This window comes from Urocitellus parryii, chromosome 8 (genome assembly GCF_045843805.1).
Source record: "Urocitellus parryii isolate mUroPar1 chromosome 8, mUroPar1.hap1, whole genome shotgun sequence".
NCBI classification, from domain to species: domain Eukaryota; kingdom Metazoa; phylum Chordata; class Mammalia; order Rodentia; family Sciuridae; genus Urocitellus; species Urocitellus parryii.
In genome coordinates this window covers 133,334,411-133,406,499 of record NC_135538.1, presented here as the reverse complement: position 1 = coordinate 133,406,499, position 72,089 = coordinate 133,334,411, and the positions used below count along the sequence as shown (strand labels likewise).

At 38.1% G+C, this 72,089-nt stretch overlaps 1 protein-coding gene and 2 pseudogenes across 1 annotated transcript in view; 1 reads left to right on the top strand and 2 right to left on the bottom strand.

Moving 5' to 3' along the window:
* Window positions 1-41,807: 41,807 nt before the first annotated feature.
* Window positions 41,808-60,430, top strand: LOC113177759 (septin-7 pseudogene; annotated as a pseudogene).
* A 4,750-nt stretch (window positions 60,431-65,180) lies between these two features.
* The window catches only part of LOC113177760 (serpin B9-like), a 9,122-nt gene continuing 2,213 nt past the window's right edge, over window positions 65,181-72,089 (bottom strand). The window contains exons 3-7 of the mRNA XM_026382285.2: window positions 69,818-69,955; window positions 69,083-69,200; window positions 67,554-67,696; window positions 66,342-66,497; window positions 65,181-65,636 (exon numbers count right to left, since the gene is read on the bottom strand). Coding sequence (XP_026238070.1) covers window positions 65,232-65,636; window positions 66,342-66,497; window positions 67,554-67,696; window positions 69,083-69,200; window positions 69,818-69,955 — 960 coding nt within the window. The 3' untranslated portion in view covers window positions 65,181-65,231. The remainder of the gene's footprint in view (window positions 65,637-66,341; window positions 66,498-67,553; window positions 67,697-69,082; window positions 69,201-69,817; window positions 69,956-72,089) is intronic.
* The window catches only part of LOC113177758 (ubiquitin-like protein ATG12 pseudogene), a 714-nt pseudogene continuing 211 nt past the window's right edge, over window positions 71,587-72,089 (bottom strand).

Genomic DNA, 72,089 nt, shown 5'->3' with positions numbered 1-72,089 from the left:
TTATGACAGCTAATACAACATAGATGCTCTATAAAGAGTTGTTAAACCATAATGTTTAGGGAATAACAAGAGAACAAGGCTGCATATGTTCAGTAGAGAGTCAGTCCCCGCCCCTGAGTATTTTCTATCCACTGTTGGTTAAGTCTGTGGATAGGTAACCTGCAGATATACAGCACCAGCTATATTTTGTTTATGGAACCAAGTACTCCCTTTCTCTGTCAAGGCACCAAATCATAACAGATGCAATTACTCAAGAGTAGTTATGAACCACTGGTAGACCCCCAGTATCTACTGATAAGTGCAGTCATTTAGAGTAATCACAGTGTATGTTATTGAGCCTCAGCACTGAAATACAACCCCCCACCCTGACCCTGAATTCAAAGTTATTTAATTCATCTGAATTTTTCCCAGCAATCCTAACCCACAGCAGGAAGGAAGCAGACAACCAGGATCATTTTCTTTACATCAGTGCAATGGCACCCCACCCAAGCAACAAGGTGCCAAGCAGACCCAGCTTCCCTCTGGCATCTGAGTATTCCTGACCCCATGTAAATGTCAATCTTCCATAAAGTCTGTCAAAATTGAGCTTAAAGGTGAGTAGAAACTAAGTGCCAATTTCATCCAACACACAAACCCCAAACATAAGTAAAACTTTCTGAAAGGACGCTTGCAGAGTCCATGCAAAATCCAAGACCAGGCCACACACCCAAACCTCACCCAAGATATCTGTTGTCAGTAGCACAAAGCAAACCAATAAGGCTGTCCCTCCAAGGCGAGCCCCAGCGTGTAGGCACTCACACAGCAGCTTTATAGCTCTCAAGAGATTTTTTCATAAGATGCTTAGGAGCTGTATCATAAACTGGGGTGGGGTTGATTTTAGCAGGCACATGTCCTTAAGGAAGTTCAGCAGCATGCCTCAGAATGGAATCTTTGGAGCCTCTAGATAAAATGTGTCCTGACCTAAAATGGTGAATCTGATGCCAAAGTTGATCTGATGCCAAAACTTTCCCCATATCATCTTATCCTTCAATAGGCCAAATCTTATAATATTTTGCCTAGAGTAAATTTAATTAAGAAAAAAAAAACAGCCTTTTCAAGTTGTGAAAGGATCCTCAAGATTATCTTTGCAAGCTTGAAACCCTCAAAACCACATGCCCTGTGTGTGTTAGAACAAACATCTAGGTGCAGACCAGGCTAGCAGGAGAGGGGAGACCCTTGCTCCTGCACAGAAAAGGCGGCACAGAGGGAGCCCGGTGCAGCCACCCTTGGCACCGACCCCTTGGCCTCTAGGCACCGACCTCTCTATCCTCCAGCCCTCTGGGTTCCCAACGCCCAGCTCCCTGCTTCAGGACCCAGCAGCCTCCAGATCTCCAGGAGGTAGCGATCTCCACTGGCGGCAGGACGGGCAGGGGCACCTACAATTCGGTTCTGGGAGCTGCTGCTGGGGCTTCGCGCCCACCCTCCCGCTGCAATAGCCTCGCCCTGCCCTGTGTCGCTGAGCCTGCCCGACCCGGATCCCGGTGGTCTACCATGTCAAGAGCCGGCCGCGGTGGCGACAAGGTCTGAAGCTGCCGCCGCTATCCAGAAGGTAACCTGAGCTGGGGCGCGGTGCCCAGCCCAGCCCCACTTTTCCAGGCTCCGGGTCTCTGTGTCCCAGCCCTGCGCATCCCCAGCCGCAATTTCAGGCCGCCGCTTCTCCGGAGTTGGAGCGGATAGGCCACCCCCAAGTGCCACAGCGATTCCAGTCAAACACGTACCCCAGATTCTCTGCGCCGCGACCCACAGCGAGCAGAACCAAAGGAGGAAGACCCAGGGACTTCCTGGCTTCAAATACTGGCAGGATGTGTATGAGGGTGGGGCACTGGAAAGAGCCTGCGCGCTACAGGGCCAGCAGCTGCCTCCACAGAGGGAGGCCTGGAGAGGGAAAGAAGGGAGAGGTCCAAAATGTGCACAGGTAGCCACTGCACTTTTGTTTTTTTGATTTGTTCTAATTAGTTAGACATGGCAGCGAAATGCATTTGATTCATTGTATACAAATGGAGCTAAATAACTGTTTATCTTCTTTTTTTTTTCCATTCCATGTGCTATGAAAATCCTTCTGATCTGATAGCAGATCTTTCCTCTTCTGTTTCCTGAGGGCACAGTATTCCTTTGCCTTTTGGAGTGTTTCCAATCTTATGTCTGTTTAAAATAATGCCACCATAAGTAACTGAGTGAAACTCTCCTCAGACTTTAGGGGACATGCAGCTCAGCTGCAGATGTTGTCAAAATGCAGATGCCAATACAGTAGATCCTAAGATTGGGCATTTCCAACAAGTTCATCTGTGGCTAGCATCCTGCTGGTCCACAGACCAAACTTTAATGACAAGCTCTTAATGTCATTATGATTTTGTAACAGTGGAGAATTATCCACTAATCCAGATTTCCAGATCCCTAAAAGGAAATTTTCAGGTCAAAAGATAAATACTCATGTTTTCGGTGTCAAATTCCCTTTCATAACCAGGCCTGGTGGTACACACCTGTAATCCCAGCAGCTCAGGGGGCTGAGGAAGGAGGATTGCAAGTTCAAAGCCAGCCTCAGCAACTTAGCAAGACCCTATCTCAAAATAAAAAGGGCTAGGGATGTGGCCCATTGTAAAGCACCCCTGGATTCAATCCCTGGTTCCAAAACCAAAATTCCCCTTCACAGAGACTGTGTCATTTTGTTCTTGACAAAAATTATCTGCTTGACCAAATCTTACTCAGCCTTCTGAACTTTCTCCTACCTTGTCAAATTCAGTTTTAACCAAAATCCTGCCAAATCAGTTTATCCAGAAACCACCAACTTCAATGTGTGACCAGCCTTGATCTGAACAGTTTCCTTATTACCAGTCTTCAACAAGAATCCTGTTAGGTCAGTTCAGCCAAAATACCCCTTACCCTGATTTTTCCTCCTAGGAATTTTCCATCCCCAGCCTCCACACTACTCTTGACTATAAAAGCCCACTTGAACATGCCATATTCAGAATTGAACCCAGTCCCTCTTACTCTACTGTACAACTCCATGGCACTGATATCTAATACTTAATGGGTAAAGTTTTTCTTTCCATGCTTTACAAATATCATTGAATACTTTTTTTCTCCAACATTTATCACCAGCTGTATCCCCAGCCTTACTAATAGAGTTACTGTCAAACTTCTTGATTTTTGCCAACTTGATAGGAGAGAAATATTAAATCAGTGTAAGTCTAGTGAACATTTTCTTTTTCTTTATTTTATGTCTTAAAATGATATTTTGTTGGTGCTGCATATGAAACTTGGAGTCTTTCACGGGCTGAACAGGGACTCTAGCACTAAGTTCCCACCCCAGCCCTAACATTTTGTTGTTAGGAGAGAGAATGGGCCAGATGTGGTAGCAAATGCTTGTAATCCCAGTGACTGGTGGGGCTGATACAGCAGGATCACAAGTATAAGGCCACCATCAGCAATTTAAAGAGATCCCGCCTCACAATTAAAAGATAAATGGCAATGTTGCTCAGTGCTAAAGCACCTTGGGTTCAATCCTCAGTCCTGGGGGTGGGGGATTGAACACCTTTCATCTTTTCATGTATCTAAAATAAATCACCTCATTTCTGTTTGTCTTTCTTTTGGGTTATTCCTGACCTATGTTCACTTTTAAAAATTATTTCTTTTCTTTTTTGGTACCTGAGATTGAAGCTGAGGTGCTTAACCACTAAGCCACATACCCAGGCCATCAGCCCATTTTTTTGCTTTTGTTTTTGTTTTGTAATTCTAGGAGAAAGAGTCTCATTAAGTTGCTTAGGGCCTTGCTAAATTGCTAAGGCTGGGTTTGAACTTGTGATTCTCTTACTTCAGCCTCCTGAGCTTCTGAGATTACGAGCATATTCAAGAATCTTCTTTGATTCTTGGTATATCCTTGTGTATAAGCATAATTAGTGCTTTGTATGAATCACATTCTCCTCAACCCCCATCCCACATGTCACCTGTTTTCTGATGTTGCTTCTGGTGACTTTGGCATACAATTTTTCATGAAATCAAATTTAGTGACTTTCCTTTATTGTTTCTGGATTTGAGTCATAGTTAGAAATTCTCTGTCTAGATTGCCAAGTTCATCATTTATTTCCCCCAGTATACGGCTTCACTTTTTATGTTTAGATTGCTGGTTCATTTAGAGTTTATTCTGACTTATCAGAAATAGAAATCCAACTTTAACTCCTTTCTAAATGGCTTTCCAGTTTTCCCAGTTCTATTTATTAAAAATATCATATTTTTACTATTGGTTTGACATGCCACTTTCTTACATACCAAATTGCTATATATACTTGAGTCTGTTTCTGGAGTTTGTATTTCATCACACTCTCAATTTCAGAAGTTTAATGATATGGCTTAATATCTCAGAGCTAGTCCCCTCAATTGCTCTTCCATTTCAGGTTTTCCTGGCTGTACTTTCTGCTTTTTTTCCCCCACACAAACTTGAGAGTCAACTTTCTTAGCTCTAGTTCAATAAAAAAGGGGCAGAGGCTGGGCATGGTGGTACATGACTGTAATCCCAGTAATTTGGAAGGCTAAAACAGGAGGATGTCAAGTTCAAAGCCAGCCTCAGCAATTTGGCGAGGCTCTAAGCAACTCAGCAAGACCCTGTATCTAAATAAAACATTAAAATAGGGACTTCATACATTACTTTTTACCTATACATGTACATGTGTATATACATGACTTTATACATTTCTTTTTGTGAATTAACATTTGTACCTTAATATAGCTGTTCTAAACAAAGCTTTCTGAGTATATTGGCGAAATAATTTTGGGGGAGGAAACTGTGTCTACTGAGCATGTATAGTATAACAATTATCTACCCAATATTTACATTGTATTGGGTATTAAAATAACCTTAAGTGATTTAAATACATGGGAGAAGTATAGACTCTGCAAATACTATTCCATTTTATATAAGTGACTCAAACTCATACAAATTTTGATGTCTGCAAGAGGTCTATCTAAAATCCATGAAGGACTGGTTCTAGGACTAGTTCTAATTTGAAAGATTGATTCTAATTATTTAAATTAATATTTCCAAGTCACATAGGTGAATAAATGTAGTTCAGAAACCTTCTAAAAATCTTTTTTTAGCATAAAGTTTTTTAGCACATTTTTCCCACTTTTTATAACACAATCCTAAAAGGCTTAGAGCATAAAACAGAATAAAAATCGAAAGTAACCAGATTTTTAATCATACATGATAGGAGTACACAGTTGGAGAACTATTCCAATGAATAAGGGATTCAGGTATTCATGTGATGACAAAGGTCTAGGTCTATGGTTGTGTATAACACAACATGAAAATCAGTTTGATGTGGCACCACCAGAAATGCTTATGAGGCCTTTCTTCCTCTCTTTTTAGCCACTTACTACAGGAGGTGGGGTGATGGCAGTGCTGGATTCTCCCTGTTTTTTTCTGTTTTGTTTACTTCCTTTGTTTTCATGCTGGGGATTGAACTCAGGGCCTCCTATGTGTTAGTGCATGCTCTACCAGTGAGCTTCACTCCCACAGTTGCTGTGCTGGCAATCTGTAATATGACTGTTAGAAAATCAGTTTCCACATAGACAATAAAAGTAACCACTCAAAGTAAAGAGTAAATGCTATTGCTTACAATCTCAGAACTTTTCTGTTATTTTTTCCTCTTTCTCTCTTCCTCAATTAATGAGGAACTTTACAATTGGTAAATATATTCCTTTCCTTCACTGGGATCTAGAAAGATGAAGTAAAGACCTGCAGGAACAAATCCATGAGTCAGGCCCAGCCAGGTGGTCATAGGAGGAGGGCATCCCTGGCCCCATGTGTGGAGGAAGAGAGTGACCATGCTGAAGCCCTCCCACCTACAATGTGTGGCTCTCCCAGTCCTCTTCCATCTAGAGAGAACAGCTAAGACCTGGAAGACCATCACCGAGGTCTCTGTAGGCCTTGTTACCCCAGAGGTGTCCCTGCTAACCTACTTCCCTTTCTTCCTCTTTTAATCTTTCTATGATCTAGTACCTCTATATTCTCACCTCTGACCTCATAAACCCCACTTTCTATGCTCCTTCCCCTCCTCTTTTTCCACATTAGAAACAGTGCACCCTTATGCAAAACTATTATTTATATTGTTGATACTAATCAAACACATAATTTCTGTGTTTTGTGACAAAACTGTAATTGTCTAAATAGGAATTATTTGGTTTAAGGCTGTATATTGTTTACAATGGGTGCTGTAATATTGATCTCCCCTGAAAGGCAAAGTACTGGTAACCTGCAGGGACACTACAAGATTATATGGTAGAAACTGTAATATCTCAATCTGCGCTTCTAGAGAGAAAGTAACCAGGTTTTTAATCATACCTGATAGGAGTACACAGTTGGAGAACTATTCCAGTGAATAAGTGGTTCTGGTGTTCATGTGATGACAAAAAAAAAAAAATGGAAAAACAAGGGAAGAAAGAACCCCAAACAAACCACAATTCTGCAATAATAGAATCCATTTACAGCATAGTATGTGAAATTCCAGAGAAGAAGTTCAGAAAATACATAATTAAAATGATCTGCAAGTCAAATAATCACATAAGAGAGCAAATACATGCAAAAATTGATCATTCCAACAAAGTATAAGAAAGCAAATATAGGTAGCAAAAGATTACTTCATGAAAGACACAGAGAGGGCCTGGTGTTATGCTCAGTGGTAGCACACTGGCTAATATGTTTACCATATTTGGAACATAATTTTCTTTATGTATCAGTATGTGGAGGACAATGATATATGAATGCTGTTTTACATTTTTGTTCTACTCTTATGTCTTTAATTTTTTCTTTTTGTTCATATACTTCCTCTCTCTTATCTATTTTCTTGGACATTCTTTAAAATGTTTCTCCAACAAACACCAATCTCTTTGGGCTCCCCTTCCACTCTTCCTGTGAATTTTACTCCTAGCTTCTCCCTTCCTCCCTCACGAACATCTTGTACTATACTTATATTACCTCTGTTATCTCATCCACCATTTGAAATTGTGAACAGTTTTAACAAATTTTTTGTTTATGCTATTGTTAGTTATTGAACCCATCATTTTGGTCTAATGTGTGAAAGCTGTAGATGCCTTAGTGGGAACTATTAAGTTTAAGACTATATATTGTTCACACTGGGTGCTATTGATATTGGTCTCACCATTAAATGTGAGATGCTAGAAAACTTCAGGGACATATGGGTCTATAGGGTAGAATTTATGCTTCCTTAGATTCATACTTCTAGGTGGGATGGGAAAACACATGAAAAGACAAAGAATAAGGCACCCCAAATAGATCGAGATGCTTCAACAACAGAAGTCACTGAGAAAACAGTAGAAGAAATGTCCATGAAGAAGTTCAGAATATACATAGTTTGATTTACCTGTGAAGTAATGGACTGTATAAGAAGTGAAAACAAAGAAAAAATATAGGAGGTGAAAGACCACTTCAATAAAGAATTAGAGATCATTTAAAAAAACAAGCAGAAATCCTTAAAATGAAGGAATCAGTAAACCAAATAATAAATTCAATAGGTAGCATCACCAGCAGATTATACCACTTGGAAGACAGAACCTCAGACAATGGAGACAAAATATATAACCTTGAAAGTAGAGTTTAACATGTGGATAAGATGGTAAGAAACCATGAACAGAACATCCAAGAATTATGGGATAACAGGAAAAGACCAAATTTGAGTTATCAGAATAGATGAAGGAGCAGAAATGCAAACCAAAGGAATGCACAATCTTTTCAATGATATAATAGGAGAAAATTTCCCAAACCTAAAGAATGGAATGGAAAATCAAATACAAGAGACTTACAAGACCTCAATGTAAAAAATTACAGCAGACCCACACCAGGAAACATTATAATGAGGATTCCACCTCTTGGGTCCCCTTCTTCCTCCGGGAGAAGTCTTTTCTGCTGTCCTTTAATAAACTTCTAATTTCTACTCTGAAAAAAAAAGAAACATTATAATGAGAATGACCATCAAAGAGAATAAAGATAAAATCTAAAAGGATTTGAGAGACAAAAATCAAATTATGTATAGTGGGAAATCAGTTTGGATCTCAACTGATTTTTCAACCAGACACTTAAAGCTAGGGAGTTCTGGAATAATATATTTCAAGCTCTGATAGAAAACATATGCCAACCAAGAGTTTTCTATCCAGCAAAATTAAGTTTCAGATTTGAAGACGAAATTAAACACTTCCATGATAACCAAAATTGAAAGAATTCACAACTACAAAGCCTACACTACGGAACATTTTCAACAAAATATTGCATGAGGATGAAGTGAAAAAAAGTGAAAACCAATAAAGGGAGGATCTACACTAAAGTGACATTCAACCAAGTGAGAAACTAAGAAAAATCAAAAACCAGAAATAAATCAAAACGATAGGGAATACAAATTATATCTCAATAATAACCTTGAATATCAATGGCCTAAATTCATCAATCAAAATACGTAGATGTGCACCTGTAATCCCAGTGGCTCGAGAGGCTGAGAGAGGAGGATCAAAATTTCACAGCCAACCTCAGCAATGTCAAGGTGCTAAGAATCTCAGTAAGACCCTGTCTCTAAATTAAATACTATATAGGGCTGGGGATGTGGCTCAGTGGTTGAGTGTCCCAAAGTTCAAGCCCCAGTACAAAAAGAAAAGACAAAGATTGGCACATTGGATTAAAAAGCAAGACCCAACAATATGCTGTCTTCAAGAGACTCACCTCATGGCAAAGACATACACAAGCTGAAGGTGAAAGGATGGGAAAAAACTTATCACTTACATGGACTGTGTAAGCAAGCTGAGGTTTCCATTCTCATCTCAGATAAAGTAAACTTCAAACCAAAGTTAATCAGAAGAGACAAAGAAGGACATTTCATACTTCTTAAGAGAAGTATATATAAACAGGACAAATCAATTATAAATATTTATGCCCAAACAATGGAGCATCTATGTTCATCAAACAAACCCTTCTCAATTTCAATAGTCAAATAGACCACAATACAATAGTACTAGGTGACTTTAACGCACCTCTCTCACTACTGAAAAGATCTTACAAACAAAAAATAATAAGAAAACTATTGAACTAAATAATACAATCAATAATTTAGTCTTAACAGACATATATAAATTATTTCATCCATCAATGAGAAAATATCCTTTCTTCTCAGCACCACATGGCCAATTCTCTAAAATAAACCATATATTATTCCACAAAGCAACACTTAGTAAATTCAAAAAAGAGAGATAATACCCTGCATTTTATCAGACTACAATTGAATAAAATTAAAAGTCAATGATAATATAAAAAAACACAAGCTACTGTAACAAATAGAGACTAAATAATACACTATTTAATGATGAATGGATAGTAAAATAAATCAAGAATGAAATTAAAAAATTCATAGAGGTAAATAACAACACTAATAAAACATATCAAAATCTCTGGGACACTATAAAGGCAGTATTAAAAGGAAAGTTTATTGCACTGAGCACACACATCTAAAGAATAAAAAGTCAACAAATAAGTGACCTAAAACTACATTTCAAAGCCCTAGAAAAAGTAGAACAAATCAACACCAAAAGCAGAGGATAGAAATAATTAGAATCAGAGCTGAAATCAATGAAATCAAAACAAAAGAAACAATTGAAAAAAATGACAAAAGAAAAAGTTGGTCCTTTGAAAATATAAATAAAATAGACAAGGCCCTGTCCATGCTAATGAAGAGAAAGGAGAGAAAACTCAAATTACTAAAATACAAAATGAAGAAGGAATATCACAATGGACATGTCTGAAATACAGAAAATAATTAGAAACTGTTTTGAAAATTTATATTCCAATAAAATAGAAAATATCAACAATGTCAACAAATTTCAAGAGACATGTGATCTACCCAAACTGAATGAGGAGGTCAGATATGATTTAAACAGATGAATTTCATGTAATGAAATAGAAAATGTCATCAAAAGCCTACCAATAAAGAAAAGCTCAGGACCAGATGTATTCTCAACAGACTTTTACAAGACTTTCAAAGAATAATGAATACCAATACTCCTCAAAGCACTCCATGAAATAGAAAAAGAGGAAACCCTTCCAAATCCATTTTATGAAGCTAGTATTACCCTGGTACCAAAACCAGATAAAGACCCATCAATGAAAGAAAACTTCAGAACAATGTCCCCGATGAGATGAATATACCTGCAAAAATTCTCAATAAAATTTTGGCAAATCACATACAAAAACATATTTAAAAGATAGTACACCACAATCAAGTGGGGTTCATCCCAGGGATTCAGGATTGGTTCAATATACAGAAATCAATAAATGTAATTCATCATATTAATAGACTTAAAGATAAGAATCATGATCATCTCAATAGATGCAGAAAAAGATTTTGACAAAATACAGTGCAATTTCATGTTCAAAACACTAGAAACACTAGGAATAGAAGGAACATATCTCAATATCATAAAATCTTTATATGCTAAACCCAAGGCCAGCAAGACAAGTATATCCTCTTTAACCCCTTTTATTTAACATCATCCATGAAACTCTAGCCAGAATATTTAGATAAAAGAAAGAAATTAAAGGGATGCAAATTGGTAAAGAAGAACTCAAACTATCACTATTTGCTGATGACATGATTCTATATCTATAGGATCCAAAAAATTCCACCAGAAAACTTCTACAACTAAGAAATGAATTCTGAAAAGTAGCATATATATATAAAAGCAACATCCATAAATCAAAGGCATTTCTGTATATCAGTGGCAAATCCTCTGAAAAAGAAATGAGGAAAACTACCCCATTTACAATCAAATAATAAATAAAACACTTGAGAATCAATGAAAAGGATCAAATAATAAATAAAACACTTGAGAATCAATGAAAGAGGTGAAAGACCTCTACAGTGAAAACTACAGAACACTAAAGAAAGAAGTTGAAGAAAACCTCAGAAGATGGATAGATCTCCCATGCTCCTGGATAGGCAGAATTAATATTGCCAAAATGGACATACTACCAAAAGCATTATACAGATTTAATGCCATTTCTTTTAAAATCCCAATGACATTCTTCATACAAAGAGAAAAAGCAATCCTAAAATTTATTTGGAAAAATAAGAAGCCCAGAATAGCTAAAGTAATCCTTAGCAAGAAAATGAAGCAGGAGGCATCACAATAACGGATCTTAAACTATACATACTATAGATCATTATCGTATTGGCACCAAAATAGACTTGTATACCAATGGTACATAATAGATGACACAGAGACAAATCCACATAAATACAATTATTTCATACTAGACAAAGTTACCAAAAACATTTACTGGAGAAAAGATAGCATATTCAACAAATGGTGCTGGCAAAACTGTAAATTCATGTGCACCAACATAAAATTAAACCTATGTCTCTCACCCTCATCAAAAATCAACTCAAAGTAGATCCAAGAGGCACTAGAACAGAGATCCTGCACATAATAGAAGAAAAAGTGGGCCCAAATCCTCACCATTTTGGCCTAGAATCTGACTTTCATAACAAGACTCCTGAAGCACAAGAAGTAAAATCAAAAATCAATAAATGGGATGGATTCAAATTAAAAAGCTTCTTCTCAGAAAAGGAAACAATCAATAATGTGAAGAGAAGGCCTACAGATTGGGAGAAAATATTTACCACATGCACCTCTGATAAAGCATTAACCTCTAGGACATATAAAGAACTCAAAAAACTTAACACCCCCCCCAAAAAAAAAAAAACCCAAATATCCCAGTCAATAAATGGGCCAAGGAACTGAACAGACATTTTTCAGAAAATGATATACAACCCATCAACAAATATATGGAAAAATGTTCAACATCTCTAGTAATTTAGAGAAATGCAAATCAAAACTATTCTAATTTCATCTCACTCCAGTTAGAATGGTAATTATCAAGAATATGAACAACAAGGGGCCCAGTGGCCTGACTGCGTGATAGACAGACCACCCCAGCTTGAGGAGGAGCCCAGCCTCCCGCCTGCACGGTAGGCAGACCACGCGGAGAAGGGGCCCAGCGGCCCGCCTGTGCAGTAGACAGCCCACCCCAGCTGGAAGAGGAGCCCAGCCTCCTCCTGCCTGCCCTGTAGGCAGACCATGTGACCCAGAGAAGGGGCCCAGTGCCCGCCAGCGTGGTTGACAGACCACCCCAGCTGGAGAAGGAGCCCAGCCTCCCGCCTCTCGCCTGCATGGTAGGCAGACCACGTGACCTGGAAAAGGGGCTCAGCGGCCCACCTGCGCAGTAGGCAGACCTCCCCAGTTGGAGGAGCCCAGCCTCCCATCTGTGTGGTAGACAGACCACCCCAACTGGAGGAGGGGCCCTGTTGCCTGCCTGTGCAGTCACCTGACCGAGCTCTTGACAAACATAAGGATTCCCCAGCACTCCTACCTCATCAAACACCTTATGAGAAAAACTGATGGAACTCATCTTTGAAAATCCCACCAACACTTAAAACCATCCAACCGGATGGCGTGGCTACCAGCGTGGTTCTGCAGCGGATCAGGAACCTGGTTTACATCTCAGAGAATAAGAGTAGAGAGGCCACAGGTGGAAGCTCAAGTCCTCTCACACTGACTACCACCACCACCCTGAACCCAGAGACTCAAGCTAGGAATAGACAATGCCACCAACTGGAAGAAATGAAAACAAAGTTCTGAGAGACATTTTTTTTTCTTTTTTTCTCTTCTCTCTTTTCATCCATTCATCCAGTCTCCTCTACCCTTCCCCCTCTGGTCCTCGAAACCTCAAAATATGTGAAACCAACCCTCATTGTTACACAAAATTACATATAAGAGTTTGTTAGGGGAAAGGGGAAAAAAAACAAGGGAGAGAATTGAATAACAGCAGATGGGGTAGAGAGGGAAGATGAGAGGGAAGGGGAGGGGGGATAGTAGGGGATAGGAAAGGTAGCAGAATACAACAGTCACTAATATGGTATTATGTAAAAATGTGGAAGTGTAACCAATGTGATTCTGCAACTTGTATTTGGGGTAAAAATTGGGAGTTTATAACCCACTTGAATCAAAGTTATGAAAGATGATATGTCATGAGCTTTGTAATGTTTTTAACAACCAATAAAAAAAATTGTGCATGAAAAAGGTCTTTAACAACTGAATCACCAGAATAATATACTATAGAGGAATTGCATATGCCCCACCTCCCTCCCCTTTTTTATTTCTTTTCTTTCTTATTTTCTTTTTCCCACTCTGTTTTTTCTCTTCCTTTCCTTGTTATTTGTTTTCCTTTCTCTTACTCCCTTTATCCCACTTGCAACCCCCTAAATTTTACTATTCATAACTATGGTAATCTTATAAATACAGATAGAAATTTGAATCTATACATTCTTCCATAAATTACCCATCTATTGGTTAGAGCTTTCCAAAGTTACTAAGTTAGATTAACCCCTTACCCTCACTCCTTTCTCCATAAACATAACATCCTATACCTGAAATTCAGTTTTCTTCAAGCTACCAGAAACGGTATGCCTTTCATGAAACTAATGACTATATTTGTAAATGATAATCGAAACCAACATTTGTAGACATAGAGTCTAGCTATAAATGTAGTAATAAGGAAAACATGTGCTTAGATGATGTACTATTGATATTGAGAACTGTTAACATTGTCTTTCTCCACAAAAGGGAGACTTTGCCACTACACAAGAGCAATATAAATATATAGGTGGAAAATTCAATAACACAACAGTTTCACAAAGCAGAAAGAAACATGAGCAGTATGAAAAGACAAGGAAAGAAAGGACCACAAGCAATGCAAGTCAACTCAACTTTAAAAGAGGTAATATCTTCAGCAGATGGATTGTCAGATAAAGAATTCAAGATATACATGCTTCAGATAATCTGGAGTCTCAAGGAAGACATTAGACAGCAAAATCAGACAATGAAAGATCACGTTGAAAATGAATTACATAAACAAATCCAAAAAGCAAAAGATCAATTATACAGGGAGATAGAGGTTATAAAAAAACAAACAAATAGAAATCCTAGAAATGCAGGAAGCAATAAACCAAATTTAAAACTCAAATGAGAGTACTACCAGCAGAGTAGAACACTTAGAAGATAGAATATCAGACAATGAAGACAAAGTATTTCAACTTGAAAAGAACATAGACAGTTCAATGAGACTGTTAAGAAAACATGAGCAGAACATCCAAGAAATATGGGATAACATAAAGAGACCAAACTTAAAGAGTTATTGGGATACAGGAAGGTTTAGAGATCCAAACCAAAGGAATGAACAATCTGTACAATGAAATATTATGAGAAAACTTCCCAGACTTGAATTAAACAGAATCCCAAATCCTAGAAGCCTACAGGACGCCAAATGTGCAAAATTATAAGAGATCCACACCTAGACACATTACAATGAAGATGCCCAACATACAGAGTAAGGAGAGAATTTTAAAAGCTACAAGAGAAAGAAAGCAGATTACATTTAGGGGTAAACCAATCAGGATAACAGCTGATATTTCAACACAGACTCTGAAAGCTAGAAGATCCTGGATCAACATATTTCAAATGCTGAAAGAAAATGGGTTCCAACCAAGAATTGTGTATCCAGCGAAATTAAGCTTCAGGATGGAAGATGAAATTAAAACCTTCCACAATAAACAAAAGTTAAAAGAATTTGCAGCTAGAAAACCAGCTCTTCAAAACATCCTCGGCAAAACATTACACGAAGAGGAAATGGAAAATAACAATGAAAACCAATAGCGGGAGGTAGTACAGTAAAGGGAAAAAATAATCAAAGAGGGAAAACAAACCATTTTAAGTAACATAAATAAACAAATATGGCTGGAAGTACAATTCACATCTCAATAATAACCCTAAATGTTAATGGCTTAAACTCACCAATCAAGAGACACAGGCTAGTAGAATGGATTAAAAAAAAATCCAACAATATGCTGCCTACAGGAGACACATTTGGTAGAAAAAGACATACATAGACTAAAGGTGAAAGGTTGGGAAAAATCATATCACTCATATGGACCTCAGAAACAAGGAGGAGTGTCCATACTCATATCTAATAAAATAGATTTCAAGCCAAAGTTAATCAAAAGGATAAAGAAGGACACTACATACTGCTCAAGGGAACCATACACCAACAAGACATAACAATCATAAATATATATGCCCCAAACAATTGTGCAGCTATGTTCATCAAACAAACTCTTCTCAAGTTCAAGAGTCTAATAGACCACCATACAATAATTATGGGAGACTTCAACACACCTCTCTCACCACTGGACACATCTTCCAAACAAAAGTTGAATATACAAACTATAGATCTCAATAATACAATTAATAACCTAGGCTTCATTGACATATATAGAATATACCAAGGAACATCAAGAAGTTACACTTTTTTTCTCAGCAGCACATGGATCCTTCTCAAAAATAGATCATATATTATGTCACAGGGCAACTCTTAGAGATTATAAAGGAGTAGAGATAATACCACGCATCCTATCTGATCATAATGGAATGAAACTGGAAATCAGTGATAAAAGAAGGAGGGAAAAATCGTGCATCACTTGGAGAATGAACAATAGGTTACTGAATGCTCAGTGGGTTACAGAAGACATCAAGGAGGAAATTAAAAAATTCTTAGAAATAAATGAAAACACAGACACAACATATAGGAATCTATGGGACACAATGAAAGCAGTTCTAAGAGGAAAATTCATTGCTTGGAGTTCATTCCTTAAAAAAAGAAAAAACCAACAAATAATTGATCTCACACTTCATCTCAAAACCCTAGAAAAAGAAGAGCAAAACAACAGCAAAAGTAGCAGAAGGCAAGAAATAATTAAAATCAGAGCTGAAATCAGTGAAATTGAAACAAAAGAAACAATTGAAAAAATTGACAAAACTAAAAGTTGGTTCTTTGAAAAAATAAATAAGATCGACAGATCCTTAGCCATGCTAATGAAGAGAAGAAGAGAGAGAACTCAAATTACTAGCATACCAGATAAAAAAGGCAATATCGCAACAGACACTTCAGAAATACAGAAGATAATTAGAAATTATTTTGAATCCTTGTACTCCAATATAATAGAAGATAGTGAAGGCATTGATAAATTTCTTAAGTCATATTATCTGCCCAGATTGAGTCAGGAGGATATAAACAACCTAAACAGACCAATATCAATTGAGGAAATAGAAGAAGCCATCAAAAGACTACCAACAAAGAAAAGCCCAGGACTGGATGGGTATAGAGCATAGTTTTATAAAACCTTTAAAGAAGAACTAATACCAATTCTTTTCAAGCTATTTTAGGAAATAGAAAAAGAGGGAGAACTTCCAAATTCATTCTACGAGGCCAACATCACCCTGATTCCTAAACCAGACAAAGACACTTCAAAGAAAGAAAACTACAGATCAATATCTCTAATGAGCCTAGATGCAAAAATCCTCAATAAAATTCTGGCAAATTGGATACAGAAACATCAAAAAGATCGTGCATCATGATCAAGTAGGATTCATCCCTGGAATGCAAGGCTGGTTCAATATACAGAAATCAATAAATGTTATTCACCACATCAATAGACTTAAAGATAAGCACTATATGATCATCTGGATAGATGCAGAAATAGCATTCGACAAAGTACAGCATCCCTTTATGTTCAAAACTCTAGAAATACTAGGGATAACAGGAACATACCTCAATATTAAGCTATCTATGCTAAGCCTCAGGCTAGCATCATTCTGAACGGAGAAAAATTGAAGCCATTCCCTCTAAAATCTGGAACAAGACAGGGATGCCCTCTCTCACCACTTCTGTTCAACATAGTTCTCGAAACACTGGCCAGAGCAATTAGACAGATGAAAGAAATTAAAGGCATAAAGATAGGAAAAGACAAACTTAAATTATCACTATTTGCAGATGACATGATTCTATACCTAGCAGACCCAAAAGAGTCTACAAAGAAACTACTAGAGCTAATAAATGAATTCAGCAAAGTGGCAGATATAAAATCAACATGTATAAATCAAAGGCATTCCTGTATATCAGCTACAAATCTTCTGAAATGGAAATGAGGACAACCACCCTATTCACAATATCCTCAAAAAAAATTAAATACTTGGGAATCAACCTAACAAAAGAGGTGAAAGACTTATACAATGAAAATGACAGAACCCTAAAGAGAGAAATAGAAGAAGATCTTAGAAGATGGAAAAATATACCCTGTTTATGGATAGGCAGAAATAACATCATCAAAATTGTGATAGTACCAAAAGTACTCTACAGGTTTAATGCAATGCCAATCAAAAGCCCAATGGCATTTCTTGTAGAAATAGATAAAGCAATCATGAAATTCATATGGAAAAATAAAAGACCCAGAATAGCAAAATCAATTCTAAGCAGGAAAGGTGAATCAGGCGGTAGAGTGATACAAGTCTTCAAACTATACTACAGAGCAATAGTAACAAAGAAAGCATGGTTGGTACCAAAACAGGCAGGTGGACCAATGGTACAGAATAGAGGTCACAGAGACCAATCCACAAAATTACAACTATCTTATATTCGATAAAGGGGCTAAAAGCATGCAATGGATAAAGGATATCATCTTCAACAAATGGTGCTGGGAAAACTAGAAATCCATATGCAACAAAATTAAACTGAATCCCTTTCTCTCCCCATGCACAAAAGTTAATTCAAAATGGATCAAACAGCTTGATATCAAATCAGAGACTCTGTGTCTGATAGAAGAAAAATTTGGCTCCAATCTACATATTTTGGGGTCGGGCTCCAAATTCCTTAATAGGACACCTATACCACAAGAGTTAATAACAAGAATCAACAAATGGGACTTACTCAAACTAAATTTTTTTTTTTTCTCAGCAAGAGAAACAAAAAGAGAGGTAAACAGGGAGCCTACATCCTGGGAACAAAATTTTGCTCCTCACACTTCAGATAGAGCCCTAATATCCAGAGTATGCAAAGAACTCAAAAAATTACACAATAAGATAACAAATAACCCAATCAACAAATGGGCCAAGGACCTGAACAGACACTTCTCAGAGGAGGACATACAATCAATCAACAAGTACATGAAAAAATGCTCACCATCTCTAGCAGTCAGAGAAATGCAAATCAAAACCACCCTAAGATACCATCTCACTCCAGTAAGATTGGCAGCCATTATGAAGTCAAACAATAACAAGTGCTGGTGAGGATGTCGAAAAAGGGTACACTTGTACATTGTTGGTGGGACTGCAAATTGGTGCAGCCAATTTGGAAAGCAGTATGGAGATTCCTTGGAAAGCTGGGAATGGAACCACCACTTGACCCAGCTATTCCCCTTCTCGGTCTATTCCCTAAAGACCTAAAAAGAGCATACTACAGGGATACTGCTACATCGATGTTCATAGCAGCACAATTCACAATAGCTAGACTGTGGAACCAACCTAGATGCCCTTCAATAGATGAATGGATAAAAAAAATGTGGCATTTATACACAATGGAATATTACTTTGCACTAAAAATGACAAAATCATGGCATTTGCAGGGAAATGGATGGAATTAGAGCAGATTATGCTAAGTGAAGCTAATCAATCCCCCCCCAAAATGCCAAATGTCTTCTTTGATATAAGGACAACAACTAAGAACAGAGCAGGGATGAAGAGCTTGAGAAGAAGATTAACATTAAATAGGGATGAGAGGTGGGAGGGAAAGGGAGAGAGAAGGTAAATTGCATGGAAATGGAAGGAGACCCTCATTGTTATACAAAATTACACATAAGAGGAAGTGAGAGGAAATGGAAAAAAAAACAAGGGGGAGAAATGAATTACAGTAGATGGGGTAGTGAGATAAGATGGGAAGGGGAGGGGAGGGAGTATAGTAGAGGATAGGAAAGGAAACAGAACACATCAGAAACTAGTATGGCAATATGTAAAACAGTGGATGTGTAACCGATATGATGCTGCAATCTGTATACAGGGTAAAAATGGGAGTTCATAACCCACTTGAATCAAAGTGTGAAATATGATATGTCAAGAACTATGTAATGTTTTGAACAACCAATAAAAAAATTTAAAAAAAGAAAAAAAAAGAGGGCATGTGCAGAACCATTTGGAAACTCCCTCTCATAGAGGAAGGAACAACATGCACCCAGCAAGAGGGTTCTCCATGGATGCCAGAGCACTCTTGGGCCAATGGAAAGGCCACCCAGGGAGTCTTGCCTGGTTTTCTCAGCCTCTGCTGCCCCCCTGTGGCTAGAATGTGGTAGAGAGAAAGGGCAGTTCCCATAAGTAAGACAGAGAGAGGGTATGGAGGTGCACACAAGAAATCTTAAAAAAAAAAAAAAAAAGAATATGAATAACAATAAGTGTTGGTCAGGATGTGGAGGAAAAGGTAGACTCATACATTGTTGATGGTACTGCAAATTAGTGCAACCACTATGGAAAGCAGAATGGAGATACCTCAGAAACCTTCGAATGGATCCAACATTTGACTCAGCTATCCCACTCCTTGATCTATACACAAAGGACTTAAAATCAGCACACTCCTGTGACACAGCCACATCATTTTTTATAGCAGCTCAATTCACAATAGCTAAACTATAGAATCAACTTAGGTGCCCTTCAACAGATGAATGCATAAAGAAAATATGGTACATAGACAATAGAATATTATTCAGTCTTAAAGAAGAATGAAATTATGGCATTTGCAGGTAAATAGATGGAACTAGAGAATATCATGCTAAGTGAATAAGCCAATCCCCAAAAAACAAAAACAGAATGTTTTCTCTGTTAAACAGATGCTGATCCATAGTAAGGAGGGGAGATAGGGAAGAATGAAGGAACTTTGATTTGTGTAGAAGGGAATGAGAGGAGGGGTGGGGCTGTGGTGATGAGAAGGATGGTAGAATGAGACAGACATGATTACCCTATATAAGTGTATGATTTCACTACTAGCATGGCTCTGAACCATATAGAGCCAAAGGAATGAGAATTTATGCTTCATTTGTGCACAAAATGCATTCTACTGTAAAATAAAGAAAGAAAGAAGGAAAGAAATCCATGAGTGTGCAGTATCATCTGCATCTTAAGTTTTCCTCAAGACTTTTGTGTTGGACATGTATCCATGGAATGTCCCCAGGTGTATGTCCTGGAAGTTGAGTTTGGAGGACCTCTAAGCCATTTCAGTAGTAGGCAATAAAATATAACAAAGAATTTATTTTCATCGATCTAAAGATAAGTGTGGATTCAAAGATGAACAATCTTTAAGTGACTCTGTCTGTCAAAACATGTGCAACTTATGAGTCCTTTCCCGGAGTGCTTGCTCTGAGTTCTGGGAACCGAAGATGAAATCTGAATATGCTCACAGATTCATTAGGGAGGAGGGCAGTTCCACTATCAGAAGACAAGAAGTGGTGGAGTGCAAGTGTTCCCTCTCATTTGCAGATCACTAGCAGTTATTCAGTGGTACTCAGTGATTCGTTGGTGTCTAATACTAAGAAAATTCACTACAAACATGTCAACTGAAAGACCTGATCCCAAGAAACTTCTTTATCTAACTTCAGATTAAAATGGTCCCTGATGTTAACAATGATGGGCAGCAGCTCTTAGTTCATAAGAACTTGACAATTCCTTTTCTCAAACATCCCTGGATGGGGGTTGGTTCCACTTGGTTTTTGAATGGATTTCAGTATTCCATGAAAAATAAAAGTAAACAAAGTCTTCTTGGATAGCTAGACAGAAATCTGCATTTGTAATCTTTAAATTGGCAATAAAGATTTACCAGGAATCTGGGTCATGAGTACTAACACTGTTATGGGCCAGGCTATATGGCCAATGACCAAACAGACTCCATTTTACCCTAAGACTCCATATCATGTAAGAAATGCTTCTTCCATGAGAAAATTCCACCTCTGCCATCCAGATCCTACTTACCACACCACACCCTGCTTAGAAATGCAAATGTTTCTATTCTTTTTTACACTAGGTAAAATTGTTCTCTTTTTGGTTCCCATTTCTCTTAAGCAGTGTTTCTTATGTTAACATTTGTCTATACATTAGTAACCATTCCTTGACTTGTACTCAGCTACCATGATTTTCACCCATTTCCCCTTCTGCCTATGATTTTAGATCCCATGATGTTTGTTTGTAGTATTGAATCATAGCAACAGCCACTTATAATTAATGTACTGACATGCTTTACTTATGTTATAAAAGGTGTTCTCTACCCCATGGAGGGGGTTAAAGTTTGTGGACTTGCATCATGCTTCTTGACCTGCTAGCTGGTGAAACTGGACCAATAACTGGTGAAAAATGGCCCATATCCTGCTTTAAGATTGACTCAGTGATTTATTACAATCTTTCCATTCCAACACAGCTTGTTTTACTTCTGTATTTTGGATTTTTTAAAATAAATATTTTGTTTTGCAGTGTTGTGTTCTGTACATTCTCTCTCTCTCTCTCTCTCTCTCTCTCTCTCTCTCTCTATATATATATATATATATATATATATATATATATACAAAATCCAGGGCCTGAGGCATGTTGAACATGTGCTTTACCACTGGCTCTGCTACATGGTATATTTGTAAGCAAATGTTAGATTGTTAGATATTATACATTGACAAAGACACATGTGAAAAGAATGTTGCCTCCCATATTTAGCTTATTGAATTCAAAGTGGATTTGGCATCAGAGCATAACATTGGAACTCACATATGATCAGATCAAAGCATAGAAACTAGCTGGACATGGTGCCATGCACATAGTCCCACCCACTTGGGAGCTGAGGATGTATGATCCCTTCATCCCAGGAGTTTGAGACCTACCTGGGCAACACAGCATGACCTCATGAAAGAAACCAAGATGGAAGGAAGTGAAGGAAGGGAAGGGAAGGGAAGGGAAGAAGGAAAGGAAGGGAAGGAAGGAAGGAAGAAAGGAAGAAAGGAAGGAAGGAAGTTTGTCTATAAAAAAAGAGCAATTATTATAAAAATTTATTAAAGAATAAATAAAGGGCTTGGAATGTGATTTGGTGATTAAGTGCCCCTGGGTTCAATCCTTAATACCAAAAAAAAAGAGAAAAATAGTAGCAATTATTACCAATTTTTATCCCAAACTGGAGTCATTTTTCCCTCTTGGGAATACAGAACCAATAAAAAAGCTCAAATCCAACTGACTGAGCAGTAAGAAAAATGCATATTCTTGGTGAAAGTATAGAAGAACCAGACCAAGTCCTTGAATATCAGTTTCTTGGCTCATTGGGTATGGAATAGCCTAGATATTGGATAAAATAAATGAAGCAAGAATATTCCTCTCCTTTACTGAAGTGGGGCAGAAGAGGCTGAACATCTGAAGAAATTTTAGGAAGCAAGTTGATTGTCTGTAGGGTTTGGAGGTGGCTTAGGACTAAGAATTTTTACTCTGAACAAAGATTTTGAAAATTTTTGAACTTTATATCCAGTGATGGGGAATGGGGAGGCTTGGAGGTCTACCTGAGAAGTGTTCTCTGTTCCATCTCCTAGATTAGACACAGGTTTCACAGTTTTGTTGTTGTTGTTTCTTTTTATAAACCTGATGTTTACAAAAAAGAGGAAACTACCAACAACAATATTACCTGTATGTGGAAGTTCTGGTGATATAATGCTTTCTTAATAAGAGGAAATTGTAGTTTATAAATATAGTGGGGGTTTCCACTTAATTTTGGTATGGGTCTTCTGGCTGGGGGTCTCTGGCTTGCTTCATTATAAGTCTATACCTCCTTCCTTCTAGAAATTTGGGCACCACCTTTTTTGTTCCTTTTATGGTTCTTCCTGGCCATGATGTTGGTGACTGTAGACCTTCATGGCAGTGGAGAGTGTGATTTACTCTGCAGATGGAATTATAATGAATTTGTCATTCCAACAGCCATTCTAGATCCAACCCATTTCGGCCAGCCCACCTGAGGAGGATTTCTGGTCTTCAGACTTCCTGTCTTTAAATATGAGCAAGATTATAGTGAGAACAAATTTAGCTGGGTCATGTAGGCATCAACTCCTCACCACACCACCCGCTCCACCCAGCTCACAAGTTACTTTCCACGCCTCATCTTGAAGGGTTCTGAAGGGCAAAGTTCTGTCTTTGTAACATTTTCAAGCTGAGTATGGGTAATGTCAAGAGGCCCAGTAGAGGAGTGAAGCATTTCCTAGCTAATCATAAACAGGTTTGGTTATCACCTGGTCATAGGCCTTCCTCCCCCTTCTCTGAGAGACTGTGGTTGTAACCACACAGGCTCCTGCCGTTCACTTTTAAATGTGGCCAGACAGTTAAGAACACATGGCCCAAAGCCACAGGAGGAGCAGGATAACTAGTGTTTAGGGACCCCAAAAAAGGTTCAAACCAGGTAATGTTTGATAAAGCCAAATAGATACTTAAACAGACTTTAACTCTTTAAGACAGTTTCCCTAAGTAATAAAAAGCTAACAAATACAGTGGAAAACACAAGAAATTATCCTGATCAAATAAAAAAAATGTTTGGTCTTCAAGCCAGCTCTTTGTAAATTTTAATAAGGGCAGATCCATATTTTAAGAAAATTTATTGTTCAAAACAGAAAAGCTGGGCATGGCGGCACACACCTGTAATCTCAGTGGTGCAGGAGGATGAAGCAGGAGGTTGGCAGGTTCAATGCCAGCCTCAGCAACTAAGCAAGACCCTGCCTCAAATTAAAAAGTAAAAAGGGGTTGAGGATGTGGCTCAGTGGTTGAGAGCATCTGAAGTCAATCCCTGGTACAAAAACAAAAATAAGTAAATAAATAAATAAAATCATAAAAATCTAGATTCTGGTGTTAAGTTTGAGATTAATTTTTACTTTTGAAAATGCTGCAATTAGTTTTTCTTAATTATAGCCAGCATAATTACGTGTATATTTCCTTTCAGAACATTTGTACTCACAAACCTGCAAACTCCTTAGACAATCTGCAACTTGTTTAAACCTTCAGCTTTTGAGATTTTCGCTATCTTTCTTCCCATTTTGAATCAATCCAGTCTTTTTTAAAAATATTTTTTAAAGCTGTTGATAGACCTTTATTTTATTTATTAATATGTGCTGCTGAGAATCGAACCCAGAACCTCACACATGCCAGGCAAGTGCACTACCACTGAGCAACAATCCGGCCCTCAATCCAGTCATTTTACTTTAGGACAAACATCATACTTTACCATAAACATTTTTTCTTCATTCAAAAACACTCTCTAAAAGATATCCTCATGCTTATAACTTTATTTGTATCTTTTTCCCTGAGTTTTTTGTTTAAAGTAAGAAAAAAAGGTTTGTTCTGCCTTGTTTCTCTATTATTTTTTAAATGCTTTTTTTAGTTGTAGTTGGACACAATATATATTATTTTATTTATTTTTAATAAATAAATTTATTTATTTTATTTATTAATATTTTATTAAATAAAATAAAGGTATTGTGTGGTGCTGAGAATCAAACCCAGTGTCTTGCATGTGCTCAGGAGAGCGCTCTACCACTGAGCTCCAGCTGGAGTCCCATTTCTCTCTTAAATTTAAATTTATTTTAAAACAATTCATATAAACTCTTTAAGTTTAGACAAATCACTCCTTTTTAATAAGATAAAATATTACACTTTCCAATATTTTCATAAAAATGCAGATTAAAGTCTTTCTTTCTTACTATCTTTATTTCTGTATAGAATTGCACACCAGTATATGTTAATTAGAGTATTAATTAGAAAGCTTTTTTGAGTTTGTTTGTTTTGGTACTGGGATTGAACTCAGGGAGGTTCAACCACTGAGCCACACATCCCCAGCCCTTTTTTATATTTCATTTAGACAGAGAGTCTCACTAAATTGCTGAGGCTGGCTTTGAACTTACAATCCTCCTGCCTCAACCTCCTGAGCTGCTGGGGTTAGAGGTGAGTGCCACTGTGCCTGGAAAAACCTTATTTTTCAGTAAAGATCCAGAGAAAAACAGTAGTAAGTTGTTTTCCTGTATACCAACAGTTTATAAAAACACATTTAATTAATAGGTAGATAGAATCTTGTTTTAACTACAGGAATCAAGACTGCTTGAATTTATATTTAGCACTTGAATTGTCAGTATTGTAATATATAAATGACTCTAATGTTTTATCTACATCCATATAAACATTTACCCCCATATCTACCTAATTTGCCAATTTTTAGGTTACTCTTGAAAATCAAGATATCAGACAAATATAGTCAACACCTTATTTCTTTGTTAACCTAAAAGTTGATATTGTATTTAAAACATACAAAGCAATGGACATTGCATTTTAAATACCTTACAGTCACAAATATAATCCTGAATCACCAGCAACCTAGGCAAAAAAAAGTAAACAATTTTTGACATCTTTAAATCTTATTTTCCAACAAATTTAAACCAACTCATTTGTCAGATATATACTTACACTAAATTCTATTTATGAGGCAGAGTAATATGGTAATATATACTTATTAACTTATAATGTTAGACCAGGATGCAAGAAAAGACCACTGACTCCAATTAAAATCAAATTAAAGCAAGCTTATTATTTCGACCGGCCAGGCTGCCTTTCCCTCCCAAAACGGCGGGAACAAGACAGCCCCAAGGCTTCTTTGTGGCCCCAGTTTTATAGCCCAAAAAGTTACACAAAGGGGGGGTTACAGATAACAACACTCTGAGGAGCATAACACAAGTTTACATTTTTGCTGGCCCCGGCATCAGAATTTATGGAGATCTTAGAGACTCAGAGGGGGTCATTGTCCGGCCAGGGAATTTATGAGGCGCCACTAAGGTTTAGGAAAGGGTTGTTATCTGGTCAGGGAAAACCAGACCTGGGTGAGTTCAGGGCACGGGCAGGCATTCCAAGTAGGTTCAGAATTTGCAGTAATTTATAGTAAAGCCGAAATTATCTTTTCATGGTTTTATGGCGAGATGCCCAATTTTAAGAAAGGTTGGGTCTATCATTCCCCCCTTTTCTTATGTGTCCCTTTCAAATCTTTGATAGGGTAGGGGAAGAGCACTGAGGGAATTTTAATCCCTCAGGCAACAGTCTCTAAATTTTTAGAACTCACCCAAAACCGGTCTCCCTGATTTTACCTGACTTAATTAATTACTTATATTGATAGTCTATTTATTTTTGGCTCCATTGTTGTAAGAAGAGAGGCGTCACTCATTTTGGCTTCTTCTGAGCTGAGAGAGGGTGATGTGAGGGGGCACAGCGTGAGGGACATGAGTTTCCTTTTAGAAGTCAGTTCGGTTTGAAGTCTGGTTGGGGAAGAACAGGTTGTAAAGTCATCTGTGGATGGGTGCTTCTATGAGAGAAACAAAAATCATGAGTAATGAGTAAATGTTGCAGCAGCTGGAACGTGTCACTGTATAGAAGTTCCCTCACCAGGCTTTAACATTCCCAGTTATCAGGATTGTAAGCATAACATTTAACTTTTAGTGTTACAGTTGTCCCTCCCCATAAGATACAGTTTAATAATTTAATGTCATCTGATCTTGCAGAATTCTTTTACTAGTATGAGCTCTGTGTCTAATAGAGAAACCTTTAATTCTGTTACTCAGGGCTGGATAATCATACTAGCAAACCCGAAGCCTACCTGTGTAGGTTAGGAATATCTGTAGGCCTTAAACAAAAAAAACTTCTGTCTCTGGCAGCTCCTCTTGATAGTCTCTTTCTATAGTTATCAGGCATTTCTGTCTGAGAATCCTTCTTTGTAGCCTCCAGTCTTACTTATTTTGGAAGGCTAACATAAAGTGTATACCTTAAAATATTATTATTATTATTATTATTATTATTATTATTATTATTTAAAATGCCCAGGAATGGCTGTATTTTGGTTTTAATGTCTTTGCTAAGTGTTTAAGATGAAGCAGTCAAACTGACTTTTGTTTCTATCTATTGTTAACAGTCAGCTGAGCTTTTATGGGAGTCATTCCTGGGGAAACTTCTCAGTTCTGCTAGTGCCATTTGCGCTAGGATGGGTCTAGGTCTTGCTTGACCATGTGGCTTCTCTCGGAAGCATCAGGGATGTCTCCCTTCTCTGATGACTCTCCTCTTCATAGCAAATGCACTGATTGGCTTCTGTTCTCCAGTGGTCTCATTAGTCTCCCTGATCGGGAGGTTATGTGGCCCAGAGTTGCAAAGCTCTTTAGAGAAGTCCCCTGTTCCCTGGATTCAGACTGACTCAGAGGGCAAGAGCCAAATATTGGTTTTTCTGGCCCTTTTAATTTAACTTTAATTTAAAAACTTAATCTTAAACATCCAGCAAATAAATTTTAACAGCCTTATATTAAGGGTACTGGGCTTTAATGTCTATAACTTTATAATTATTCATCTTTTTATTAATTGGGATCTGTATTATCCTATCTGTCTTGTAGGTGATGGCTTATTATCTCGAACTAACCCATGTTGTGTTCTTAAAGCAACACTTCTGTAAAACACTAACAGGGAATCTTTAGATCACTTATAAGGAAATTACAAAATAAAATTAACAAGAGTAAAAACACTTAGTTCGTGTAACAGCTTCCCTGAATTTTTGGCTGAGTTATACATTATATCCCCTGTTTGAGATCCTAGTAATCTTGACAGAAAAAAACAACAACAACAAAAAAAACAAACTTTTGAACATAACTTTAAATGAACTAAAATCTGGCCTACTGTTTTCATAGTCATTCTCACATGTAGTAAGATGGGACACAGAGCCTCATCTCAGGTAAGGCAGGGCTCTTTATAAATCTTAAGTGTTTTAGTTCTAAAGCTGATCTTTGTATTTTTAATTATCATTTTACAAAGTTTACATAAATTGTTTGAGGTCACATGAACATTAGCTAACACCATATGATATCACATTTAAAACATGAATTAAAGAAAGGCTGAAAGTTTTTAACCTTTACATAGATTAGGCTCTCATTAACTTAAGAATACATTTAAATTGTTCCCCAATGTAAGAAGTAACAAAACTTTACATATCTTATTGATAACAGGTAAATAAATCCCCAATATATTTTTTACCATACAACTTCTGAACACCAGCTTGATATAATGCTCTTTCAAAGTTTCTACCTTACAGACTTGTATACCTGGAAGATATGAGCACATTAATAGCATCACAATTACATTGATGTTTCTACATTAACCAAGTTTAACTTTTAAAGAAATAGCAGTACAGTGCTCTAAAATAACAGTTCTTATTTAACCAGTTGTTTAATTTTTATGGTTGCTTGCTCTAGGAAAAAAATAAAACTTAATAAACACAATGTTATTGGTAAACTTATGTTTTAACAAATTTTTGTCTCTTTAACACATGACTGATTTTTACAATCTTATACAGACCTTAGTACAATCTTATACAGACCTTAGTAAATCAATCAGATATCCAACAAAAGTACTCATGAATGAGTAATCCCATATCAAATTTACTTTACTTATTTATCAAAATATTAGACAAATGTATTGAACAGTGTAAACCATTTTTTGTTGAAGGAAAAGTCCTAGAACCAAGGCATATTAGACATTTTATAGACATTAATATTTTATGAGGTTTTTGAACACCTAGAAAAACTTGTAAGCTTAAATTTTAAAGACATTTATTTTTATCTGTTTATCCAATTTAAATTGAACCATTTAAATCACATGAATTAAAGATCTTTGGATCCATTTTTTAAAATTTGTTTTTATGAGCGCTCCTTATATATGTTAATTTGTATATCATATATATGATATACGGACATATGTATATATAGACATACAACACATAACAAAAGTGTGCACACATAACAATAGTAAAGGCCTTAGTAGCTTTTCGCAGGTGAAATCTCCATTGCAATGTTTCAAAAACTCCACAGTTGGTCAAAGATAGGACTGATCAGAAAAACATTAACCTAGGTCTGTAGGGTCAAAATCATGAGCTCAAAAAAAATACAGAATCTAAGGAAAAAAAACAAGAGTCCTAGTAAAAATGACTGGCCAGTAATTAGTAAATACCATACAATTTACTTTTTTTTTTTTTTTCTTAGGTCTCAGATCAGTCTCCTACTGAGCTTGCAGGCTTCTTTCATTTGCATTTCAACATAAGTCCTGGCTGAGGTCTGGAAGGAGCAGGGAAAAACTGCTATTCTGAGCAGACACCTCAGGCCTAAGGCATTTTAACTATAAGTCATAATTTTCAGGTTCGAATGTTGAAAATTATGATACAAGTTTAAGATACAATTCACAAAATTTTATATCTTTACATCTTGTTTTGTCAACAGATACCATACTATGATTTACTATCCTTGTCCAAATTAATGCACTGGTATACACAGTAGCATTTTCCCAGGCTACCCAATTCGAAATTGGTGAAAAAAAGACTGAATGATTAGGAAGTTACTTGCCAACTTGGAAGTAGAGTTCTTTAGTTTTCCATCCTAAGTATTTAAGTTCTCTGGCATGAATTATCTGAAATCATAAACTAAACAATTACCTAAACCCAACTTTTAACTGCAGCATTGTGCAATGCATCAAAAACCCATTCAGATACCACATTGTTACAATAAAACATCATCTTTTAGACACGCATTCAGCCAAGATCATTCCCAAGAAACAATTTATAATATCAACACACTATTGCACATGTCTTAAAGGGTCAGAAACAAAGACACAGGACAGACAGAGAGGAGCTCCAGACTATGGCTGACAGACAGAAACCGTTTAAAACAGAGCAGATAAGAGAAAAATCTCTTACACCAGTGGCACCATAGATGTCCCCACAAGGGGACCAGATGTTTTCACAGAGGGGCAACCTGAAATATAAAATCAAGGGTCTCCATGGCGACTTTACTGCATTAAGTGTCTCCTTTTTCTTTTTCTCTTTTCAAGAAGATAGAGGTGGCATAATCCTTACAGTACAGGGAAGGAAGGAGGGAATCCCCGAAGCAACAGAGCTTCGGCAGCTGCTGGGAGTCCCTCAGTCCCTCCTTTTACTTACAGGATTCCACCTCAAGCACACTCCATCTCTTAACATTTCAGTAGTCAGTTCTCAAAAAGTTCCGGGGGGGGGGCGGTGATATCAAAATTTGTAACTGAAAGTTCGATTCCTGACCTTAGAGCCAATTAATGCCAATTTAATAATGAGGACAGGGTTTTGAGAAAAAGAAAAAGGGAGGTTTATTGCTTTGCTAACAAAGGAGAAACACCGGGGACTCTGCCCAAAGGTTGTGACTCTCTTGATTTGGAGGGACAAGGGGTTTTAAAGGAGTCTCACTTGTTAACCTGGGAGATACTCAGTTCTTAGGTCCCCAGCAGGCATTGCCCTCTGCACTGGAGGTGCTTCAAGCAGCCAGCTAGGGGCTTCTCTCCTCCTGCTTAACAAAGGGGGGTAAAGTTCATCGCAGTTCCTTAAAACACAGTCCAAAGGGGTGTCAGGCTGACTTGCTTTATTACCCATTTTCACATCCAATATCCTTAAGTTTTTACCACAGAAATCACACAACAAAACGCACAAAAACAAACAAACAAAAAACATATAGAACACAGAACAAAACACAAGAAAACAGAAACCCAGCGCCGAAACAGAAAAACAGAAGAGCAATGCAACAGACGACTTGCCAAAGCTCCGGGGTAGGAGCTCGTGCGTGCCCGTCGGCACCTCTCTACCCTTCCAGAGGAATTCCCTACAGAACAGAACAGAAGACAGAACGATTTCTTGTTACTGTCCGGACAGGAGTATATGTGAGCCTCGCCAGGCCACCTCTCTGTCATCAGAAGAGGTCTCCCTTAACCGTATACCAGATGTTATAAAGGCGCCACTTACCTATGGAGGCCTCCTCCCCCAGGTGCTTGCTGAGAGTTTTAGTGCGGCAGTTCACTGCAGTGCTCTAGGGACGAAGGCTCACTCCGAGGCCTTGGAACGTCTCAAGTTGCGCACCCCCTAGAGTGGCTCTCCAGCCCGGAGCCCTGGAGCGAAGGCCGGCTTCAGAATTTCCAGCAGTCTGCTCTTGTGGTCTGGTCGGGCAGGGTCATCTCGCTGGGGCCTCCAAAATGTTAGACCAGGACGCAAGAAAAGACCACTGACTCCAATTAAAATCAAATTAAAGCAAGCTTATTATTTCGACCGGCCGGGCTGCCTTTCCCTCCCAAAACGGTGGGAACAAGACAGCCCTGAGGCTTCTTTGTGGCCCCGTTTTATAGCCCAAAAAGTTACACAAAGGGGGGGTTACAGATAACAACACTCTGAGGAGCATAACACAAGTTTACATTTTTGCTGGCCCCGGCATCAGAATTTATGGAGATCTTAGAGACTCAGAGAGGGTCATTGTCCGGCCAGGGAGGGCCAGAATTTATGAGGCGTCACTAAGGTTTAGGAAAGGGTTGTTATCTGGTCAGGGAAAACCAGACCTGGGTGAGTTCAGGGCACGGGCAGGCATTCCAAGTAGGTTCAGAATTTGCAGTAATTTATAGTAAAGCCGAAATTATCTTTTCATGGTTTTATGGCGAGATGCCCAATTTTAAGAAAGGTTGGGTCTATCAATAAAAGGAGAGCTGAATATAAATTATATTCATGAAAACTGAACCAAACCAAGATCATCTATTTATATAACTATTGTCATTCGGATCAGGAATGTCCCCCAAATGCTCATATGTTGAAGGGTTGGTCCCCAGTGCAGCAATGTCCAGAGATCAGGTTTTGGGGAAGTGATTGGACCATAGTTGTTCTGCCTTCATCAGTGCATTAATCCATTTGAAGGATTAGTGACATTCAACTAGTGGGAGGAAATAGAAACTGTAGGCAGGTGGGGCATGGTTGGAGGAAATAGTTCACTGGGAATGTGCCTCTTACCCCTGGTCCCTTCCCTACTCTCCCCCCTCACTCACTGTCTCCTTCCTGGCTGCCATGAGCTTAGCATCTTCCCTCTGCTATACCTTTCTACCATGACAGTTCTGCTTTGGGGCAAGCCAACCATGCACTGATACCTCTGAAACCATATGCCAAAATAAATCCTTCATCCTCTAAGTTGTTTGGGTTGGATATTTTGATCATAGCAATAAAATACTGACTAATACAATAATTAAACCCTATGATTCTTTATTTACAAGTCTTAGGTAAGCCTTGAGCCACATTTTTCACATTAAAACAGCTTATACAGAATCTTGGTTTTATGAAAAACTTTCTTTTATGATCTCCATTTTCTCCATTCTCAAATAAGTTAAGGAGTTAATTCTTCATGTTTTTCAGGTGGGCTGAGTTTAAAAGCCAAAACCCCCCCAAAATCTCCAAGCAACACAAATACTTCCTATTTTTGTGTAAACAGAAAGCAGAAGAGAAAAAAATAGGTTGTTAGAAAGCCAAAAGCTCTTACATGTTAAGCTTACAATTGCAGTGGCCCAGACATGAAATCCCAGCAACTCAGGAGGCTGAAGCAGTAGGATCACAAGTTAGAGGTCAGCCTGGGCAACTTAATGAGACCCTCTTTCAATAGAAAAACTAAAAGGGCTGAGAATGTAATTCAGTTGTAAATCACCCCTGGGTTCAATTCCCAGTACCACCTGAGCCTCCCCCCTCCACACACACATACATTATTTTAAAAGGCTCACAAGAAATGTTTTCACTTAATCATGCTGATAAAACAAGAATATCTACTTAAGTGCATATAACACAAAAGTGAATTTCTCATAAAAGTACCATAAGATATGAAGGTAAACCCAATAGAAATAATTCTGGAAAGCTTTCTGCCAAAAATAAAGTAGTCAGGGATATCCTAGCACTAAGAATTCCAAGGGCAGTTGAAATTGGTGGATGTTGAATTAAGGTATGACCAATTTTATCTCCAGAACTCATTTTGTGAGGGGCTCTCTTGTGACAGGAGAAAGAGTCAGTGAAATAACAAGACTGTCATTGCAGCCATCAAATGCATCTGTTAGTCTCTATCAAAGAAAAATAGAACCAATCTAATAGACAAAAATATATAAAATAACTACACGTAGCCAGAATGCTCTTCCAGATCATGTCAGGACCAGACAAGATATCCCAATATCCCAAAGAGTGTGACAAGCCATGAGGTAGGGTGTGGCCTGGCAAACCAAAGAGGCCTTCAGTCCTAAGACCCCCCCCAAAAAAATTTCTTCTGCCCAATATACTTACAATGGGCTCTGATCCCACAGATGCTCAATCAGAGACACCCTTCTGTCTGCCTTTATTCTATCACAAAAGTGTTAAGACATGGAGACCAGAACTGAGAACAAGCTGCCCAGAGTGTGATGGAAAAAAAAACAGAAGAGAATGTTCTTAGAAGACCATGGCCAAGGACAAGAGGGAGCTAGTGTTGGACTGAGAAGAGAGCACAGGAAGAGAGGCTCTGAAGAAAGTAAATGGACATGAAGAAGCTGCAATTAAGACAAAGACCAGTAGATAAAGGTGAACGGGGTCTCCCCAGATGGTTCCCCTGAGGGAAGGAAGATTCCTAATGAAAGAGACAAAGACAGAGCTTTGGGAGCAAGAGAAGAAAATGGAATCAGTAAAGAAGAAGGAATGGTTTTACTGATATAAGAACCAGTTACAGAGAAGAGTCAAAGGAAATGACAGAGCCCAGAGACTGGGGTATTAAGTAGCTAGTTAGCCATGATGGGTTGTGATAGTAAAAGCAAATGTGACTCCATTTTTTTTTTTTTTTTTTGTAACTCCAACCTATAAAACAACCATGCCAAGTAGAAGGGTCATGGCTGGGGCAATATATTCTTTTCCTTTTGCTATAGAAACCTTTAAGAACATGGAGCTATCTAAATGGGGCATTGTTTCTGTAACTAGGGTAACCGGGCTCTGTTTCTGTTACTGGTGTGATTGGGCTAATTGTGATTGATTAGGCTTCCCGCTGCTTGACTGCACTCTCCTGCTTCTGTAACCTGGCTTGCTTGCATTGGCTGGACCCCCAAACATCTCTTTTGTGGTTTTCAGGCTTCTAAGAAGCACTTTTGCAATTGTTCGGAGCTGATCAGGGGAATAGCTTTATGTTCTGGTCAGCCGCCACCAGTGTGCTTCAATAAAGGCTTGATTCCATTATATGTGAGAGGTCTTGAAGTCAGTTTATGAAACCTCAGGATGAAGCTTTAACTATAACATCTGGGGGCTCAATCAGGATCCATTTCTTCCCTACCTTCATGCCAAATTTGCCTCCAATGATAGTTCTTTGAACCTCGGCCCTGGAGTAGAGGGGAGCTCCTGAAAGATGTTCCTCAGCCTCACTCTGAGGACGATTCCAATTCATCCTAGGACACTCTGAAAAGCCTCCTGCTGGCCTATCAGATCTGGTGAGTGGACTCCTCTGGGGACAAGGTCAGATTGGAGGCAGTCACTTACACTGAGTCCCTGGGCAGGAGGAGATGTTGTCACCATCTCCCTGGAGGCCTCCCAGTGGGGCCTCACCTGTTCCTGGGGACAGAGTCATCATCTCTGTCCCACTGGAGGCCTCCCTGTGGGGCCTAATCTGTGTCTGAGCGCAGGACAGACATGATCTCTGTCCCACTGGAGGTCTCCCTGCAGGCCCTCATCAGTTCCTGGGGGCAGGAAGACATGTGGTCTCTGCCCCATTAGAGGTCTCCCTGTGTGACCTCATCCATTGTTGTTTGTCCTGTGTCTGTTCTGCTGTTTGTTGTTTCTCCAGCTTCTACCTTGCTGTTTGTCATTTGTCCAGTGTCTGTTTGCTAGCTGTTTGTCCTGTTTGTCTATTCGTGTATTGTGCCTGGGTCCTTTTCCTGTTCTCCTAAGGGCTCTTCTTTCATCAGGCCTCCCTCGATCCACCAACATTATGGGACAAGGAAGTTCTACAGAGATTTCTATCTGTACCCCTTTACTTTTTTTTTTTTTTTAACAATTTTCAGGACTTTGTTGGTTTGTTTGTGTGTGTTCCCTTTGTATTCTGTGTTAATTTCTGCCTCAGTTTGTTTCTAATGTTAAAAAATTGTTAAAAATGTTTTAACTGTGCTCACTAATGCTTGCATTAAAACCTAAAGGGCTGACAACAGGAATAAAAGAATTGTCAAAAGTAAAAGCTAGGAGAGATCCAACATGGCGGCAGGTGCTGAGAGATCAATTCTGTGACCTCTTCAGCTGCTCTGGCAAAGGGAGTCTTAAACCGACTGAATGCTGTTTGCTTAGGATCATTTGGCAATGCTGAGCTGAAGTGGACCTGGGACGAGCAGTTTGCGCCCCTCAGAGCCCACACTGAGCTCAGAGCGGGTGAATTCAGGCTGCCCACGCGCAGGCTCTGGATGATTTTCTGTGTCTAGTCGCCAAACCCTCGTGACTCAGCGCTACAGATGCTCCAGCGGAATAGAGAAACAACTCTTCGGTTCCTCCGTAAAACTTTTGAGGTGATGCCAACCATGCCTCCATAGGCAGTGGGCCCAGAATTGAGGTGGGACCTGGGAGAGTCGGACCGGACCCACTCATCGAATCGGACACCCTGGCAAAGAGAATGAATGGCCGCCCCTTGCATTGGACACCACCAAGGCAGAGAACTGACGTCACCAGAATTCTGCAGAGGGGACAGCTTCATCAAAACCGGGACTGCAGGTGTGTGACCCCCGGGCCCATCATCTCCACACAGCAGGGAAATCTGAAGCCCCCCTGCCCCCCAGCTCTCCCGTGAGCTCGATTGTCAAACCAAGGGAGTCAGGAGTGGCGCTTGACCCTGGCTACTACTCCCACCAGTGCACACAACCGAGGTCTCTTGTGCCAGCTCCTGGAGGCATGGCTACTGGAGGGAAGCAGGCAAAATAAGCTGACAGTTCCCAGCCCCGAGCAGCACAACCTTGGGGTCTGGGGAAATGGCAAACAGAGTGTGCCCATTCATTCAAGAAAATAGGGCTCCCGGGAGTGGCAGATCCGGTGTGTAGCCAGTTTTATGGAGAACACCACCACTGAGTGGGGCCTGGCTGGAGGAAAAGTGTGGAAGTGGCTGGAGACCAGGAAAGGCTTTGGGCACCCAGGATTGGAAAGCCGTCAGTTGGGGGAGGAGGAGCCGCCTCACAGGGATTGGTTCCTGCACATCAAGAGGAGAAGCTTGGCCTGGTGGGCACAGCTCCACCTACTGGAAGAGAAGTTAATCGAACATTAAGACTGCATTATTTTTTTCGTTTCTTTTTTTTTTTGTCTTTTCATTTCTTTTCAATTTCCTTATTCCCCTTTTCTTGAATTCCACCTATTTACTCTCATTCTCTTTAGTGACTTCTTCCCTCCCCTTCTAATACCTTTCCTCCCAAGCATTACGACACTGTTTATGTGTAATTTACAAAATGTGTATAGGTAAATGTTCCAAGGTGTTATATAGTGCTACCAATTCCCTAGCTACCCCCAAATACTCCGGACCATTCTCCTGTTAATATCCCTCATCAGTAGAGCAATCTTCCAAGGTTGCCAAGATATACCAACCTTTATACCATCACATCACTTGACCTAAACATAAGTCCCAAGACCAAACCACAGATCGCTATATGCCCTAAGAATCCATAGGCATTTTATGAAACAAATGAATCTGCTTTAAAGTGCAATAAAATTCATCATCTAAAGAAATACAGAAGATATTTAGAAATTATTTTGAAACACTATATTCCAATAAAATAGAAGATAGTAAGGAGGGCAACTAAGAACAGAGCAGGGAGGAGGAGCATGAGAAGAAGATTACCATTAAACAGAGTCAAGAGGTGGGAGGAAAAGGGAGAGAGAAGGGAAATTGCATGGAAATGGAAGGAGACACTCATTGTTATACAAAATTACATATAAGAGGAAGTGAGGTGAAAGGAAAAAAAACAAGAGAGAGAAATGAATTACAATAGATGGGGTAGAGAGAGAAGATGGGAGGGGAGGGGATGGGAGGGGAGGGGGATAGGAAGAGGATAGGAAAGGCAGCAGAATACAACAGACACTAGTATGGCAGTATGTAAAAACGTGGATGTGTAACCGATGTGATTCTGAAATCTGTATATGGGGTAAAAATGGGAGTTCATAACCCAATTGAATCAAATGTATGAAATATATGTCAAGAGCTTTGTAATGTTTTGAACAACTAATAAATAAATAAATAAATAAATAAATAAATAAATAAATAAATACATATAAAGCCCAGTACTCAAAAAAAAAAAAAAAAAAGTAAAAGCTAAAGGTGAAAAAAGAAAAAGTATTCTGGAGATTGCCTTCATTTAGGTAGGAACTGGGCCAGGTGGCCAAATGGGTAGATTATGTCAGTTCCCACATAGGACAAATTAAAACTAAAGTGTTTTATAAAATTATTATTCATAAATTGTATAACAAAAAGCATAATTTTGCCTAGGAAATTTGGATTTTGTCTCTCAGTATTTTCAAGCATGAATAACTCCGAAATATTAAAAAAATGGTCCAAATATATTTCACTGTCAGGCTAAAGTTTGTTTGCCACTATCCAAGAAACCAGAAAAAAGTAGTTTAGAATGGGACCCCAACCTGGGGGACTCTCCCAAGGAGACCAATGGAATTGCATCTTTGGGTAGTTACTTTAGGAAAGAATAAGACCTCTGCATTTGTCTATGTTCCCTTAACTCCTTTCAGCTTTGATGAGCAGGACACCTTAGGAAAAAGGTCAGAAACACTTTTAAAATTCTATGTTCATTAAATATATAATTTTGATCCAATCCACCTAGGTTAATATGATTTTCTGATTACACTTTACTTTAAGGCCAATTTAAAAGGGTTAACTCTCAATCTAACATTTAAAAAAAAAATAACCTACAAGGCTTTTGTTTGATTGCTTTGTGTGGGTGCACCAGTGTACTGTCCATCTACATGTATTGCCATGTCTACATACATTTGGTACAAAAAAAATGACATATGAGCTCATAAATTAGAATTTTAAAAAATGGATCCAAATACCTTTGGTTAATGTGATTTAAAAGGTTCAATTTCAATTGAAAAAATAAATAAAAGTAAAAACATTTTTAAAGTTACTAATGCACAGTTTTCTTTCTAGGTGGTTAAACAGTTGTTAAAATATTAATGTTTATAAAGTGTCTCATATTCATTGTCTCTAGGATTTTTCTTCAGCAGGAAAAAAATTACCAATGCTATTTAATGCACTTGTCTGATACCTTGGTTTTTAAAAAAATATGTGAATTACATCTAAATGTATATGAAATTATCATGGATGTGTTTGTTAGAGACATCTGATTGGTTTACAAAGTTAAAATACTAACTGTTAAATATAATATCAAGTACTCTTAACTCCTTAAATTCCATAAGGTAAAATACTTAAACACTTTTGGTGTTTTCACAAATTGGTAAACTAAAAAGAAATTTGAAATTATTTTGTGTTATCATGAAAACAAGGTTACTATAAATTAAAAGATCCAACAGGTATAATTCTATACATAAGGAGTCAAGAGGTTTCAACTGCATTTCAATTAAAGTACTATAGATAACAAAATATTTCATCTTATCAAAATGGATTAATTCATAAGGGTTATTTCAAGGTACAAACAGAAAGAAGAATCAATGGATTAAAAATTATTAAAAGGTTCTAAATATAAAAATATATTTAGTAAAAAAAAATTTCTAGGTAAAAAAAAGTCTTTAAGTGGTAAAGTATAATTATAATACATCTAAGTATATGACAAAAGGATCTAATTAAGTAATATAAAGGTCTATAAATAAAAGAAATATTAAAAGGCTTATATGTAACTAAGTTGGTTATATCTGAAAAACCAATAGTTAAAACTATTAAAGGTTGTTCCCTAAAACAAATATTAATGTACTGATATATTTATATGTTCAAATGACAAGAACTTCTAAAAACATTGTGTCTGTTAAGTTTTATCCCCTAGAATAACTAATCTTGGAAAAAATTAAAGTTTGTATATCTTTAGTTAAACAGCAACTGTTATTTTAAAATATTGTCCTACATTACAGAGAATAGGTTTTTCTTTAAAAGCTAACCTTGGTTAATATAAAAACATCAATAAAAGTGTAGTACATTACTCTTCTTTTCAGATTAAATGTGCTCATATCTTTCAGGTAGACAAGTTCTTAATGTAAAAGATTCAAAGAAACATTTTTATCAAGCTGGTGTTCTCCAAACTGAAGTTGTCTGTAATGGTAATTTTAAACTTATAAAGATAATAACTTTTATCAGGAATTTATTTATATTATTTGATGTTTTGTAACCAAACCTTATGTTACCTTTTACATTGGGATATAAAAATTTAAAGGTATTTTTAAAAGTAATGAAAGCCTGATATATTTAAAGGTTAATATTTAAAACATTTTTGTCACTTTTCCACACAAAAGAAAAGTTAAGAGGTCTCAGCCCTTCCTTGGTTGATGTTTCAGATGTATGTCATATTGTGTTAGCTAACATTCAAACAGACTCAGGAAACAATATATGTAAACTTTATAAAATGATATCTAAAAGGAGAGATAAAGAGCAGCTTCAGAACTAAAACACTTTACCTAAGATTATGAAGAGCCCTGCCTTACCTGATGTGAAGGCTCTACCTCCCACCTTACAGCATGTCAGAATAACTGCAAAATAGGCCAGATTTAAGTTGATTTAAAGTTATATTCAAATATTGATTTTATTGAAAAGATTACTGTGATCTCAAATAAGGGATGTAATGTATAATTCAGCCAAGGTTCAAAATTATATACATGCTAAATATGTTTTTACTGTTGTTAATTTCAGTTTGTATTCTCATTATAACTGAAAGGAAAGTGACCAGGACACCCAGAGTGACCAGAAAAAGAGAGAGAGAGAGAGAGAGAGAGAGAGAGAGAGAGAGAGAGAGCTGAGAGAGGGAGAACATAGAAAGAGAGTGAGAGGTAGAGGGAGAAAGAGAGTGAAAGCAAGAGAAGAAAGAGAGAGCAAGAGAGGGGGGCCCAATAGAAGAGAGATTTATAGCCAAAATCTAATGGGGTCTCTGGGTCTGCAAGCTGCCATGTTGGCGTACAGTGATTGGGTCATACAGTAGTTGCTAAGGGTGTCATCTTCTGCCTTCAGGCAGACCAGGCAGGGGTCAGATGTAGGTTTTTGTTGCTCCAGACAGTGGAAATTAAGTGTTCAACCTTAAGTGGGGTTGAACGTTCAGCCTTGTGTGGGGTTGAATGTTCAGACTTCAGGCAAAAAATCAAAGCTAACATTTGTTCAGCCTACTCCACAACTAACAATAATTGATGCCTGTTAGTGTTTTACAGAGGTAATACTTTATGAACACACAACCTATTTTAATTTGAGCTATTAAGCCATCATCTGTAGACAGAATTATTAAAAGAGATTAAATTAAGTGTAAAGGGGCTAAAGTTATGGCTTAGCAATAGAGTGCTTGCCTTGCATGTGTGAGGCACTGGGTTTAATCCTCAGCATTACATAAATTAATAAATATAATAAAGAAATTGTGTTATATAAAAAATTAACTGTAAAGTTATAAACATTAAAGTTAAAGCCCAGCAATCTTAGTTTAAGACTGGTAAAACTGACTTGCTGGATGATTAAGGCCAAACATAAAAATTAAGGTTAAAATAAAGGGGCCAAGAAAACCAATATTTGGCTCTTTCTCTGTGAGTCAGCATGAACCCAGGACAGGGGAAAAGCTTTGCAACTCCTGGCCACATAACATCCCAATAAGGGAGATGAATGAGACCACTGGAGAACAGAAAGCCAATGAGTGTACATGCTGCAAAAGAGGAGGGTCATTGAAATGAAGAGATATGCTTAATGCTTCCAAGGGAAGCCACGTGGTCAGCAAGACCTTGACCCATCCTTGTGCAGATGACACTATGTTCTGGTCAGTCTCCACCAGTGTGGTTCAATAAAGGCTTGATTTGATTATATGTGAGTGGTCTGGAAGTCAATTTATGAAGCCTCAGCATGAAGCTTTAACTATAACAGGTGAGCAGGGAAGTGATATGAAAAGAGATTGAAAAGTACTGAAGCCTTTTCTGAGAGGCACGCACTTGGAAGACAGGAGGCTAGTATGTCACAGGCATGGTGGCAAATGCCTGTAATTCCAGTGGCTCAGTAGGTTGAGGCAGGGGGATCACAGATTCAAGGCCAGCCTCAGGAACTTAAAGAGGCCCTAAGCAACTTAGCATGACCTTGTCTCTAAATAAAAAATAAAAAAAGCTGGGGATGTGGCTCAGTGATAAAGTGCTCTTGAATTCCATCCCCAGTATCTCTTCTCCCAATAATACCTTCCCCAATCATAAATAACTATATACTCTGAAAGAAAATCTTGTTTCAACATCATGTCACACCCTACATGTGACCTGGATTCTCTCTTTTCACCAAAACTATGTCACAGCCACCCCAAACACTTCTTGTGACCAGGACAACTCAAACCCTCACCACAAAAAAAAAAAAAAAAAAAAAAAAAAAGTTTACTGAGGGCTATTCAAATAGTAATAAACAGATTAAAGGAGCATGAGAAATGGAGCCAAAAACAATGGAACCCAGAAATTTTTTTTTAAATATCTCTTTCTAAGAGGACTCACTCTCTCCCTTGACAGTGTCTTCTTTTCCCTTTTCCTAGTCCTTCAATAAACTTAGCCTGCAACTCTGAGTGGGATGTTTGGAATCTTTCTAGCATGATCACATGAACTGGTGAGAAAAACGGCTGCCTCAGCTCCAAGGCTGTAATCAACAGCACCAGCAGCTGGCACAGAGGAAGAGGAGCATTTGAATTAAACGTGGTGGACCTCAGTGCAGGTCACTTCTTATTGCCATGTCAACAATCATCTAGTGGTAGTGGATGGCATGGACACCAAAGTGAGTGGGACACAGGCATGGGAAGAGACACATGGAGGCAGCCTCTCAGAATATCCAAGAAAGTTTGCTGTGAAGAATGAGAGCCAGACTGCCACCCAGAGCTGGAGGTGGGCTGCAAAGAGGATTGTGTTTTAAGGACACAACGGAGTTGAGCATGTCATTTGTCACATTTCTCAAATCTTAGACTACTGACCCATATCCTGCCCAGGATATGAAAGGTGGGTTTCCCTTGCATGAAATATGCTGGCTGAGAAACAAGGCCAAAAATCACATGACAAGAAATAATTTTGAAAAGTGAGGGTGGGACGGCTTTGCCACTTTAGGGGCCCTGTATTCTTCCACACTGGAAGGAGAGAGAAAGAGAAAGAGAAAAGGACACATTTTTTTTAATACTAGGGGGATTCAGAGGATTTCAATTGAATACTCTTTTGCTAGATAAGGTAGGAATTGGGCTGTCCAAGCCTAATGGGTAACACCCAAGTCCACAGCTACAGAGCAGCATCTCTAGCTCTGCAAAGACTAAGATTATGTGCTTTGCAGTATAAGCACAAGATGACTTGCAATGCCAGACCAAAATCTCCTTGGATCCAAGGCCAAGTAGAAGCTATGCAGGTAGCTCAAAGGTGGCCCCAGACATTCATCAATACTGACAATCAGAAATAACTAGCAGAATACTAGGAAATGAGGAAGTTGTTTGATTTAAAGGAAAACCTAATGAAAAGTAGTTCCTTTATCAAGAGTACAATGGTAAAGCAAAGACATGCCATTTATTTTTATGCTAACAAGTTTTTATCATATTTTTATTTTTGCAGATAGTCTGCTCTGAGTTAAATCTCCAGCCCCCTCACCCTTAACTTATATCACCATTAATCCAATTGTCTCAATCCCTTTCCCCAAACCTTAAATCATTTGCTTTTTTATCCCACAAATGCACCTAAAACCCAGCCTCAGGGAAGCATATTTGAGGCTTGGTCTTCTGGTCCATGCTTAGCCACTTTGGGAATAAACTCTCTTTTGCAAAAAGTCATTTATAGGCATTGTGAGCTGCAGACAAAAACAGACCTGGTTCAATAGCAGGATTCTCCTTCTCTTTCTTTTTCTATAATAAAAGACACTCATCTTCTTATCTGGACTAGAATTACTGGGTGATCCTTTTAAAAATGCAAGTGGAGACCCAAGTGAGCCAGTGCCCACTGTGTCAGGAAAGGACAGGGCAGCTTTGCTGTACAGTTCAAGGCCATTGCTCAAGGGAACTGGGAAAATTTACTAAGGAACTCAAGATCCATAATTTTAAAGGCCAAAGTAGAGAGACCTCACATGAGCTGGAAGTGGTGGCACATACCTGTAATCCCAGCCACTCCAGAAGCTGAGGCAAGAGGATTGCAATTTCAAGGTCAGCCTCAGCAATTTAGTGAGATACCCTAAACAACTTAGTGAGATCCCCTTTCAAAATTATAAAAAAAAAAAAAAACTGCTGGCATTAGGTGAGAAATAAAGAGCCCCTGGGATCAATTCCCAGGGAGGAAGAAAGAGAGAGAGAGAGAGAGAGAGAGAGAGAGAGAGAGAGAGAGAGAGAGAGAGAGAGAGAGAGAAACCTGGCATGTTTGACCAGAATAGTCCTGATCAGGGCCCTGTGGTAGTCAAATTCCTAAAACTAAAGATAAAGGAAACAAAACCTGTTGAGAATAGGTTCAAAGATTATGATACTAATTTTAGTTTTCCTGTGGTTTAGAGCCATGGAGCATGAAGCCCCTCCAGACCGTGCCAGGATGGCAGGTGGTTTTGGTCAGGGTGGCTCAGAAGGGTGCCTCCTTGATCAAACTCAATGCTGCCCTTGACAGAATCAAGGATGATGGATTTGACACAAAGGGCAAGAAGTTTAATTTCAAATTGCAGGCCTGGGCATTACCAAGTGACCACAGAAGGAGGCACAAGATTAACATGTTCGTTATTCTTCCTTGGTGAAGGGTGGCCAGAATATTTGCATCTTTTTAAACAAAGGTGAGCAGCTCACTTTCTTTCAATGTTCCTGTTTCAGTCTATTTACTGTTGTTTGAATTAAATAGCTGAGTCCAGAAACTTTATAGTCCAGAATTGGAGTTTACTTAGCTCATGGTTCTAGAAGCTGGGAGGTCCAAGGTTGTGGGGCTGCATCCACTAAGGGATGGGGTTGGTAGAGCTGGAGTCCAGGGCACCAGGGGCTGTGAGGAACTGGCTTCAAAGAAGGATCACTTGAAATGAATCACTAGGGCCCCAAGGGCATAGAAGAGGGTCAAGTGAGACCTTTGGCACATCCTATTATTAGATAATTGAGATCTCCCCTTGTTAGGATGGCCTTAGGCTTGAGCCTAAGCAACTCCATATTAAAAACTTCACTTGGAAATGGGCAGTTTCACTAGACACACGCACAGAGCCCTCCAGTAGGGCTTCAAACAAGTTACTTCCCCTCACCCTGATAAACAGAGTGGAACCCCTGGCAGGCTGTTCTCACCTGATAAGAGGGAAAGGCAAGAAGATCAGGATATAGACCACCAGGTCAGATGTTTCTGACCCTAGGGTAAATGATGTCACTGAGAAATCCAGTGGTAGCTGATAAGGATTTAAAGGGAGGTCAAAAAACCCCAAAATTTAGTATAAATGATAGAGCAAATGAACAGGGATTCAGCCAGATGAAATAAGGATTCACTTGAGCAGAAGAGCCTGATGAGGACCTGACATTCTATCATTTGTCATTGTTTCCTGAGCCTCTGCATGATCCTCATGGCTCTCAGACTCTAATGCCTCATCTGGACCTTGGTGAGAACCACAACTTCTCCCTAAAACCCTCTCCTCCACAGGTCATCAACTTCATGCCAAGAAATGCCTGCCTTGGTTCAGGATCTGGTCATCTTGGTCTCAGTGAGTGTGCATGTGCTGGACATAAAGCCTAAGGCTTAAGACTTTTGAACTTCTCATGCAGAGGAAATGTCTGTCATTAGCCTATCATAATTAAGTGTGTTTTGCAGAGCTTAGAATTAATCTAGAACTGTTTGCTGTGAATTAATTAATCTAGAATTGTTTGCTGTGAATTGATTATGTCAATTGCAGTGCCTAGCATTAAGGATTGTCACTTTCTTGTTTAAGAACCTATAGAGTGAAATTCCATTGAGTAATTTATGTGAATAAAGCAATGAAAAGGGCAGAAGCATGTGGACATTCTTTATTTCTCCCCTCAAATGCATACGTTACAATTTTGCCCCTTTGTAACACCCCTCCACCTTAGACCATATTTATAGCAGTTTCCAAAATAACACAAGATATAAATAATTAAATGTCAACAGGAACGTTTCCAGTATCATATGCAGATTATTAAAATATTATATGCATCCTGAAGATTTGCTAGTCAGTCACTCTAGTATACTCTTATAAAAGTGTGCCAAATAAATATGGTAAAGCTTACTATTCACCTTGGTTGGGGAAACAGACCGCAAATTCCAGATCTGATCTTCCTGTCTGGCTGCTAAGGTCCCTAATTAAACACTCTGGGTGATAACACGACTTGGGGGACCAAGTGCATGCTGGAACTGGCCTAGGGTTTTCCTGAAGCTCTCTCCATCTTTTAAAGTGTTCTGTGAATGTTTGGATCCATAGTATAGTTGAGTTGATCCCAGCTTTCCATTTTAAACAGACACACCTTATCTATCTATTATCTATCTATCTATCTATCTATCTATCTATCTATCTATCTATCTATTTTGAGCACTCTTAGATTCACAGCAAAATTCAAAAGGTAGAGATTTCCCACATCCCTTCTGTTCCTTCCCCATTGCCAACATCCCCCACCCCAGAGTGGTACATTTGCTAAAGTGGATGAACCTAAATCCACACATCATTGTCAGCCACAGTTCTGGAAAGCTTTTTGTCTTTTTAGTATTAACTGGGAGGATTTCCAGCCCATTAGAGCTTCCCTTCTGGTTTTCTAGTGGGATTAGCATTCATGTATATTTTAAAACAATTTCTGTTTCAAGGAATGTGGATGGCAAAGCTTCACATGCTTGCCTACCATCTTGCAACAGAATGTTTCCATTAGGTTCTTAATTCTGTAATTGTGAGCCTCTCCCCTTCCACATCAATCTCAGCAGAGAGGACTGCACTGTATACACTTTAAAAGTGTTGCAAATACAATATGTGTCCTTGTAACAAAGTCAAGAAATCCAGACTTAAAGAAAGTAAAGCTGAAATGTGCCTCTCCTTTCTCCCCCAGACACCCATGTATACATTAACATATGTATTTGTAGAAATATCTAAAAACATCTATAATAGTTTCACAAAAATAAAACCAAAGTATTTGTAAAGAAAGTGTTGGCAGAAGAAAAATCAATCTGGAGACAAAAACAACCCCAGTAGCAAGTGAGATCCTTTCTGACACAACACTGAAAGAGTTTTACTTTCCCCTGTCAACAAATGAGTTCACAGAGAATGATTATCATCTACTGTGACCCTAAAAAAATAAAATAATAATAATAATAATAATAATAATAATTATTATTATTATTATTTAAAGAAGACATGTATGTATAACCAATGAACAATCAAAAAGGCTCTATACATTTGTACTAAAGAAGAAAATGTAACATCAACAAAATTCCCACAATTGGCATCTTGGAGTGAGACATTTAAAATAAAAATATGTATGTGCACAAACACACATATTCATATGTGTGGGTTTGCGTGGACTACAATTTATTTTGTAGCCATTTTTGACACCAGCTTCCCATTTGAATCTCTTTCCCTCATTTGTTATTAAGTTCCAGGACTCTAGGAGAATAGGTGGCCAGGATCTACTTTTGTTGGGCAGTGAGTTCCCTGGGCCCCAAACAGTGACTGACACAGTAAATGACTGTGTGAATGAATCTTACTGATCTGAACCTTCTACAATGATCTTTTTAAAGATAGGTTTGTTGAATTTAATGTAGCATGTCTAAAATCTTGTCACTGTCAGCCTCTGAGATAGTGTAGTAGTGGCCTTCCTTCATTCCAGCTTTGTTTCCGTGGTCCTAATTTATTTGTTACTTGCTTCTCTTTTGGTTCTCAATGATACACACTTTTAATTTGTTAGATCACAAATACATTTTCTAGAAGTACTAAATGCAACATAATGATAGATGCAAAATATTTCTTAAAGATATTGTAAAATAATTGCTGTAATTTTTTACTTTTGGTGTTAAGGCATAAAACCATTCTTTAGTTTTGTAATACAGGACCAAGATTTGACCCAGAAAGGGGACACTTTTGTACTAATTCATACATTGTCCATGTCAAATTGAGTCTCACTTTATCAATGGATATGGAAAAATAATCTAGATTAATACAATCAATCTAAAATTAGAAAAATAGCTGATGGATTTCCAAAAAGAAATTATGTATTAGGATTTTAAAAAAACTTACAAAAAAATTTTGGGAAGATCTTATTATTACTAAGACTATGTTCTTAAAACTAACAGCTTATGCAGTGACATAAAATAATAGAAATTTGCCCTGTGCAGTGGCATATCCTGTAATACCAGTGGCTCCTGAGGCTAAGGCAGGAGGTTACAAGTTAAAACCAGCCTCAGCAAATTCATAAGGCCCTAAACAATTTAAGGAAATCCTGTCTCAAAAAAAAAAAAAGTTGGGGGCTGCAGGGCTTTGCATGTGGCTCAGTGATTGAGCACCATCTGGGTTCAATCCCTGGTACCAAAATAATAATAGTTATACAAGACATTTATTCTTCTATCTCATCATTTTTTATATACTGGAGATTGAACCCAGAGATGTTTTACCACTAATCTATCTCCTCAGCCCTTTTTTCAATTTTTAGTTTGAAGCAGGGTCTCACCAACTTGTTGAGGGTGGCTAAAAACTTGCAATCTTCCTACCTTAGCCTCCCAAATTGGTGGGATTAAAGGCATGTACCACCATGCCCACCTAGCTCATAAGATTTTTAAAAGCAGGGATTTTCCTGTAACTCAAATTTTACACATAGTAGTTATTTAAATACAATTTTTATTTTGGAATATTTTTAGAATTCCAGATAAGTTGGAAGAATAGTTCAAGGAACCCCATATTCTCCCAATGCAATTTCCCCTGATGGTCACATCTTATATTACCATGATACATTTGCCAAATCTGACACCAACATTGATTCATTGTTATTAACTAATCTTCTGACTTCATTTGGACGTCACTAGTTTTTCCATGAATGTCAGCATAAGTCTTTTAAAAGTCATCAGCAGAAAAGAGACATTTAATTTTTTAGTGAAAATACAATGATAATCTTTTTTTTAGTTCTAATCAGTTATACATCATAGTAGAAAGCTCTTCAATTCATTGTACATGAATTGTTTGCTTCTCTGATTTTACAGGAATTAGAGTCACACCATTTGTGCAATCATACATGTACACAGGGTAATGATGTCCATCTCATTCCACCATCTTTCCTACCCCCTTGTTCCCTCCCCCCACCCTTTTCCCCATCCAAAATTTCTCCACTTATCCCATCCCCCCCTCCACATTGTGGATTCACCTCCACTTATCACAGAAAATATTCAGCCCATGGTTTGGGGGGATTGGCTTATTTCACTTAGCATTATATACTCCAACTTCATCCCTTTACTTACAAATGCCACTATTTCATTCTCTTTTAATACTGAGGAATATTCTCTTGTGTATATGTACCACAGTTTATTTATCCATTCATATATTGAAGGGCATCTAGTTCAGCAATTGTGAATTGAGCTGCTATAAATATTGATGTGGCTGCATCACTGTAGTATGCTGTTTTTAAGACCTTTGACGGAGGAGTGGGATAGCTGTGTCAAATGGTGGTTCTATTCCTAGCTTACCAAAGAATCTCCATACTGCTTTCCATATTGGCTGCACCAACTTGCAGTCCCACCAGCAATGTATGAGTGTGCCTTTCACACACATCCTCACCAACACTTATTGATGCTTGATTCTTGATAACTGTCATTCTGACTGGAGTGAAATAAAATCTTTAGGGTAGTTTTGACTTGCATTTCTCTAATTACTAGAGATGTTGAATTTTTTATATATATTTGTTGATCAAGTGTATATCTTTTTCTGAGAAGTGTCTATTCAGTTACTTAGACCATTTTTTTTTGATTGGGGTGTTTGTGGGGTTGTTTTTGTTTTGTATTTGTTTTTTGATGTTAAGGTTTTTTTTTTTTTCTACTTCTTTATATATCCTGGAGTTTGGTGCCCTAACTGATGTGCATGTGGCGAAATTTGCTCCCAAAATGTATCCTCTCTTCAGAAAAAAATTAGACCCAAACATTATCATGTTGGATTAGGCCCGGACTTTGTTAACAAGTCTCCTAAAACACAAGAAATAAAATCAAGAATAAATAAATGAGATGGATTCAAACTATAAAGCTTTTTTTTTTTCTATTAGGCATAGGGTCTCTAGCCTAATTCCTAGGTCTTTGATCCACTTTGAAATTAAAACCCTATCTCTCACCATGCATAAAACTCAACTCATTTAGCTACATATGGATTTCTAGTTTTCCCAGCACCATTTGTTGAAGAGGCTATCTTTTCTCCAATGTATGTTTTTGGTGCCAATATGAGATAACTGTATTTATGTGGGCTTCTCTCTGTGTCTTGCATTTTGTACCATTGATCTACATGTCTGTTTTTATGCCACAGCATGCCATTTTGTGGGGACAAGTGCATGGAGTACTGCATACATGGCATATGTTTAAGGGCATCTGAATGGCAAACCACCACCACCCCGCCCAGTGCTAGGCATATGAGCTGCAAACTTCTTACCCCCGAGGCACAACACTGGGTGTGAGGCTGCATGTTGCAATCCCTGTGCTTGCTTCACAGCCTGCTCCTCCATTGGTCGCTGCAGGGACAGTTATCCAGAACTTGCATTGGTGGCTGCCTGTGATCTGCTTAGCTACTGCCTGAGTATATATACATGGTAACTGCGCAATAAAATCAGACCTGCTTTCTGCTTGGTCTCTGGAGGTCTTGATTAGTGACTCCGCAGCCACACTCTCCTCTACCCTGTTCCATGGACCTCCTCACTGGACAAGAGAGAGCCCATGCACCACTGTGGTTACTATAGCTTTCTAGTATACTTTAAGTTCTGGTAAGATGATGCCTCTTGTTTCACTTTTCTTGCTAAAGATTGCTTTGGCTATTCTGGGTCTCTTATTTTCCAACTGAATTTCATGACTCCTTTTTCTATTTCTATAAGGAATGATGTTGGGATTTTAATTGAAATCATAATTAATCTGCATAGTTCTTTGGGTAGTATGACCATTTGACTGTATTAATTCTGCCAATCCAAGAACATGGGAGGTCATTCCATTTTCTAAGGTCTTCTTCTATTTGTTTCTTTAGTGTTGTGTAGTTTTTATCATAGAGAACTTTCACTACTTTTGTTAGGTTGATTCTCAAGTACTTTATTGTTATTTCCTTTGAGGCTATTGTGGATGGGGTAGTTTTCCTAATATTTCTTTCAGAATATTCATCACTGATGTATAGAAATGCATTTGATTTATGGATATTGATTTTGTATCCTGCTACTTTGCTGAATTCATTTATTAATTCTATGGGTTTTCTGTTGAATTTTTTTGGATCCTCTAGGTATAGAATCATGTCATTGGCAAATCATAATAGTTTGAGTTCTTCTTTTTCTATTTGAATACATTTATTTTGTTTGTTAAATTGTTCTAGCTAGAGTTTCAAGGACTAGTTTAAATAGAAGTGCTGAAAACAAGTAGTGTCTTATTCTAGTTTTTAGAGACAATGTTTCCAGTGTTTCTCCATTTAGAATGATATTTGCTTTGGGTTTAACATAGCTTTTACAATGTTGAAGTATGTTCCCACTAACCCTAGTTTTTCTAGTGTTTTGAACATGAAGTTTCACTGTATTTTGTCAAATACTTTCTTTGCATCAATTGATATAATCATATGATTCTTATCTTTAAGTCTATTGATGTGATGATTTATGTTTATTGATATCAATGTGTTGATCCAATCTTGCATCCCTGGAATAAACCCCACTTGATCACGTTGGAGTATCTTTTTAATATTTTTTTTTGTATTTGATTTGCCAAAATTTTATTGAGAATTTCTGCATCAATGTTCATCAAGGATATTGGTCTGTATTTTCTTTCTTTGAGGTGTCTGTCTGGTTTTGGTATCAGAATTATTCTAGCTTCATAGAGTGAGTTTGGAAGGTTTCCCTCCTTTTCTATTTCATGAAATAACTTCAGGAGTATTGGTATTAATTCTTTCTGAAGGTCTTATAGAACTCAGGTGAGAATCTATCTAGTCCTGGGCTTTCTTTCATTGGTAGTCTTTTGATGTCATCTTCTATCTCCTTGCTTGAAACTGATCTGTTTAATTGTGTATGTCCTCCTGGTTCAGTTTAGGTAAATCATATGCCTCTATTAATTTGTCAGTGTCTTCAGGATCTTCTATTTTACTGGAGCCTAAATTTTCAAAGTAGTTTCTCATTGTCTTCTTTATTTCAATAGTGTTTGTTGTAATATTTGATTTTTCATTACGGATTTGGAGTTTTCTCTCTCCTTTTCTTTAGGGTGGCTAAGGGTTTGTCATTTTATTTATGTTATTTATGTTTTCAAAAAACAAGCTTTTTGTTTTGTCAATTTGTTCAATTGTTTCTCTTGTTTCAATATCATTGATCTCAGTCCTAATTTTAATTATTTCCTGTCTTCTAGTACTGTTGGTGTTGGTTTGCTCTTCTTTTTCTAGGGCTTTCAGATATAACAACAGGTGGTTTATTTGTTGACTTTTTATTCTTTCAATGAATAAGCTTAATACGACAAAGCACTGCCTTCATTATTATCATTGATTTCTGATTTATTTCATTAAATTCAGATAGAATTCAGGTTAGTATCTCTATGTTTTGCATTTACTTAGACCTTGCGTTGTGGCATAACATATGATCTATTTTAGAAAAGTATCCATGTGCTATTCATTGATGGGTGGAGTATTATATATATATATATATATATATATATATATATATATATATATAAGAGAGAAACTAAATTATTGATTGTCAATTATTGAGTTCTATTTTTTTTGTTTTTAGTTTGAAAGATGTATCCAGTGGTAAGTGAAGAATGTCAATGTCTCCTAGTATTATTGTGCTGTGGTCTATTTGATTCTTGAAATTTAGAAGGGTTTGTTTGATATATATAGATGCCTCATTGTTTGGGGCATCGATATTTACAATTCTTATATATTATTGATGTATGATTCTCTTAAGTAGCATGAAAATGACCTCCTTTATTTCTCTGACTAACTTTGGTTTGAAGTCTACATTATCTGCTATGAGGATGGAAACCCCTGCTTGTTTACATGGTCCATTTGAAGGGTATATTTTTCTTCATCCTTTCACTTCAGTCTGTGGATGTCTTTTCTTGTAAGAAGATTCTCTTAGAGTCAGCATATTGTTGGGTTTTTTTTAAATACAATATTTCAGTCTCTGTTTTTTAATTGATGAGTTTAGGCCATTAACATTCAGGGTTATTATTGAGAAATGTGTTGTATTCCTGGTCATTTTGATTTATTTTTGGTTTTTCACTTGACTTGGTTTCTCCTTTCATTGGCCTTTTCTTTAGTGTAGTTCCTCCCTCTGCAGATTTTCATTCCTGTTTTTCATTTCCTCTTTATAGAATATTTTGCCAAGAATGTTCTGTAGGGCAGGCTTTCTCACTGCAAATTCATTTAACTTTTCTTTATCAAGGATGCTTTTTATTTCTTCATCGAATATGAATCTCAATTTTGCTGAGCATAAGATTCTTGGTTAGCATCCATTTTCTTACAGAGCTTGGTATATGTTGTTCCAGGATTGCCTGGATTTGAGGGTCTGAGTTAAAATACCTGCTGAGATATGGATTGGTCTCCTCCTATATGTAATCTGATTTTTCTCTCTTACAGTCTTTAAAATTCTATCCTCATTCTGTATGCTAGGCATTTTCACTATAATGTGCCATGGTGTCGATCTGTTGTAATTTTGTACAGTTGGTGTCCTGTGCTCCTCTTGTATTTGATTTTCCAATTCATTCTTCATGTTTGGCAAATTTTCTGACATTATTTTGATGATGAGATTGTGCATTACTTTGGTTTGAATATCTGTACCTTTCTCTATCCTGATAAGTCTTAGATTTGGTCTTTGGATGTTATCCCATTATTCTCAAATATTTTGTTCATGGTTTTTTTTTTTTTTTTACCATCTTCACTATGTGATCAACTTTATTTTCAAGGTTGTACATTTTGTCTTCCTTGTCTGAGTTTCTGTCTTCCTAGTGATCTAGTCTGTTGGTGATTCTTTCTATAGAGTTTTTTATTTGATTTATTGTTTTCTTCATTTCAAGAATTTCTGAGTTTTTTTTCAGAAACACTCTTTCTTGAAATAATTTTTTGCTACTTGTATTTGATCTCTTATCTCTCTGTTGGAATGACCAATTTTTGCCTGCATTTTCTCTCTTAGGTCATTGTTTAATTTGCAGGTCATTTAATTATGTACATTCTGAATCTCTTTCTAACATTTCATCTACTGTGCTATCAATGAATCCTATTATTATAGTACCTTGGTTTGTTTGGGGGAAATTTCTCCCTTGTTTTTTCATATTTCTATGTGAATTCCTCTCTTCCCTTGCAGCTGTGAGGTATCATAGATTCTATCCTATGATCTTGTAGTGTCTCTGCGGGTTACCAATACCTCATCTTTAGAGTGGAGATCAATGCTTATAGCACCCAATGCAACCAATATGCAGCCATAGATTAATTAGCTTCTATTGAGACATTTATAGTTTTATTGGTATAAACAAATATGATGAGTTAGATTATCTTTTACCATATAGCCAGTAGGTTTCCATAAGGGTTTACCATTTCTAATTGTGAACAAAGAGAATAGGGAAGAGGTTGTGATTTTTATGATGTAAGATGTGAGAATAGAGAGGTATTAGATTATATGGACAAGTGAAAGGGGAATCAAAAGAGGTTGGGTATTAGCAGGAGAAAAAAAGAGAAATTCAGCCCCATATAAGGCTCCCTGTTGCCTCCACAACAGAATGGTGTCTGTTAGCACAACAGTAGGGATAACTCTGGTGCAACCATGCTCATGGAGACTTTGGTGATGGTCTTCCAGGTTCTGATTTTTGTCACTAGATAGAAGCAGTCATGTCCCTAGATGGTGACAGCAGTAGCATCAAGCCTATAGGTACCTTGATGTTATGCTTCTGGCCCCCATTTGATGTCCCATGATGGAATCTGCCCCAACTAAAAATGGCAGAGGAGGCAATGGAGATAACCCAAGATGGTGGTGGAGGTGTCCCAAGATGGAGACAACCACTTTCAAAAATGGGGCTGAAAGTATGAGTCGTGTGATGGTGTTGGGTGGCCTGTTCAATGATGCTGCATTCTTGTGTGCAGTGCTGCAATTGGCAGTTGCCACCTTGCTCTGTCTGTTGTCCCATTCTTAACTGCTTTATGTAAGTTAAATTGTGGGGGTGGGAGCGCTGGAGATATAACTCATCTGTACAATGCTTGCCTCACATGCACAAGGCCCTGAGTTAAAATCCTCAGTACCACACACAAAAATAAAAAATTGGTTGTGGGGTGGGAAGGGGATGACTGTATTAATTGAAAAGGGAAGATTTGAGATCCTTTCATTATATTATATCATTATGAAATCTAAAAAGCAGTATGGAATATTATATATCATTAACAAGGCAATTTACTCACTTGAGTCAGTCTAACCATTTAGGGAGGCCACCTGTGAATTAATTGAGGGTATTCATTCCATATTAAGACATGGAGATTTAGGTTTTCCCTTGGGAAATATGCTGGGTCACCCAAGCACATTAGAATGCCCAAGGTTCTTGACTTCCATCTCCGCTCTACTAGGAAACAGCTAGAATCTCATACTCAGGAATATCAGTAGGCAGCAATATCGAACTAGAATTTAATAAGATCACTTTGTGTTATTCAATGTATTTTTCCAATTACTGTGCATTTATGGCAAACAATTTTGGTGTCCAGTGTTTGTGACAAAACTGTATTTCCTTTAAAATCATATTTTATATTAAAAAGGGAGAATAAATGGAAAGGTATTTCATAAATAATAGTGAATATATAGCAGTAATTATAACAGTGGTATGAGAACCAATTAAAGTTTAAGAAATACTGGTGTAGTTGAGAATACTTGAACTTAGGTGCCACCACTGCTATGGTATGTGACTTTAGTAACTCTCTGAATTTCTCTGTGGTGCTATGCTCAGATTTGAAATAACATTAGTCTCTGTTTTGTCTTAGAGTAGTTTTGATTTGCATTTCTCTAATAGCTAGAGATGTTTAACATTTTTTTTATATATTTATTGATCAATTATATTTCTTCTTCTGTGAAGTGTCTGTTCAGTTTCTTAGACCATTTATTTATTGGGTTATTTTTATTATTATTATTGGTGTTAAGTGTTTTGAGTTTTTTGTATATCTTGAAAGTTAATGTGGCGTGAGCATGTGGCTCAGTGGTACACTTGAGGTCAAAACAAAAACCCTAGTAATAGAATAAAACAAATTTTAAAAAAATGTAGAAACCCAGATTCTGGTTTTACATCCAGTGGATTAAATTTTTATTTTTGAAAACCCTGCAAATAGTTTCTCTTAATTATATCCAGAATAATTACATGTACATTTCCTTTTAGGACATTGGTCCTTCACAAACCTGCAACCTGCTTAGACTATCTGCAACTTGTTTAAACTTTTAGCTTTTGAATTTTGGGCCTCTTTCTTCCCATTTTGAAAGAATCCAGTCATTTTACTTTAGGACAAACATCATACTTTACCATACAAAATCTTTCCTCATTCCAAAACACTCTAAAAGACATATCCTAATCCCCATAACTTTGTTTGTATCTTTTCACCTCAATTTTTTGTTTAAAATAGAGAAAAGATTTGTTCTACTTTTTGTTTAAATAGATAAATATTGTTTAAAATGGAGAAAAGATTTGTTCTACTTTTTTGTCTCTTTTAAAATTTACAGACTGAAACAACACATATAAATTTTTAAAATTTAGATAAATTACTTCTTTTTAAAAAATACTACACTCTCCAATATTTTCATCAAAATACAGCTTAAAACTCTTTCTCCCTTTCTTTCTTTCTGTATAGAATTACACATGTTAATTAGAACATTAACTTTTCAAAGACTTTTTTTTTGTTCCTGAGATTGAACCCAGAAGCACTCAACCAGTGAGCCACATATCCCAGTCTTTTACATTTTATTATAGAGACAGGGTCTCAATCAGTTGCTTAGGTATTTGCTAAATTGCTGAGGCTGGCTTCGAACTTGCAATCATCATGCCTCAGCTTCTCTAGCCACTTGGATTACATGTGGGTGCCACTGCACCCAGTAAAGCCTTATTTTTAAGTAAAGATCCAGGGAAAAGTTATTTTCCTATATACCAACAGTTTATAAAAATATATTTAATAGATAGACACTTGGTAAAATTTAGAAAGCTAAGACTTCCTGAATTTCTATTTAGCAATTGATTTATCAGTATTTTAATATGTAAATGATTCAGATGTTTTATCTCCATCTATATAAACATTTACCTTCTTATATTTACCTAATTTGCCCATTTTTAGACTACTCATGTAAACCAACATATCAGACCAGCATAGTTAACACCTTATTTCTTTGTCAAACCTAAAAGTTGATGTTGTATTTTAAACATAGAAAGCAATGGACATTGCATCTTGAAAACCTAACAGAGATAAATATTATCCTGAATGGCCAGGAATATGGGCAAAAAAAAAAAGTTAGCAATTTTAGACTTTTTAATGTATTTATTTATTTATTTTTGTGGGTGGGTACCAGGGAGTGAACTCAGGGGCACTTAGTCACTTAGTCACATCCTCAGCCCTATTTTTTAATTTTATTTAGAGGCAGGGTCTCTCTGAGTTGCTTAGTGACTCGCATTTGCTGAGGCTTGCTTTGAACTCACAATCTGCCTGCCTCATTCTCCCAAACTGCTGGGATTACAGGTGTGAGCCACTGCTCCTGGCTAATTTTAAACATTCTGAATTTTATCTTATCAACAAATTTAAATTAACGCATTTGTGAAATATCTACTTACATTAAATTTTATTTATGGGACAGAATAATATGGAAATATGTACTTATTAATTTGTAAAATGAGAGTTGAATACAAATTACATTCACAAGAAATTGAACCAATCTAAGGTCATATGTTTATATGAATGTTGTCATTTGGACCAGGAATGTCCCTTCAAAGCTCACATGTTGAAGGCTTGGTCCCCAATGCAGCAATGTCTGGAGGTCAGGTTTTGGGGAAATGATGTATTCATAGTCGTTCTGACTTTATAGGTGGATTAATACATTTGATTGATTAATGATATGAATGAACTACTGGGAGGAGTTACAAACTGTAGCAGGTGGGGCAAGGTTGGAGGAAATAATTCACTGGGGATGTGCCTTTGAAAACTACTTCTTATCCCTGTCCCTTCTCTCTCTCTCTCTCTCTCTCTCTCTCTCTCTCTCTCTCTCTCTCTCTCTCTCTCTCTCTGTTAGCTGCCATGAGCTGAGCATCTTTCCTCTGCCATGCCTTTCTACCCAGATGTTTCTGCTTTGGAGCAAGCCAACCATGGACTGATACCTCTGAAACTATATGGCAGAATAAATTCTTCTTCCTCTTTTGGATATTTTGATCATAGTAATAAAATACTAACACAACAACTAAACATTATGATTTTTTGTTTGCACACCATATCTAAGCCTTGAGTCAAAATTTCCACATGAAACAGCTTATTCAGAAAAAAACCTTTCTAATCTAATCTCTATTTTCTTCAGTCTCAAATAAGGTAAAGAGTTAATTTTTTGATTGTATATTGCAAGTGGGCTGAGATTAAAAATCAAACCCCAAAAAACCTCCAAGCAACACAAATAACTTCCTATCTTAGTGAAAGGAAAGTGACCACAGCACTCGGAGTGACCAAAAGATCTTTATTGCAGCAGTGCAACAGAGGAAAAAAGAGAGAAAGAGAAGAAGAGAGAGAGAGAGAGAGAGAGAGAGAGAGAGAGAGAGAGAGAGAGAGAGAGAGAGAGAGAGCGCAAGAGCAAGAGAGCAAGAGAGAGAGGGGCCTGGCAGGAGGGAGTTATTATAGCCCAAATCTAATGAGATTCTGGGTCCGCAAGCTGCCTTGATGGCACAAGGGGGGTTAAGTGTTCAGCCTTGGCGGGGGGAAAGGCGAGGGGGGATTGAGTGTTCAGCCTTGAGCAGGGGCTTGGGCATTTGGGCTTGAAGCAAACAGGTGATAAAGAACCAGACAGAGAGTTTGAGTGGCCAGATCATCCTGCAGCTAACTTGTTTTGGCATGCCCTGCAGACATCTTATTCAGCCTGTCCTGCACCTAACACTTAGTATAAACAGAAAGCCAAAGAGATAAAAATAGGTAGATAGCCATAAAGCCAAAAACTTTTACATGTTATGCTTATGATTGCAGTTTAGGAATCATTTTAAACCTGGAGTAGTGGACCACATATGTAATCCCAGCAACTCAGGAGGCTGAGGCTAGAGCATCATAAGTTGGAGGACAGTTTGGGCAACTTAGTGAGAGACCTTGTCTCTAAATAAATAAATAAAAAACTGAGGATGTACCTCAGTGGTAAATCACAATTGGGTTTAATCCCAAGTTCCACACACACATACACACAAATAATTTTGAAGGGCACATAGAAATGTTTCAACTTAGGCATACTGGTCAAACAAGAGTATCACTTAAGTGTGCATAACACAAAAATGAATTTATGATAAGAAGGGCAATAAAATGGAAGGTGAGCTCACTAAAAAAATAATTCTGGAAAAAATCTGTCAAAAATGAAACAGCTGGGTATATCCTAGCCCTAGGAATTCCAGGGGCAGTTAACCTTGGTGAATGTTTGATTACTATGTGTTCAGTGTTATCACCAGAACTCATTTTGAGAGAGGGCTCTCCGATGCTGGAGCAAGAGTTGGTGAAATAACAGGACTGTCACTGAAGCCATCAAATACATCTCTTAGCCCCTATAAAAACACAGATCCAAACTAATAGATAAAAACCCATAAAACTCCCTGTGTCATCCTCCACCATATACTCCCCCCATGTCTCCAGGATTTTCACAGACAAATGAAATAAGTAAGCATTAGAGATACTGTTGAAGGAACATACAAAGAAGCACAACTATTCACAACTAGGAACTGGGGAGTAGCTCAAATGAAGAACCTTGAAGGCTATGTGGGATTGGCCAATCTCCCAAATCAAGTTTACGGAAACTCAGAGAAGAGAGGGTCTGAATTCACATACCTTAGTAGGTGAATCTGGACTGGGAAAACAAAGATTAATCAACTCATCATTCCTCACAGATTTGTATTTTCCTGAGTATCCAGACTGCTGGTGGAAAGATCCAAAGATTTAATCAAAGTAGGTGGTGCTCAGTTGCTGCTCACAATAGTTGATACCCCAGGGCCTGGAGATGCTGTGGACAATAGTCATTGCTGGCAGCCTGTTACTGGTAACACTGATAGTAAATTATCCTTATAGGATTACCTAAATGCAGAATGTTAGTGAACACACATCAGATGCCTGATAACAGAAGTACAGTATGGTTATACTTCTTTGCTCCTTCAGGACATGGACTATTGGATTCTGAGTTTATGAAGTGTTTGCATGAAAAAGTGAATAGCATTCCACTTACTGCCAAAGCAGACACACTCTCACTGAGGAATGCCAAAAGTTTAAAAAACAGATAATGAAAGAAATTCAGGAACATAAAACATGACTTTCCAGAAACAGAAGATAAGGAAGAAAATAAGTGGTTAAAAAGATAAAGGGCCGTTGACCTCTTGCTGTGGGAGGCAGTAATACTATTATTGAAGTTAATGGCAAAAGGGTCAGAAGGAGGCAGCATATCCTAGGGGTGTGGCTGAAGTTGGAAATGGTGAGCATTTTGATCTTACAATACTAAGAAATATGTTGATAAGAACATAGATGCAGGACTTGAAAAATGTTACTACTAATGTCCACGATGAGAACGACAGAAGCAGAAAACTCTCAGCTGGAACTTACAATGGAGTTGATAATAACAAGAATAAAGGACAACTTATGAAGAGCTCTCTGGCACAAAGGGAAGGAGAAAGGAGAGAGCATGTAGCCAAGATGAAGAAGGTGGAAATGGAGATGGAGCAGGTGTTTGAGATGAAAGTCAAGTAAAAGTTAAAACACTGAAGGACTTTGAAGCTGAGGTGTAGTGACACCATGAGCCAATGAAAAAGAATTTGGAAGCCCAACATAAGGAACTAGAGAGAAAATAATGTCAGTTTGTGAAGCAGAAAGCAAACTGGGAAGCTCAACAATGTACTTTAGAGCAACATAACTCCTCAGGGACCTTGGAAAGAAACAAGAAAGAAAGATCTTTAAAACTCTCTATTGACCTCCCGTTATGTATTAGTTGCCAATATGCCAGCTTGGACATCAGTGTTTGTGGGCTCCATTTGAAAAAATTGTACCACTTTTATCCATAATGATGAATTTAACAGCAGACAAAAATTTTTTATTGTTGTTGTTGTTGATGGAGATTAAGATGCTTTGAAAATTGGGTAGGGGATTGTGTACTTTCAAAGTAACAGCTCTAAGTAACTTTATATATTTTCTTTTCCTTTTGAAATTTTTTATTCAAAAGATCTCTTCAATTTAATTCACAAGAATATTTTTACTGTTGTACAATCATACTCTGGTGGTGTAATTGTTTATAGGATATTCCAAAATAAATATACTCAAGGAGGTTTTTATTGAGTACAAATTGCCACAAAATCATGCAAACTATGCTTCCCTAGGATAATTATAATACAGCTATATTATGCAGTTATATTATGCAGCCTATACAATAATGTAATTTAGTCTAACACAGTTGACCCTAATTTTTGACACTTCCATTGTTTAAAAATACACAAGGAAAAAAACCCAATATCCTTACAATGCACCAAGAGCTTTTTAATAACAACTGATTTTTTGTTTTGGATTCTTTACATACGTATTATTCTCATTTAGTGCCCTCTTTAGCCTGAATCTCATAACTCCTTCATATTTGCAATAACATTTTATTTCCTTATTTTCCATATACTGGCCCTGCTAACATAGAATATAATGTAGGCTCTGATCCCCCAAATGCCCAGATGTTCTTCTGTCTGCCTCTGATTTATCAGAAAAGAGTAAAGACAAAGAGACCTAGAATCTGGGAACCATCTGCTCATTATGAGGGGAGTGGGGGACAGAAGAGAATGTTCTTAGAAGACCATGGCCAAGGGCAAGAGGGAGCCAGTGTTGGACTCAGAAGAGAGCACAGGAAGAGAGGCTCTGAAGAAAGTAAATGGACATGAACTACCACTTACCAGAAGCTGCAGTTAAGACAGAGACCAGAAGATAAAGGTGATGGGTCTCCCCAGCTGGTTCCCTCAGGGGTGAGGGAAGGAAGATCCTTAATGAAAGGGACATAGATGGAGCTTGGGGAGCAAGAGAAGAAAGTGGAGTCAGTTAAGGGGGAGGATGATTTTACTGGTTTAGGAACAGTTGCCTAGAACATTGAAAGGAAAAGACAAGCCCAGGGACTAGGGTGTTAAGTAGCTAGTCAGCCATGATGGGTGAGCAGGGCAGGGACAAGGAAGGGAGATTGAAACTGAGGCTGGCCAAGGCCCTGAAGGTGAGACTCCCCTCCCCCTCCCTCCCCTTCCTTTCTCCACCCTCCCTGGATAACTAGATGGTGGCAGTGACTGGTCTGACCCAGGACCCAGGACCCTGTGGGCTGCTGGTCTCCTAGCCCACTCCTGCCCATCCCAGCCAAAGCCGATGCTGAGGACCTGGTGCCTTCAGGAGGTAGCAGGCATGGATGGTGCTCATTCTGCAGAGGCCAGCCAGGGCTTGCAGGGCCCAAGAAGGCACGTGCCACATGTTAGGGAGTGGAGCCTCACAGACCAGAGCCCTCAGTGACCACTCCTGCTGGCTCCTAGAGACCACATCTTGTCCAACAAGGCAAAGGCCTTAACCACTCTGGAAGGTGAGAGAAGCCCCTGAGGAAGGCAGATAGAACCATTAGCCAACCTCAACCTCTTCCTTCTCTACCACAGAGAACCAGAGGAACACACCCTATTTGGCCACTGGGAAATGCCCACTACCTGTTGGGATGCTTTAATGCCCTTTGTAGAAGACCTGTGTGTATAACAGGAAAAAGCTGCTCTCAACCTCCCCTGCCCTGCCTTGTGCTAAATGCTTCTGCTGCAAAATTAAGCATACAGGGGGAGTCTTTAACCCTGGAAGGGACCAGTGAAGCTTAGCCAGTGAGGGGGTGGGGCAGGGAGGTGGTGGGAGAGGACTAGTGGAAAGCAAGGGTTTCCTAAGGAGAGGATGGCACTGTAGTTTGGTCTGGCATGTCCCCCAAGGTCCATGGGTTGAAGGTGTATTCATCAGCCTGTGGGGATCCTTAGAGGGGGGAAATCTTTGGAGGTGGGGCCTAGTGGAGGATGTTAAGCCATTAATCACCCAGTGGTCACCGAGGGCCCTGGTCAGCTTGTCTCTGATGCCTAACAAGTGGCCAAGCTCTTGGGTATTCATGCACCTTCATGGGCCCTGAAAGCCCTGGCTGGCCTTTGTGCAAACAGCACCAGCCAGGCCACATGGTGCCTCCCAAAGGTGCCACATTCTCAGAGTCCTCAGTGTTGTCCTCAGCTTGGATGGGCAAGATTGGGCTAGGAGACATGCAGCCCACAGTGTCCTGTGTCCAACCTGTCACTGCCACCATCAAGTTATGTGGGCGAGGGGAGGGGAGTCTTTCCCATCCTTCAGGGCCTTGGCCAGCCTCAGTTTTCAAGGAGGGGGAATGTTTGGAGGTGGGGCCTAGTGGAGGAAGTTAGGCCATGGGTGGTGTGTCTTGGAAGGGAATATTCAGGACACCAGCCACCTCCTCCTTTGTTCTCCAGGCCACAGTGAGTGAGCATCTTTGCTCCATCACTTACTGCCACCATGATGAACTGTCCTGACACAGGCCCAAGAGCAACCAAAGAGGCCAACCAAGCCTGAAACTTCTGAAACTGTGACCCACGGAAAATAGTTCCTCCTTTTATGTTGATTATCACAAGTACTTTGTCACAGTAATGGGAAGCTAATTATGTACAGCCCCAGAGAAAAGGAAGAGTGTGGAGTAGCTGGAAACTACAAAAAAAGTTTGTAAGGCTGGAGTGAATGATTGACATTGAGAAATGGCAAATGAGAGAGGAGAAAAGTTTAAATCAGGAACTACCGGTTAGCTCTCAAAAAAAAAAAAAAAAAGCTTAATCTTTATCCTAAAAGCAATGGAAAACTATTAAATCTGATCACCAGAGAGTGGCCCCCCGTAGCATGAATGTAGCTGGACCGCTTATTCTAGGCTTTTTGCAATCAGCTGTGGGCCTTTGTGTTAGTCAGCTCTTCATTTCTGTGGCTAAATCATCTGAGCAGAATGACCAGGAGAAGGAGATTTCCTTTTGGCTCCCAGGTGCAGAGTCTCCGTCCATGGTTGTCCAGCTCCAGGGCTCTGGACCAGGGATAAGGCAGACCATCCAACACCATGAACAGTATCACCTTTAGTGTGTTCATGACTTTTAAATAAAGAAAACAGAAATAACAAGTGTACGTGAGGATATGCAGAGAAATTGGAATCTCATACATTGCTGGTAGGAATGTGACATGGTTCAGCCGCTGTGGTTGGTGTTTCTTCAAAAGTTAAATAGAATTATCTTATGAACAACAATTCTATTTCTAAATTTATATATACACAGAACAGTGTAAATAGGTATTCAAGCAAATTTTCATAAAAAGGAATAAAATACTGATACATGCCACAACAAGATTCAACCTAGAACACATGACACTAAGTGAAGAAGCCAGACACAAAAGGTAATATATTTTATGATTCAGTCTGTATGGAATATGCAGAACAGGGGAATCCATGGACACAAAAAGCAGATTCATGGTTGCTAGTGGCTGGAGGGAGGAAGGGATGAGGATTCACTGCTTAGTAGATATAGGTTTTTCTTGGAGGCAATGAAAACCTTTGGGCACACAGTAAAACTTGTGGTTGCACAACACCTTTGAGCCATGTATTAGATGGCTCAGGACTGTGAAAATGTGAATGTCATTGGGATGAAAATATCTAAAAGGAACAATAAAGTTGGTAATGTTCAACAACTAAAAAATTACTACAGAGGTCATATAGGGTCAAATTATTTATTACCACACTATAGCATGTAGAATATAATCACAAATCTTGGAGACTTTAAGGCCTAGTCCAAAGACTAAGAACAAAAATGATTAAGAAATAAGCAGTGCATCTATCATGGGCAGTTATTGTGAAAGTTCAAAGATGTACATCTGATTATGGAGAATGGGAAAATGTCTTGAAGAAGATGACATTAATGGAACTTTAAGGACTAATGGCATGTAAGTGTTTGGGTTGTAGGTAAAGAAATACAATACCACCAGGCAAGGTTTCCTAGTTGCAAGAGGAGTATGTGGTAGATCAAAGCTATTCAACTGTCCAATCTGGTTGACATAAACACTGTATAAATTGGGAACACATATTAAAGAGCAGGTGTCAAAGAACCATGACTCTGTCCCCTTGTGTTCCTAGTATATATTGTAATGATATGCATTGCAATGGTGAATGTCAAAGATAGACAGAATGTTTGTTAAAGTTTTTTGTTTTTTTTTTTAGTTATAGACATAATATCTTTATTTTATTTATTTTAATTTATATGTGGTGATAAAAATCTAACGCAGTGCCTCACACATGCTAGGCAAGTGCTCTACCACTGAGAAACACCTTCAGACTAAAACTTGTTTCTCTATAAACTTGGATAATACTAACAGTATATTCCAGCATTTATTACTATTGTGGCGTTCAGACTAAGAAAGGTGTGTGACAAATTTGAAGTAACAGGAAAGCACAGTATAAGTAGAAGAATTGCATTTAAAATGAGCTAGAAATGTGTTTGGGGCCATCTGGGGAAAGTTTGCAAGCTATCCTATGCAATCTGTACTCCACGCATAATACAACAAGAAATCAGGACAGCCTACTGGCCATAACCCTAGTTCTATGGTACAAATGAGTGGGCAGTATGGGGACAGCTGAGTATGGTGCACGATGAGATCACACTGGCAAGTTGTTCAGAAGGCTTAGGACCCTGCCCTCATTTTTCTACTTGGTGTTCAACTAAAGGCCCATCCTTATGAACTGTAGTGAAATTTTGGGAACATGGAAAGAGGGAAATTCTCCATGGAGAGGAAGTGCAACCCTTAGGGAGATGAGAACCTGCCACAGAACAGAACAGTGTTGGTTTCATTATGCCTGATGAAGAAAAGGAAGGGGTGGTCAGCACGGAAGGTTGGTTTACATGATGAGCCGAATAGCACTATGTTTACGGCTGTGGCTGCCACAGCCTCAGTGCCTTCTTCATTCACCTCCATAACACTCTTGTGCACAACCTTGGACAGACACAGGTCTGTCTCAGTTGACATGGCAGACAATTCAGCCTGGCCCGGTTGAAAGGCATCGACCATTCCCAAACGCTGAAGCACAGACTTCATTTCATAATCCTCCTGCAGTTTAAATCTTGGAAGGAAAACTTCCACTTCAGTATTCTGCAAAGAGGCTGCCTTTGTCCAGGCTATGAATTTCTCAAAAGTAAGGTTATTTTCCACCTGAAAGACCAGAATCACAGGTTCATATTCAGACTATTGTGGGTATCAAGGGACACACAGACATTTCCATGAACATTCCTTGTTAACTATCCACACAGGACCAGCAGTGACTTCAGCTGCCCAGAAGCTTGTGAGAGATCTGACTTGTCCACCACCCCACGTGCTATCCCATATATGATTTCCCTGCAGGAAGACTGTGGCTGTCCCTCTTTATTCATTTACTAGCAAACAATGTTTATTTGTGAAAAGCATCTATGCCTAGTCAGTGGTGCTTTTCTAGTGGTATTTGTTGCTTTGAATGAGGCTTGGTTTTTCACATGGTAAACCATTGCTGGCAAGCCAAAGAGACTGGGCAAAGGAAGGGCTCTCAGTGTGAGCCTCTCCAGGAGAGGGACAAGTGCCTAAGCTGGAATGAGGCACAGTTTGTGGAAATTCATCATCACAGGTAGGGACCTGGGCAGAGGGAAAGCCCATGGGAGCTGCTCTGCTCCCAGTGACCCTTTAGGTCATCACAGGGCACTGCCACCATTGAGAGAATGGTTGACTCTCTTGCAATAGGGATCATATCACAAGGAATCAAGGAGGACAGGGCTGGGCCATTCGGGCTCTTGGGTTGGAGATACTGTGAAAGAAAGGCACAGGGTGTGCCCACTTCTTCCCACAGAAATTGTGAGTTTAAAAGGAGTGCAGCCCCTCCCAACTCACCACACTGAGGTCCACGTCCTCATCTGGGAGCAGGATGATCATGCTCAGCGTCTTGCCAGCATAGGGCAGCTCCAACACCTTTGTCTGGGCCTCACTGATGTAGATGAAGTTAAAATTGGCTTGCTGCCACATCATCTGCACTGGCCATTTCTCCCCCTGAGAGGAATGACCACATGAACACAGCATTTAAAATGGTATAAAAAGGGCAAGAAACCTCTCAACTCTGCTGGGGTCCAGTACTGCTAGAAATTAATGAATAATTGTCTGAAATATGCCTTATAAATAAGGGGAGGAATTTAATGCATATAAGCTTCCTTATTGCATTACATTGCATCTTAAGGGTTTATAGAATTTAGCAAACTATAGTAATATCAGTTTTATTTAAAGTTGACTAGGGCCTTTGCAGTCATTTTTAATAATACAAAGCAGCAGATGTTGAATCAATAATGATAAGGTATGATTCACAACAATTCAACTGTGAGATTATTTTTTAAGATATTTTTTAGTTGTGCTTGGACACAATAACTAGTTATTTTATTTGTTTATTTATATGTGGTCCTTAGGATTGAAGCCAGAGGCTTGCACATGCTAGGCAAGTGCTGTACCAGAGAGGCACAACTCCAGTACCTAAATGTGACATTATTTTAATTTGAAGAATAATAGATTAAAAATCTGGGGTGTAGCTTCATGGTGCACCACTTGCTTAACATGGAAAAGGTTATGAGGTTGATCTCTCATTGCACAAAAATGTAAAAACAAAACAAAAATCATGATTAAATATATGTGTTTTCACATTCCCTCTTTGTGCTCTGTCTCATGTCTGATATATATATATATATATATATATATATATATATATATATATATATATTACATACATACGTATGTCACCTCTTTTTGCTTTTTATCCAAGCAACTTGTGTCTATAAGGAGATATTTGTGTCCAGAATAAGGTTAAACCAATACATTATGAGACTTCATCAGAGGCATTTAAAGTGCTAATAGTCTGTAAACCATAATAGATAGCAAGTATTATTTATTCAAGTCATTTTTCCACTGAGATTAAAATTCATTAAAAGAGATGATAAGTTTGAAATTATTATTATTAAATTATTATTAATTTATTATTATTAATAAATTATTATTACAACGTTAAATTTTCTATTCAATTTCTTCCTCAGACTAGCATAATTTTTGAAAGTCTCTCCCTACCTGGTTTATTTTGAAAGGCATTTCTTTTGTGCGTGCTTTGTCAAATGTCTCGTCCCATATTCCTTGGAAGTAGATGGCATTGACAAGAACCAGCCTGGTCTGCTCATCAATCGAGCCCATTGGTAGCAACTCTGGAATTTTACCTTTCAAGAAAAGCACAAATTCTGTCAGTTGCTTTTTCTGAACTCATGGTGAATAAACATCACAATGATGTCTTGGAGATCCAAACATTATGGTTTCAAATGTGCTGAGTTTGGATGATATGTATCAAAGTCAAAAATCCCAGCTGTGAATGGTATTATTGATGATAGACACTGGAAGAGCCACCAAATTGAAGATGGTGAAAGACTTCTATGTCACTGGAGGAAAGCAGGTTGGGACAAAGCAGAAACTTGACACCAGGTTGGAGAAGAAGACAAGCAGCAAAGGAGAGAGGGGCTGGGTAGGAGCTGACATTACTTACTGTGGTAAGAGCAGCTTCAGGTCTAAGACCCTGTGGTCAGGCCCAGTTCTAACACTGTACAGATAGATACCTGGCCACATTCCTGAGGCACACAGAATTGTAATAGCTCCAGAGCAGGGACATAGGAGGAGTTTCTGGAAGCTATATAAGAGATAATATGATTGCACCCTCCTGACACCTGGAATCCCTGGAACAGGTAATAATTTGGATAGGTGAAGGTATGTCCTTCTTTACCTGTACATCAAGTGGTATGTTTCCAAGGAACTAAGAGCATCCCTGATAATTTGCTGCCTCTAGAGGGCACAAGAAGAGAAGACTCCAAGAAGAAGTAGTGGAAAGAACTACCTCTATTTTTTACTGTCTCATTTGTGAGCAGAAATAGGGACATTCCTAGAGATGTGTAAGTGACTGATGGTTCAAATATCAAACCATTATTGATCTAGAGGACCAAAGTTAGAAGTTGTCACTCTCTAAAACAGAAATGAGTACATTTTCACCTCACAAGCAGGGTGTTTTCAATCTGTGGAATGGATCAGCCCTGAGAGAGGTTGACTAATCAAGTCTAGGCTTCTCAAGTCTGATGAAGGAGACTTACGTGAGAGATAGGAAAGAAGAAGTAGGAGAAGTCATCTTAACATGTAAAAGTTGGAGAAGTGAAGTCCAAACTGACCCCAGGAAGAGGAGGGCCAAGGGCATGACTTGGGAAGATCTGGCCATTGATCTGTTCCCATAGATGACAGTCATCTGCTGTGTGAACAATACAGGCCATTGACATGTAAAGTATTACATGGGAAATCTGACCTACAAGTTTCTATTGACACTTGCATCAGCCACTCTGGCCCTGGGAAAACAGACAGCATTGATTCTCTGGTTTTGAAAACCTGAGCACTGATCAGATCTTCTGTGAGCCACTAGGTTCACAGGCACCAAGAGGCTCAGCCAGACAAACTTGCTCTGATGGTTCTGCAACACCAGTGACATTAGCAATGAGGAGAAGAGGTAGAAGAGAGAAGTGAAGAGAACAGAGGTGGGGTGGGAGGAGAGGGAAATAACTTATAATTCTGACCTTCCGTCTCTTTTGAGACCCAAGTATTTATATGCTCCCTGGACTTCTCTGTAGCTTCAGCAAAGGACAGCAGCTCCAGCTCCGCATGGTAGAACTGAAGACAGGATGCCTTAAATGTCTTTGGAGAGAAATAGTTCAAATGGCCAGGTTGCTCAATAAAATGACAGTGAGCTTCAAGGTATTCTGAAGGCTATTTTTAGGTTGTTCTTCAAATTAAAAACATGATCAAATCTTAAGCTACTTGATGGTGAAATATTTCAGTTTGTTAGGAGATATTTCCTGAGCTCGAGAGAAAATAAATGAAATTTTAGATATTGCCAAAATTGAAATAATACAAGTTATGTTTGTAGAATTGGGGTCTTTATAAAAAACAGTTTACTGTGAGTTTCTCAAGTTCTCTGGAATATTGTCCTTTTATTTACCTATTTATTTATTTATTTGTTTGTTTTCTTATTTATTTATTTTTGCTTGGTTTGGCAGTACTGGGAATTGAGCTCAGGGCCTTGAGCATGCTAGGCAAATTCTGTACCACTGAGCTATGTCCCAAGGCAGTTTTCCATTTTGTTTTTGAGACAAGGGTGTCACTAGGTTGCCCAAGATGGCCCCTTACTCTCCATCCTCTTGTCACAGCCTCCCCAAAATGCCATACTGCCTGGTTTCTAGGGTCTCTCTTCTGGGTTGTATATTTCCAGGTATTTTAAATTCCACTTTTATTGTTCTGTTGAATCAGCTTACTGAGAGGAAATCATAGGTCTTCTCTCCAAAGAGCCTGTTGACTGTTGTAAGCAAGTACTTAGACCCAGGCTTGTTCACTTGGGTGAGAAGCATCTGGAAGCCCTTATGGATGTCTTCCTCTGTGTTTAAAGACATTGCCTGTGAAGGAAAGCATGAAAACCCTCTCAGTTTTGATCTTGATCTCCACAAGAATTTTCAAGCAATATTCTTCTCAAATACTGCATGAATTTATCCTTTGAGAGGAAGTTGATTCTAATTGAGAAGTGACACTGGTGGGATAGGTGGAGAGAGGGGCCAGGAAACTGCTGAGTAAGATACGGGTTTTGCACCTGCACAGAGCTCTCTGCATAGTTTATAGATGAGCAATATTACAAAACAAAAGGGGCAAGAGAGATTCAGAAAAGGGACTATTCTTAAGTCGTATATCCCATGGAAACCATAAATTTGTCAGGAATAGAGAAAAACTTTCCTCTATTTATGTACAAAATAATGCAGTTCAAAACAGTAATATTACTTGCCTTTATTTATTTACAAAGATGCAGTTCAAAAAACTAAAAGTCCAAGAAAAATTTGGACAGGAATGCAATCATCATGATAACATTTAAAAGGAAATAAAAGTATAAAATGAGCAATATGAATAATAAGAATAAATCAGTTCTTAAACAGTATCCTAGAGAGAGATAATATATGATTACTATATGATACTTTATATTTCAATAAAGGTGTCATATTCAACAAGGGAGTTTCATTTGACTGTGAAATACGTAAATTTATATTTAATGACGTCAATGTAGGAAACTAAAAATCAATAACACTACAAATAAAATACCAACAACATGGAAATTATCCTACTAACTAGTTATTAAGAACAATTTCTAAAGAAATAACTTTCCTATGTAACAAATAACTAACATGTTGACTATTGTTTTCTTCATATTTACTCAGCACTAGCTTTTGACATAGTATAAATAAGTGACAAAGCAGCACAACTTTGGCATGCAATCTTAAATGACAGTACTCAAAAAAATCTATAAAACTCATATTCCTAGAATTTGCAAAATGACTTCCGTTTCCCAACATAATTAAATTTAAGCTACATGTATTTTTCTCAGTCTTCCAGTTGGTCAATATACCTTCTTTTTTGCCTAGATATTAGCCAGAAATTAACAAGAAAAGTCCTGTCACCTGGCAAAGATGTACAACCAAATTACCAAACCTTTTATTTTGTAACTGGAATGCTAACGGAATATATAAGGTATTCAGCAAAGGGGTCAATGTGACTTGGTTTGATAAGTTAATTTGAAAGAAAAAATATATAAACATCTTATATCCCACACAAACTGAAGTTTCCTGAACAATTTAAAACCAGAAAGAAAAACCTTTTAGTAAATTAATTTTGACCATGAAAGAAATTAGCAGAATGACAATTCTACAAGAAACCAATTTGAATCATTTTCAAAAGTGGTAATACAGGTTTGTGTAGTTTCAGTCTTTTCAACCTTAGAGGCAAATCTGAAACAACAGTAGTAACAGGCAGGAGCAACAGGCATAATGTAATGGCAATCTTTTGAGAATATTTGTGTATTAACACAATCATATTTTTGTTAGTCTATTCACTCCACAGTTGTTTTCTTATGAATAAGCATGGTCACAGTAGACACATAGAACATATCAGTTAAGTCTCTTGTCACAACAAGCATTAGAAGTTTTTGGAGCTGTTTCTTGTGTGAAATATGATTTTGAGTAGCAAGTTGTTTTTCCTCTGTGGCTCATGCCCAGGCCTGAGATTTGCAGTACTGTAGGACCAGTTTACCATCACTGCCCAAACATCCCTCATCTGGGGGAGGAGCAAAGGACTGATTCTCATAAGTGAACAACTGTTCTAAGGCCACAAGTTTAAGGAACTTCTTGATGAAGTCAATGAGTCCTTGCATGATTCAGGTTCTCTCTACAACCCAGATTTGTTTTCATTATAGGGGTACCCCACAGCCTTTAGAACTATGTCCATTTTTATCTTGGTGTCACTGGAAGGACCTCTCCCTGGCAAGACTGCAGCAGAAGAAGGGGACTCTGGAGTGGCTATTATTGGGGAGACATCCGTAAGTCCTTCATGCCAGCAGCAGCAGTTGAAGAGAGTTTCCACACTGACCTTGATGATTCTTAATAAAGACTAAAAATGTTTATCCTCTTCTAAAGAATGATTCTCATATTTAATATAATATTTAAATATATGACTTATAATTTAGAAAATAATATGAATGTTCTATTATCA